General features: G+C 42.8%; 5 protein-coding genes across 7 annotated transcripts in view; 3 read left to right on the forward strand and 2 right to left on the reverse strand.

Annotated features, from left to right (window-relative positions):
• The first annotated feature begins 1,031 nt into the window (after positions 1-1,031).
• zcchc2 (zinc finger, CCHC domain containing 2) lies at positions 1,032-27,142 on the forward strand. Of its 2 annotated transcripts, none has more exons than XM_085173103.1 (14): positions 1,032-2,021; positions 7,702-7,822; positions 8,188-8,258; positions 9,365-9,436; positions 10,867-10,967; positions 13,572-13,675; positions 14,299-14,361; positions 14,931-14,985; positions 15,101-15,227; positions 19,303-19,370; positions 19,486-19,547; positions 22,542-22,631; positions 22,707-24,143; positions 26,252-27,142. In XM_085173103.1, exons 1-14 carry the CDS (start codon positions 1,230-1,232, stop codon positions 26,311-26,313), a joined length of 3,225 nt encoding a protein of 1,074 aa, XP_085029229.1. In that variant the 5' UTR covers positions 1,032-1,229; the 3' UTR covers positions 26,314-27,142. The 2 variants fall into 2 exon arrangements, with proteins under 2 accessions (XP_085029229.1, XP_085029230.1); XM_085173104.1 differs by having other exon boundaries at positions 15,104-15,227.
• ift74 (intraflagellar transport 74) lies at positions 26,942-47,012 on the reverse strand. The gene is made up of 20 exons (XM_085173109.1): positions 46,843-47,012; positions 45,580-45,719; positions 44,973-45,114; positions 44,832-44,880; positions 44,499-44,597; positions 44,301-44,361; positions 43,400-43,459; positions 43,245-43,306; positions 35,654-35,792; positions 35,488-35,550; positions 35,267-35,410; positions 33,849-33,889; positions 33,688-33,767; positions 32,608-32,661; positions 32,068-32,165; positions 31,869-31,995; positions 31,595-31,758; positions 31,339-31,464; positions 31,179-31,239; positions 26,942-30,908 (listed from the first exon to the last, which is right to left on the reverse strand). Exons 2-20 carry the CDS (start codon positions 45,706-45,708, stop codon positions 30,793-30,795), a joined length of 1,815 nt encoding a protein of 604 aa, XP_085029235.1. The 5' UTR covers positions 45,709-45,719; positions 46,843-47,012; the 3' UTR covers positions 26,942-30,792.
• LOC146510772 (leucine-rich repeat-containing protein 19-like) lies at positions 36,591-43,250 on the forward strand. Its single transcript, XM_085173110.1, has 6 exons — positions 36,591-38,807; positions 38,906-39,156; positions 39,971-40,082; positions 40,261-40,348; positions 41,799-42,005; positions 42,095-43,250. Exons 1-6 carry the CDS (start codon positions 38,721-38,723, stop codon positions 42,397-42,399), a joined length of 1,050 nt encoding a protein of 349 aa, XP_085029236.1. The 5' UTR covers positions 36,591-38,720; the 3' UTR covers positions 42,400-43,250.
• A 3,042-nt stretch (positions 47,013-50,054) lies between the features above and the next one.
• aoc1 (amine oxidase copper containing 1) lies at positions 50,055-55,149 on the reverse strand. Of its 2 annotated transcripts, XM_085173108.1 has the most exons (6): positions 54,904-55,149; positions 54,557-54,678; positions 52,832-54,370; positions 52,076-52,364; positions 51,466-51,598; positions 50,055-50,990 (listed from the first exon to the last, which is right to left on the reverse strand). In XM_085173108.1, the coding sequence occupies exons 3-6, from the start codon at positions 54,366-54,368 to the stop codon at positions 50,721-50,723; spliced, it is 2,229 nt and encodes a 742-aa protein (XP_085029234.1). In that variant the 5' UTR covers positions 54,369-54,370; positions 54,557-54,678; positions 54,904-55,149; the 3' UTR covers positions 50,055-50,720. The 2 variants fall into 2 exon arrangements, with proteins under 2 accessions (XP_085029234.1, XP_085029233.1); XM_085173107.1 differs by lacking the exons at positions 54,557-54,678; positions 54,904-55,149 and having other exon boundaries at positions 52,832-54,531.
• A 1,549-nt stretch (positions 55,150-56,698) lies between these two features.
• The window catches only part of sspo (SCO-spondin), a 124,177-nt gene continuing 111,218 nt past the window's right edge, over positions 56,699-69,657 (forward strand). Inside the window, exons 1-14 of the mRNA XM_085173116.1 lie at positions 56,699-57,232; positions 57,420-57,502; positions 58,355-58,564; positions 58,787-58,869; positions 59,065-59,235; positions 59,348-59,571; positions 59,752-59,854; positions 62,770-62,928; positions 63,080-63,165; positions 63,305-63,430; positions 65,436-65,592; positions 67,827-68,070; positions 68,159-68,300; positions 68,398-68,533. Coding sequence (XP_085029242.1) covers positions 57,450-57,502; positions 58,355-58,564; positions 58,787-58,869; positions 59,065-59,235; positions 59,348-59,571; positions 59,752-59,854; positions 62,770-62,928; positions 63,080-63,165; positions 63,305-63,430; positions 65,436-65,592; positions 67,827-68,070; positions 68,159-68,300; positions 68,398-68,533 — 1,894 coding nt within the window. The 5' untranslated portion in view covers positions 56,699-57,232; positions 57,420-57,449. The remainder of the gene's footprint in view (positions 57,233-57,419; positions 57,503-58,354; positions 58,565-58,786; positions 58,870-59,064; positions 59,236-59,347; positions 59,572-59,751; positions 59,855-62,769; positions 62,929-63,079; positions 63,166-63,304; positions 63,431-65,435; positions 65,593-67,826; positions 68,071-68,158; positions 68,301-68,397; positions 68,534-69,657) is intronic.

A 69,657-nucleotide genomic window follows, 5' to 3' on the forward strand; every position in this document is an offset into this window, starting at 1 on the left:
GCTCGTGATCTTTGCTTTAAACTGGAAAATCTGTCCAGGAGATATTAACCTTTTAGCATATTTTGCCACTAAAATAGGGATTGAAACACATCTGGACAGATACAGATTAATTAAAATAAATACTTAAATACTCAATTTTAAATGTGAGGTGATCCTATATTTTAAATAGAAGTGTTTTAATGAAGTCTTGTTTTCAGCACTTCAGTAAAGTTCAATAAAGTTTCATCAGTAAGTGGAATTTAGAAACTAATCATCAACCTCCATGTTTTACAAAAAGAATTTCTAATGTTGGTTCGTTTCACCACAGAGCAGTTTCTCACTTTGCTTCAGTTCTTGTTTGACCCAGAGAAGATAGTTGTGTTTCATGTTCATATGTGTGGCTTCTTTTTTGCATCATAAAGCTTTAACCGTGGATTTGAGGATGGCACAGCAAACTGTTCACAGACAGTGATTTCTGGAAGTTTTCCTGAGCCCGTGCAGTGACCTGTAGTGGAGAACTATTGCTGAAGATCACTCTAAAAATGGGTGATGGGTATGTCGGCTGTGCCCACGAAGCATCTTTTTCTGGCCCTCGATTTAAATCCAATTCAAAATTCTAATTTTATTTGTCACATACACAGTCATACACAGTACGACATGCAGTGAAATGCTTACACAACTGCTCGTGACCTAAAGAAAAAAGAAAAGGCTATGAATAAGATAGGAAATAAATATGAAAATTAAAAAGGGTAAATTTAACTAGGAAGGAATAAAATAAAATAAAATAAAAAATTAAAGTTAAAAATGAAATAACTGTACAACACAAATTTAGTTTAGTGTTTCATGCACTACACTAAATTTCTCCGAACAAAGTTAAGTAGCAGAATACGCTGTTTTGCATTAGAGTAGGCCTATTACAGTAAAATTACAGGCCTGTAATTAGATTTTACATTTGAGTTTTTCAAGTACAGTATTTCATTGTGCCACTGTAACTCCAACACCAGTCGCGCGGTGGCAGCAATGAGCTAACAGTAGTTGCCACACTGCCGTTAATACAGAGTAGAAGAAGACTGTAACTTCGTGAAAAGGGCTTCTGTAGTGGCGCCGCGTCAGATGCTTAGCTAACAGTAATAACACGGTAAAACGACGGATATTCGGTTCTCGGTCAGTATTACGAGGCGGTGTTAGGTTGTCAGTAATGTATATTGGTCCGTCGTCTACACTTTGAAGGCTCTCTCGTAGCACTGATAATGCTGAAAATGAAGCTACCGACGAAAACGGGCGAGGAAGGAGGTAACCAAACGGCTAAGAACGATTCATTGGATCGACCGAAGCACCAACATGTTCTCGGGGCGGCATCTCCCTCCGTGGCGTATGACAAGCTGGGGGACTCGCCCAGACCTCCGGTGCATCCAGCACAACTGGACAAGGAGAGCGTCTTTGAGTGGTTCGGCCTGCACCTAAACCCTGCTAAGCGTATCGAGTTCATGTGCGGGCTGTTGCATATGTGCCAACCCCTGGAGCTCCGTTTTTTAGGATCTTACTTGGAGGATCTCGCTAGAAAAGATTACCATGTTTTACGGGACTTTGAGTTTCGAGCAAATAGTCCGAGCGATTTGGGAGTGTTAACGGACGTGGTTGACCCAGTGATCAGGTCTAAACTCCTAGTCTGCCTGTCCCTCCTCGGGTCTGACAGCAGGGAATGTGCTGGAATACTCTTTCGGATACTCAGCCATGTCAACCCGGCCTTGTTCTGCAGAAATTACGACTGCCCCCTCCCTCCATTTAGGGACTCTCACGTTCACTCGCCGTGTCAGGCCGACAGTATGTACGGAGGTTCAGAAGAAGACTGCGGCTTCTCTGCAAACGACACAGCCGGAGGACCTCTGGAGCAGATTGCGCTGCTTTTTACTATGGCGTCCCTGCACCCAGCCTTCCACTTCCACCAACGCCAAGTTGTTCGGGAACTGCTCGACAAAATAGAGCTTTCTATGGAGGAGGGAAAGCGTCAACGCCAGCGTAGATTAAACGTCCAAGCAACGGTAATGAGCAACAAACCAACTTTAGCCCATCTAAATCCTAAGCTAGCTTGTTAAACTCGCCCAACTTTAAAATGTGTTCTTCAGCAGAATTGGTTAAAGTGGGGAAAAACGTTAGATACATATATTTCAAACTACGTAACACGAAAATAATGTCACATACTGGTAGAGTATGCTCAGAGCAAACATTCTGCTAGCATTAGCTGCCATTATACTATGCTATCACTAACATGAAAGCCAGCCGGTTAGCCTGCTGCTAGCTACAGTTTGGGCAGCTGTTACACGCTGTCGCACGCTCGGAGCTGTTTTGTAGCCTGCTGTTTAACTGTATGGGTTACCGTCATCTGTCTAACCGCCATTTACAGTGTAAGTCGCTAACAAGCTTATTGGAGGGTAAGTGGTGCCCTTATTAAAGCTATATTCAGATGCAATGCCAAGCGCTCCTCTGACAGCACTAATTCTCAAACAGACCGCTTTCCAAGCGGCTCTGTGCTGTAGCAGGTGTTTGATAAAGAGCCGATCTCCCAACAATCACCCAACCACACAGCTGAATATCCATCCATCAAATAACTCATTTTAGCTGGTGTGGTCTTAATTTTCTATGAAAGGTGGGATTGGTAACATGTTTTGGTGTCATTTTTAAAACGCTTTAGAATATATATATAAAAAAATCAAAAGAATGAGTTGGAAATGGACTCCCTGCAAGTGTATCTCATAATCTTATCAGCGTGTCTTTCCAGGCCAGATAAGATGAGTAGTGTTAACTGGAAGAATTGCACGTTAAAATAAAGATTTCACCTGGGGAAGTGTGGTTCAAATCTCATGTCAGACTTAAACTGCATTGAAGTATTTTTTTAAAATCATTTTTAAAATTTTCAGCTTTCATCTTTGGTTACTTTTTCTGGTGAAAAGGGCTTGGATCTAAAACCCCATGTCTGATTTGAGGGTATATCTGCTCAGTAGTTCTCTGCTAATGCCTGTGGAAGGTCACGTAAAACCACTTGTCCAAAGCATTTCACATGGAGCAATGTGGATGTTAATCCTAAAGGAAAGAAGGTTCCCATTACTGGCACTGCCAATGTAATGCTAATGTACCTGCAAGCAGCACTACATTTTTGACACATTATTGCTGGGGGACCTGATGACACTGTATACAACACCAGACACTGACATATCAGTGGGAGCAGCAGAGATGCAGTGTGAAGTGTTCATCAAAGGACCCCTGCTCCTTTGATCTGTTTTCCTCCATCTATTGGCAACAAAAATTGCAAAAAATATTTTGTTTTTTCTCTTCATTGGATTTTTAAATCTCACCCCTGAACACAACCTCCTATAAAGTGGATAAGGTGTCATTATAACCCAGCCAAGTTAAGTGATTCCTTCACGACATTAATATTAAGTATATTGAGTTATCAATGTATAGCTTTTTTAGCATACCTCCTTGGGCTGTTATCAACACCATTTATGACTGAATCCTTTAAACTAAACTGGCTGCTTTTTGTTTCGTCTAATCTGCTTCCAGATTTGTTAATATAATTCAAAGATATACCATAGAAATAGATCACAAAGTTGCATACAAAGCCAGGACATTTTGCCTACCTGAATATTATTTTTTTATAAGCAGGTTTACTGTGATATCCACTCTGAATTTTCTTACCTTTCCTCACCAGTCTGTGTTTAAGACTTCAGTGATTTCTCTGTTCTATAAGAGGATCCAAGCAACTCAGTAAGCCTGCTTTGTTTAACAGGCTTCAGTTTGCTCCCCAATGGCTGAAACTGAAATATTAATATCATTTCTGTAGTATTTAGCTGTTTCTTGATTAGGGCTGCCACGATTAGTCGACTAGTCACGATTACGTCGACTATCAAAATCGTCGACGACTGATTTAATAGTCGACGCGTCGTTTGAAGCTTTGTAAGATCACAAAAGACGCAGGAATAAGTAGTAGGATTTAAGAGTGTAATAACGGACTGAAACAGAAGATGGCAGCACTGCATGTACAAGGATGCCAGCTGCCGTTAAACCCCGAAGAAGAAGAAGCTGTGTCCCAGAATTCATAGCGCAGCCCAGCTCAGTTTCCAACAATGGGGGCAGCTAGTTAGTTTTAATATTACTCTTATTATTCTTTCTGGGTCACAAAATAAACGTTTAACATGTTTTCAGGCGAGAATGTAGCTGTGTAAACCTCAAATATCTGCTCAGTTTATCAAGACACCACATATTTTCAAAAGCGCTCCGACGTTTTCAGAGACGTCTGTTAGCCACTAGCTCGATAGCTAGCCGGGGGCTAGGCTCACTAGCGCCGTGAGAGCAAATGTTTTCAAACCCACTGCCGTCTTTCGCTACTCAGGTTAAATATATATAAGTCACTTAGATAACTTAAAATGTTATTGTTTGGCTTTAGTATTTTATTTGTTCCTGAGTAAATCGGTTTGGCTGAGATTAAAGTTATAGTTTTTACACAGCTGAATAAACGTCAAGCAGACAGCTGATTATCAGAAGTGTGAGATGCTCGAGAATTTACTCCGGTGTCCTGTTATATTTTAGATAGCAAGGAGTTTATTAAACTTCACCGAAACAATCTGCAAATTTCATTAAAAGTAAATAAACTATCATCTTGTCTTTATTTTTAGTTAGCACAGACCTTAAACACTTAAAGCTGTAAGCTAATGATAGTTATATAAGAGCAGATGCTGCTGGTGCAATAAGCTGTACGTTTTACGTCCAATGGATGATGATCTGATTAGTCGACTAATCGCAAAAATAATCGGTGACTAGTCGACTATCAAAATAATCGTTTGTGGCAGCCCTATTCTTGATGTGAGCGTCCTGTAGCTCTGTGTAAACATGGTGGTCCCGCTTGTCTCCAAACAGCAGTTGTTAGTTCATTTAATTCCAATTAGGTGCAAACTGTTGATTTCAGTCATTAAACCTGGTTCCACAGGTTTGTGTTATAAGTGGATAAAGTTCAAACCACAGGCTCTGTTGAAGCGTACAGGAGGGCATAATAATATCGGCCCGTATTGAGAAAACGGTTTAATAGTTTTATCTATTAAACGATTGTTTCAGCTTTATTTTATGAATGAACAAAACCTCAGTTAACTAACCTGAAGTCATGTGAGGAATGCAAAGCTCTTCTGTAGCCACTCAAGGGGGAGAACTCCCCACTGCCTCATTAGAAACCCCTCACTCGTTTTGGTCAGCCACTCTAAAGGGTCTGAGTTTGCATGTTGCTGCCTAATGCACACACGTGGGGGATATGTAGCAGGAAATAGCAGTCGCTGTTCCCCATGTAAGATACTTAATGGAACAAAGTGTGAGTTGTTTGGTCATGAGACTTTCTTAGTTTCCAGCCCAGTCACATTATGCTAGTAGCAGCATACGTGTCTGTATCTCTGACTCGAAGGCTTTCTGTTCCACGAGTCCCGGGATGAAGTCATTGTGAGCCAGAACCCTGCCTGATGAAGATGCACTGCTCTTAATAAAATCACTCGTGCCCTTTTTAAAGAATAGTCTCTGGACCGTGCCACTGTCAAATGTGGGCAAACACATAGAGAAAGTGAATGGTTTGAAACAAATGGAGGGTTCTGGGGTTTTGTTATGCATACATCATCTCTGTTTCATCCCTTGTGACTGACACAATGTTGTGCTTTGGCCTTCTTGTAGCCACAGACGGATGCTGTAGCTTGGCTCTTTTCTGTACTATTTGTATTATGCATGCATGTGCTTTTTTCCCTTTCTTTGCTCAGCATTTCTGTGGGTTCATGTTTCCTGTTGGCTTGTAATTTATCACAGACTAATATTTGCTTTGGGCCATTGATTTCATTTTGTGTCAGAAGTGAATTATAAAGTCACTGCAATTAGTCTTACACTCTGTAGAAAAAGCTGAAAAATGTACTCAGAGATTAGAGATGGCACGATACCACTTTTTTATTTCCGATACCATAAATTTGGATATCTGCCGATACCAATATGAATCCAATATAGTGTATTTTTAATCAATAAAACTGATTTTTTTAATATTTTGCTGCTTTTTATATAAGTTCATACTCGCGTTAAAAAAAAACAAACGCTAAAGCTATTCTGTTATATCTGTATGTAAAAAAAATAAATAAATAAATAAATAAAAAAATAAAAATACACTGCACCCAAAATATTTCATAGTTCAGCAACACTGATCAATCTAATAAACTTAAACCTGCTCCATCCTCCCTATTCTGGTATTTTAAAGAGTACTTAGCAGAAATATTAAGCAACCTAACTAATAGGGCTCTAAAACTCCCAGAAAAAATTAAAAATAGGGAACCACCCCCCACCTCATGATGCTTAATCGATGTAATCAACTTTAATTTGATGTAGTGAGAAAAAAATGCACAGAAATAAATTATTTTTCAAGAATAATTAAATAGATTCAACATCTTTCTTCAACAGAACTGCAGACTGCACAGATGGTATCTTCCCAAAGGAAAAAGTACTACAGCTTACTAGGGTATATTAGACTTAACAGTTACTATAAACAGTAATGGACTTCTATATATTTTACACCAGATTAAAACTTTGGGTGTAAGAGTCAGATAATTATTTATTAAAAGCTCGATATTTTAAATGAGAATAAGAAAGAAAAGTATGTCTTTGTGCCCCCTTTTCCCTGTTCATGCCCTATCGGCCCCCCTGGCTAAACTTTGCTAGATCCGCCCCTGCACACCCATATGGAAAAGATATATATATAAATCTTATAAAGTTTGTATCTGTCTTGTATGAAACTTGTATGTTTTGGATACTTACTAAAAAAATATATGAAAGTAATGAGAAAGTGGCCACTTTCATGAGTAAATCATATATGTTTTTACTATTTCTTTTCCATATGGGCAGTTACAGCCGTCAGCTACATAGAAAAAGATCCTGGTGTAGAAAGTAATATTAAATAAATTCTAACAACAGCTTATCAAGCTTAAACGTGCTGCTGTTGTTCAGCCGCTGGTTTCCTCTTTCTGGCGTGAAGTGAGCAAAGAAGAGATCATTGATCAGTTTCACATTGAAGTAGCAGCAGGAGAGAGAGAGAGAGGCAGTCGCTCCATATATCGGTTGTTAAGCTTAACGTGGGAATGCTTTACAAACATTCAGAGATGAACTTACACACTTGCTTTACTTCTCTCTGGGAAAACTTCCTCGGACATGAAATGCTGGTTTGGTAGCGACGCTACAAACACACACAGCCGCTCTATCACGTGACCACACTGCTTTGATGTGCTACGGTTATGAGCCGAGTTACGCCGTGTCGCAAGTTCTGTGAGGTGCTTTTTTGATATTTAATGGATCAGATGACATTTTTTATTTCTCTCCGATATCCGATCCAGTAATTTAGGTCAGTATCGGACCGATACCGATACGTAATATCGGATTGGTCCATCAGAGATCCTGGGATAGTATTCCAATTTTCAGATCCCTTCATTGATCTCCAGCTGTGTATTGTGGGAAAAGTAAAACAAAACACTGGTGGTGTTGATCGAACTTTAAACACCCCCCCCCCCCCCCCCCCCCCGCATTAGTAATTTGCACCCACAGTTGTTTAAATTGAAATGTCACAGGTAACCGTGACTCTTGTGAAATGCAGTACTTTCTAAGTAGAGCTCAGCTTGCAGTGAATTAGTATGTTTCTAACTTTGAGTGTTTGTTTTCCAGGAGCTGATGGGCCAGAAGGGAGATTACCTGCCCTCTCAAGGGCTTGGGCTAGGAGAGTGTCCAGCCTCCCATCCACCTTGCCAGAGCCGACGGTCCAGCCGCAGGGCGACACAGAGAGAAGGTGAATAGAAAGGATGCACATGCTGAACATGATGGCAATTATCTGCTGCAGGTGCAACTGAGGTCTTGGCAGCTTTGATATGTGCCCTGAGTCAGAGTTTTTCTTTTTCTTTGCTGTAATCATTTCTAAGGCACTAATGGTTTTTGTTATGTTGGCACTTTGTACAACCACAGAGAAGCCAATACACATTTTTCTCTACTTGCTGATTTATTCATGGCAGGTGCTGAAGTGACCCTGATATTGTATGGGCTTAAATAATTCAACAGGCTTTCAGTAGACCCACACTACTGTGTCTGAAGACGGTATTAGCTATGTTGCTGTTTTATGGAAAACCGATATCATTAGTGTGTCCTGTGTTTGTGCAGCTGTGCATATCGAGGGAATTGTGCTTAGGGGCATCTGTCGGAAGAGAACGGACAAGGAATACAATTTTGAGGTAGGTAACAGCACACATGCACACTCGGGCACCGCTTCAGATCAAGTCAGAGATGACCTGTGATGTTAAGTTCAAATCTGAATTTTTACCGTTAACCTTTGAGTAGCTTTGCATGATTGACAGTTCAAAATAAGAAGTCTGTTATTGCAATAAATTGTCTTTTTCCTGACGTTGGAGCCTAAAATGCTTTTTTTCCCCAAATACACGTGTGTACAGGCAAAGGGTCAAAGGGTCATTGGTTGTTTTGCTAACTTGCTGCCTGCCATGCTTCTCAGGCGGGTCTGAACGAGTTTGTTTGCCCTTATATTCACCACGTGTGACACAGTGACAGAAAGTTAAGGCTCCTCATTCTTCGTATACCTGCTCAGTAACACGTACAGAAGCTTTCTGCTCTGCCACCAACACCCGCAGCTGTGAACTTGATCATGCAAGAAAAATGCAGCTTTTACACGTGCCCCTATTGTCACACACAGTTATGTGCCTATTATAACGCCCAGATAGTTTCCTGTATTTCCTTTACTTTGTTTGACCTACTTGGCCGATGCGCTCAGAACAATCCCATTTTCAGTGGTGCATGGCGTGTCGGTGTCACAGCTGGTGACTTTATCCCTTGAGAAGTCTGTTTAGATCTTTATAGAACAAAGTAACCTGATTGTTTATGTGCAGAGAAATCATTAAACAATTGGAGAAGAGCCTAACTGTCCTGTTGGCTTTTCTAAGCTTTGACAGTAAAGCCAGCAGCTCTGTTTGGAGCTGCTGATGCATAAGACACAGACACGTATCTTTGTAGCGCACTCATGAACAGAACTTTAACTTTTGACATGAGCAACTCCTGAGATTAGAAAAGATGTCACACCTTGATTTCTTAGCAGGAGAGTAAGCCAATCTTCCATTTAACACAAGTTTAGTTTTTCTTGTTTTATTTGAATGGTTTGTTTGTTTTTTCCACTTGTGCTCACAGGTTGATCACTTTTTATTCAGTATCGTTGCCCTGCTTGGGTGTCTTTACGCCGTTACTGTGCGGTAAACGTCTAGTGCAGTCCTTCTGTGAGGTGTTTTTGGCACGTGTGGCTTTGCAGTGATGGAGTGTCCTGCTGCTGTTTCAGGTGAAGTGGTCCGACTCCTCTTTCAGCAAAGTGACCAAAACCCATTTTGAGCTGGAGAACTTCCTCCTGAAGGTAATCACAGCAGTAATATTAAATCAGAAGAGCTGCAAAAGTATATGTAAAGAAACTTTCAGTGTTGTGTTATGTTCCTTTATGTGTTGAACTGTTATTTTTTTTAAAGATATATAATTAAGACAGGTGTCTGATTGCACAGAGGTTTGGGTCTGAGTGTGTCACTGTGACATGTGCAACTAGATAGAGGTGGGAATCACCATACATCCCACGATACGATATTATTGCAATTTTTAAAAATATTTTTTGATATTCAGATTCTGTACATAAAGGTAAACTTTATCAATATTCATTTTCTCTAATATCAAAGTCTCACACTCAGTCTTTCTCTCATTTCAGTTTGATTGTTGACAAACTGAACGGTTTGTATTACAGTCTAGTCCAACTTAACTGAATCAACCATCTGGTACAATTATAGCTATTCTGAACTATGCAGTTTATGAAAACTATGCAGCCCCTTCAGCAACTGAAGAATTTGAAAGTAAATTCAAACAAAATATAATTTTACATTAAATAAAAAAGTTTTAAACGTAATTAAAATAAAACATGTCTTAAATGAAAATAAGTAAACTGTCATGTTTATTGCTGCCAAAAACAAGTTAAACACATTTGGACAGTGAAGGAATGTCAGGATTCTTGCTCAGAAAAAGGATCAACATGCTCTGAAGTCAGAGCACAAAAACCTTTTTGTAACAAAGTATCGATTTCTGCTGTCCCTGTATCCATACATTATTAGAAACAAAATATCACGATGCTACACAGTATCCATTTTTTCCCCACCCCTACAACTAGGTCTGTTTTGTTGTAAACGATGCAAAGACGTTGTGGCAAATGGACGAAGCTGTAGGTAACACATTTAATCAGCACAGTTAATTTAGCTGCTTGAATTTCAGGGTCGTGCTGGCGTGTGTGCTGGCTCACTGTCAGAACACATCAGCAGAACAAAGTGACAGCAGTGTGGATAGTAAATAGGAAATAGACTGATACACTGGTAATTACTGATTATTTCTACACTCTCAGCAGTTTGTACTTCAAGCACTTATATGAATGTTTTTCTTGTGTAACATCTGCACACCAGCTCTGACGGTTCTATCCGGGGAAACTTGCTGAGGATACTGTGGAGCAGTTGTCATTGGCAATGGAACCACTTTCTGATTGGTCTGACCTCCATCAGTAACAGCTGTATGAGTCCAGATGCCAATTTCAAATGTTTGGCCAGTTTTTAAAAAAGAAGCAAGTTTATTGGTCGTCCTGTACGAAGCTAATCTGTGCACAGGTGATCGGGATGTACCGTCGTATATACATTATGGTAATGCAGCTTCAGTCCACGCCATTGAACCCAAAGCTGCTTATTTAGCACAAAAAGGAAGTCGAAGTCGATGCTTCAGTGCATCCCACCTGTTGTTCACCTTCCCTCTTTTTCTCCGCAGCTTCCTAAGGATCAGTGTACGGAGTCTTTTGAGAAGAGCATCTTGAGTCTTTTGAACCAGGGGGGGCAGTATGAGAGCAGGGAGGTGGAGAAGAACCTCAGGTAATTTACATTTAACCCACTTGTTCACCTGCAATCTTAAAAAGCTGCGGGACAAATTCTCCTTTTGATCTCTGGCTCGATGAGCCGGTTTCTGATGAGGAATATTTGTTTTTGTTGAGCATTTCTGTGGCGAGCTTGTGTTAAAATAACTTGTTTTGGCTCCATCTTGTTCGGCGTTTTCTGCCATTCACGTATCTGATCACATGGAAACATTGTGGACTGCAGCTTTGGCCGAGGACTTGCCGCAGTCGCGACTGTGGTCATTTTGTTCTGTTATTCTGAGTTCTCCAAGGATAAGAGGTCAACATCTGTCTTGCTTTACCCAAAGACGTTGTTCAGCATCATTTCCTGTGTGTAAAAAACCTGACATGCATTCCTGCTCCTCACTGTGCCACGGTTTACTTCGAAAACAAGAAGCTTTGTGGCATTTTGAGGCGCTCTGTAGACTTGAACGACAGCAGGTCAGTGAAGGAACATCGGAGGAGATTCTCAGTGTCCTGCGGTTATTTATCTCAGGTGTGTGTGCATGTGTGGAGGGAAAATGTCACCAGAGATTAAGATGTAGTCACAATGTGATGAGGAGGGCAGCCTGAGAAACCAAAGGGCCTGTTAGTGTCAGACTGTAATCCTCCTGTTTCACACTAACGGGCAAATCGAACAGCATCGTCTGTCTTTTCTTTATACATCAATACAGCCAGTTTAAAATGTAAACAAAAACAATTAGCTAACCATCGCTGTGTTATTTTGAAAGCTTGAGCTTAAAATAGCTCCGAACAAGCAGCTCTGTGGGGATTTTAAGCACCTTCGTTTCCGTCAGTGTGCTGTGTCGGTTATTGTTGCTGCTGCTACAAACCAGCAGGACAAACTGTAACACATGACTCAGGGCTGTGTTTGGAACACCGTCACCCCCGTCATGCCAGTACTGCAGGGTGGAAAAAGGAGCGGGGGCCCTTGACCTAGAAAGCACAGCTAAACATGATAATGTGTCAAATGGGTCTGACCCTGTGTCCCTGTAATACATGTCAGGCAGGCTAAACGGGGCTGGTTTTCATTCTTGGTTGAATGGATCGTCGACCCACAGAGGGTTTTTTTCCTTTCATTTCTGATCTCACACACACACACACAGTGGGTGTGGCCTCTCCACCAGTTTCATTTAGTGTGAAGTGAGACTGTGGAGTGAGCGGGGAAACTGAAACCTATCTGCTGTTTTTGTTTGCATCCAAAGTCCGGCCCACATTCAGACTTTTGTCTTGTGTCTCATCTTGTATGAGGCGAGGCTTAACTAGTGCTGGAGCAAAGCTTTTCACTTCACTGTTGGCTACAGTTATGGGCCATTAAAACGTGCACAGTGCACGACAGGTTAAATGTTTATAGACTGGGGGGTTGGTACGATCATTATGAGAACGGGGGCACACAGTGATTAGTGTGACTGTGTTAACCCTGATACATCGGGCTGCTCGATTATGGGGAAAAATGATAATCACCATTATTTTCACTGAGATCTCGATTATTTGACGATATTTATTTAACAATAACAATGTTGAATAATGACTTTAAAGATTGTCAAAAAATAATATAAAATAGTGCAAATACTGATAACAGAGCAAATGTTTGCAATATAAGAAATAAATGTAAACATCTGTGTTTAGTGAACTTTGCAGTGTTGCTCTGTGGTGCAGCTACGACACTGTAGCAAAGTTTACACACTGTGTCTACTTGATCCACGTCTGACTCATGAACCCATAATGTTTCCACACCACTCAAGTTTTTTTTTTACCTCTTTTCAACCAACAGCAGTCACTCTCCTCTCCAAATAACTTCTGCTGAGCTTTCCGAGCTTCCCTCGGGTCCTCTTAATCAGCGGTCCCCAACCCCCGGGCCTCGGACCGGTACCGGTCCGTGAGTCGTTTGGTACCGGGCCGCGAGAGTTGAGGCTCAGGTGTGAAATGTATAGTTTTCAGGGTTTTTATCGGTTTTCAGCGTTATTTTGTTATCGTTTTTATCGTTTACTCAGTTTTCCTGGGTCTTTTCACGTGTGTTATGAATAAATCTTCTTTTTTTCGGTACCGGTACTAGTTTTATTTTGTTGTATTTATCCGCGACACCTTAAAGGCCGGTCCATGAAAATATTGTCGGGTATAAACTGGTCCGTGGCGCCAAAAAGGTTGGAGACCGCTGCTCTTAATTGTTGTGACACGTGTTCGAAATGCAGAGAGGTGCGCTCGATTTGCCACACGGAGCAGTGCGAGAGTAAAGCACGAGGGAGGGGCTAATAATCGGCTCAGTCATTTTTAATGATCGTTGAAAGCCCAGATCGTAATCGAGATTGAAATTCGATTAATTGAGCAGCCCTACTGGTACAGACTGTACCCAGCCTCTCACCCTGCTGGATCCATACTCTCCCACAAATCTGAAATTGATAAGCAGAAGAAAGTCCATGGATATTTCTGTGAATTCTTCAAGCCTTTATGATCATGTAACTGATATATTGTCAGCTCCATCCTGTGCATGCAGAGTAATGGTGTCATTCTGAAGTCTAAATTTAGGGTATTTGTTTGTTAATGAACAGCCTTTCACTCGTGTTGTCTCTGTTCTCCCCTGTAGAGAGAGGTTCCTGTCTGCGCCGCCGCTGTTCAGGCAGACCAGAAAGGTCTGCAGCTTCTTCAACTGTGATTCCAGTTGCGCTGCTAAACCTACTTGTAGCAGATGTGAGTATAAGGCCAAGATACTCAGAGGTTATTCATGTTAGATCAGGGGCGGGGCAACTCCAGGCCTCGAGGGCCCTGCAGGTTTTAGATGTGTCCTTAATCCAACACAGCTGATTTAAAGGCTAAATTAGCTCCTCAACATGTCCTGAAGTTCTCCAGAGGCCTGGTAACGAACTGATCATGTGATTCAGGTGTGTTGACCCAGGGTGAGATCTAAAACCTGCAGGACACTGCCCCTCGAGGCCTGGAGTTGCCCACCCCTGTGTTAGATCATGCAATTATCTGAAAGGTCAGCTGTTAATTACCAAGCTGCAGCATCATCCTGCAGAAGAGTCAGTGATCTCACCTCCTCTCTGAAACACGCATGTATGTAGCCTTACAATAGCCGGAGAAAGCAACAAGAACTGTTTTCTAATATCGTATTTATTGATTTTATATTTTGAACCTCTCTGGCTTCCTGTTTAGTTCATTTTCTTTATTTATGTAATGAAAGTAATAAAATGCTACAGATGTGCAGTTTTTGGTCTTGAGTGATCAGACATATGGGACAAAGTGGTTTTCCTTCATCACTTGTGCTTTAATTCCTGGGTTTTCACCTTTTCTGTGTTTTTGTTTTTGAACAGGCAACTGTCAGCTGGGCACAGCCTACCAGGGAGACTGCTCCGATGCCTCCAGTCAGGAGGAAGGTGAGAAGGGGGGTGTTTTTCTATGATACTGGTGGCAGTGCAGCATGATGAGGGGAGAGGTGCATGGAAGTTTGTGTAAATCGCTGATTGTGGGCACTGACAAAACAAAGGCACGGCCCGCTAACCGGGCCTGCTGCCCGAGTCTTACTAGTGTTTATTTTTGGAGGTCAGTCGGAAAAGCTGAGTCTGTTTCAAATCCTCATATTTCACAGCTATATTTGCCCCATCATGCACCACGGGCAGGCAGCACGGCCTCGTCCTGCTCACACTTTATATAAAGCTTGTTAATCCTGGACGATTTGCTTTCTCCAAAGAACAGTTTGATTTTTAATTTTTAAAGCCATTTATCTTACAGACACACAGATGGGTCTTTGTTGATCTTTGGTCCTGCTGCTAACAGTACACATGGATCACTTCTCCTTTGTCAGGATGTAATCAAACGTGCACTGTGCTTCACCCTAGTTGTGCTCAAGCTCACATGTCATTTGATGTGTGAATTGTAATGAACAATGAGTTGGATCAGCGCCTCCATCATTGACTTTTTCCTTTTTAAACCCTGTGAAATCCAGAGTCGTATCTACAGGGACACAAGAAAAAGCACGGGTCCAAGAGTCCGTGCCAGCTGTGAGTATAACCTCTGCTTCAACACTATTTTTGTCTCCAGAATTGAAAAAACTGTTAGTGAAGCAGAAAAAAGCTGCACATAAATGTATTAACCAAAAGCACGTGTTCCTCTCAGCAGTCTGTCGGCTGCCAAAGGCTCCCAGGTGGACCCTCGCAGGGGAGGACACGCCGCAGAGCTCAATGGGCCTGCAGAGAGGAGGAAGAAGAGCTGCGCGCCGCGAAGCAGCCAGGAAGCCGAGCAGGTCGGGTTATGTCCCAGTCTGTCTTTGTCTCGCGTGTACAGAAACATGTTTCGATTAAAGAAGCTCTTACTCAATTCAATTCAATTCAATTCAATTCAATTCAATTCAATTTTATTTATATAGCGCCAAATCACAACAAATGTCGCCTCAAGGCGCTTCATAGATACAGAGAAAAGCCCAACAATCATATGACCCCCTATGAGCAGCACTTTGGCGACAGTGGGAAGGAAAAACTCCCTTTTAACAGGAAGAAACCTCCGGCAGAACCAGGCTCAGGGAGGGGCGGGGCCATCTGCTGCGACCGGTTGGGGTGAGAGAAGGAAGACAGGATAAAGACATGCTGTGGAAGAGAGACAGAGATTAATAACAGATACGATTCAATACAGAGAGGTCTGTTAATACATAGTGAGTGAGAAAGGTGACTGGAAAGGGAAAAACTCAATGCATCATGGGAATCCCCCGGCAGCCTACATCTATTGCAGCATAACTAAGGGAGGATTCAGGGTCACCTGGTCCAGCCCTAACTATATGCTTTAGCAAAAAGGAAAGTTTGAAGCCTAATCTTAAAAGTAGAGATAGTGTCTGTCTCCTGAATCCAAACTGGAAGCTGGTTCCACAGAAGAGGGGCCTGAAAACTGAAGGCTCTCCCTCCCATTCTACTTTTAAATACTCTAGGAACAACAAGTAGGCCTGCAGAGCGAGAGCGAAGTGCTCTAATAGGGTGATATGGTACTACAAGGTCATTAAGATAAGATGGGGCCTGATTATTTAAGACCTTGTATGTGAGGAGCAGGATTTTGAATTTAATTCTGGATTTAACAGGAAGCCAATGAAGGGAAGCCAAAACAGGAGAAATATGCTCTCTCTTTCTAGTCCCTGTCAGTACTTTTGCTGCAGCATTTTGGATTAGCTGAAGGCTTTTCAGTGAGTTTTTTGGACATCCTGATAATAATGAATTACAGTCGTCCAGCCTGGAAGTAATAAATGCATGAACTAGTTTTTCAGCGTCACTCTGAGACAGGATATTTCTAATTTTAGAGATGTTGCACAAATGGAAGAACGCAGTCTTACATATTTGTTTAATATGTGCGTTGAAGGACATATCCTGGTCAAAAATGACTCCAAGGTTCCTCACAGTGTTACTGGAGGCCAAGGTAATGCCATCCAGAGTAAGAATCTGGTTAGATACCATATTTCTAAGCTTTTCAGCGCCGAGTACAATGACCTCAGTTTTATCTGAGTTAAGAAGCAGAAAGTTAGTGGCCATCCAAGTCTTTATGTCTTTAAGACATTCCTGCAGTTTAACTAATTGGTGTGTGTTATCTGGCTTCATGGACAGATAGAGCTGGGTGTCATCTGCATAGCAGTGAAAATGTATGCTATGTCTTCTAATGATGCTGCCTAGGGGAAGCATGTATAATGTAAACAGAATTGGTCCTAGCACCGAACCCTGTGGAACTCCATAATTAACCTCAGTGTGTGAAGAGGACTCTCCATTTACATGCACAAATTGGAGTCTATTAGATAGATATGATACAAACCACTGCAGTGCAATACCTGTAATACCTACAGCATGTTCTAATCGCTCTAATAGGATATTATGGTCAACAGTATCGAATGCTGCACTAAGGTCAAGAAGGACAAGCACAGAGATGAGTCCACTGTCAGAGGCCATAAGAAGATCATTTGTAACCTTCAATAAAGCTGTTTCTGTGCTGTGATGAACTCTGAAACCTGACTGAAACTCTTCAAATAAACCATTCCTCTGCAGATGATCTGTTAGCTGTTTGACAACTACTCTTTCAAGGATTTTTGATATGAAAGGAAGGTTGGAGATTGGCCTATAATTAGCTAAGACTGCTGGGTCTAGAGATGGCTTTTTGAGTAAAGGTTTAACTGCAGCCACCTTGAAGGCCTGTGGTACATAGCCGATTATTAGAGATAGGTTGATCATATATAAGATCGAAGAATTAATCAATGGCAGGACTTCTTTGAGCAGTTTTGTAGGAATGGGGTCTAAAAGACACGTTGATGGTTTGGAGGAAGTAATTATTGAAGTTAACTCAGAAAGATCGATTGGAAAAAAAGAGTCTAACTTAACATCAATGGAACTAAGAGTAGCTGTAGATAATATTACATCTGTGGGATGATTATTGGTAATTTTTTCTCTAATGATAAAAATTTTATTTGTGAAGAAGTTCATGAAGTCATCACTAGTTAACGTTAAAGGGATGGTTGGCTCAAAAGAGCTCTGACTTTTTGTCAGCCTGGCTACAGTGCTGAAGAGAAACCTGGGGTTGTTCTTATTTTCTTCAATCAGTGATGAGTAGTAAGCTGTTCTGGCTTTGCGGAGGGCTTTCTTATAAAGCAACAAACTATTTCTCCAGGCTAAATGATGATCCTCTAAATTTGTGACACGCCATTTCCTCTCCAGATTACGAGTCATCTGCTTTAGGGTACGTGTTTGAGAATTATACCACGGGGTCAGGCACTTCTGATTAGAGACCTTAGTTTTCACTGGAGCTACAGTATCCAGAGTCGTACGTAGTGAGGAGGTGAAATTATTAACAAGATAATCGACCTCTGTTGGGGTAGCGTTCAGATAGCTGCTCTGCTCTGTGTTGGTACAGGGCATTGACGATGATAACAGTGGCTGGATTATATTCTTAAACTTAGTTACAGCGCTTTCAGAAAGACATCTACTTTGATAAAGTCCACTCTCCACTGCTGCGTAATCAATTATTGTAAATGTAAATGTTATCAAGAAATGATCAGACAGGAGAGGGTTTTCAGGAAACACTGTTAAATGTTCAGTTTCTATGCCATATGTTAAAACAAGATCTAGAGTGTGATTAAAGTGGTGGGTGGGTTCTTTTACATTTTGAGAGAAACCAATTGAGTCTAACAACAGATTAAATGCCATGTTGAGGCTGTCATTTTTAGCATCAACATGGATGTTAAAATCACCCACAATAATTATTTTATCTGAGCTCAGAACTAAATTAGATATAAAGTCTGAGAAATCAGACAGAAACTCTGTGTAAGGCCCAGGTGGACGATAGATGATAACAAGTAAGACTGGTTTCTGAGTTTCACAGCTGGGGTGGACAATGTGAAGCATCAGGCTTTCAAATGAATTAAAAGTCTGTCTTGGTCTTTCATTAATTAATAGACTGGTGTGAAAAATTGCTGCCACACCGCCCCCTCGACCTGTGCTTCGAGATTTCTGGTAGTTAGAATGACTCGGGGGTGTTGATTCATTTAAACTAACATAATCATCCTGCTGCAACCAGGTTTCTGTAAGGCAGAGTAAATCAATTTGTTGATCAATTATTAAGTCATGTACTAACAGAGACTTGGAGGAGAGAGACCTAATATTTAATAATCCACATTTCACTGTTTTACTCTTTGGTTCAGATGTGGATACTGTATTGTTCTTTCTATTCTACTCGTGCTCAGCAGTACTCGAGCGTGCCACTGAGACACACAGCGGTCATATGATTGCGAACACTGGCACGAGTGTTGTAGAAACGGTAGCTCGCTGTGCTGCAATCTGCTCCTTTTGTGCAGTAGGTGAGCTCATCGCTGCAGCAGCTCCTTTACATGAAGGCAGCAGGTTCAGTCCTGTGAGTAAAGCTCAGGAGTTCAAAGTGATTTCACTGTTAATCATTACGGGCTGCAGACGTTTGAAGGCCGCGATGATTGCATTAACCCAGCTGCTCCTGTGTCTCTGATTGGACGTGCCACGTGAAGGGGAGTGCTCTGTGCTATCTCGCTAACATGCTCAAACACTGAGATCTGCTGACAAAGCACATTCTTCATCTCACTCATAACCAATTAATTTCAGAGCCCTGGATGGGATCGACTCCTCAGTGTAAACTGGTGTTACACAGGGTTGTTTTTCTTTGTTGTTGTTGTTGTTTAACTCGTGCTCCAGCTCTGTGTAGTGTTTGTGTAAATTGGTAGGGATCCCCTAATACGCTGTTAGCTGAACAGCTGAACGTGATTAATGGCAAATCGAGTGATTCCAGAGGAGCTGTGAGCTGCATGTTAACGACTCCTCGCTTTCTTACAGCACCAGGACGCAGACAAGAGGAGCCACCCGTCCACCAAAGCCAAGAGCAGAGTGCTGCCCACAGAAGGGTATGTCTGCTCCACGAGCTCGAAGAGGCTCCACGTTTGAATCTGCGTTAGTGTACAGTGTACTGCATCTGTGTTAACACGAATGCTCTGCTCTCCCACGTGCTCCTGTTTTCAGAGAGAAGGTGAAGTGCAAGTCCTTTGTGTCCAACGGGTGTTTGGTGGCAGCCCCGAGGAAAGGTAAGCGTCTGTAGCAGGAGGCGGTGTACTTCAACAGGACGGTGCTTTTGAAGCAGCTCCTATAAGCTGAGCAGTGTTGCTAACTTAGCGACCTTTTTTCCTTTTTTCTTTTCTAAAAAGCGACTTTTGTTGGTGTTATTAGTCAGACTTATGAGCACTTTTTGACGTGAAAGCACGTATCGCTGTTCCTCTCAACAAGCCGCCCGAGCCAAAGCGCTCACAGGCGGCGGATCATTCTCACGTAGCGGTCGCCCACAGCTGCAGTCAGAGCAGGAGACGCTGACCCCTACGCGCCCAAACTGCAAATGAATCGCACAGGAGCGAAGCCGCTGCTGTAACGCAGTCAGTTCTTGTTTTACTGTTTGTGGATCAGAAGGTTTAAAACGACTTAAACACACACAGTAACTCAGCCAGAGGGCCTGTTTCAGGTCACTTTTGCCGGCACCAAGCCTGGATGAAGGTTGGAATCGTGACATTAAAAATCAAATCAAAATTTATTTATATGCACATATTAAAACAACAGTGTTGACCATAGTGCCTCACAGTCAGTAAAAGCATGAGACAGTTAAAACAAACAATCAAACAATAGGTAACAACACAACAAGCTGGACCAGCCAACAGAATCAAAGCCAAAATAAAAAAATAAGTTTTAAGACGTGATTTAAAAGACTGGATCGACTCGGCAGTACGAACATGAACAGGGAGGTTATTCCAGAGTCTGGGTGCCACGGATGCAAAGGCCCGGTCACCTCTCGACTTCATTAGAGTCCTAGGTTGTGCTAGGAGCCTGTGATTGGACGATCTAAGTGCTCTGTTGGGATTGTATGAGTGGAGTAGTTCAGAGAGATAGGTGGGCGCTAAATTATTCAGAATATTAAAAGTGAACAAAAGAATTTTAAAATCTATGCGATATTTAACAATGTAATTTGGCTAAAATTGGAGTGATGTGTTCACAGATTCTCGTAGCTGTTAAAAGACGCGCAGCTGCATTTTGAATTAACTGAAGAGAGGAGTGTTGGAGGCCCGAGTAGAGGCAGTTACAGTCGTCCAATCTGGATGTGATAAATGAGTAGATAAGCTTTAAAGGAAGGAACGGCTTTGCTTTGGAAATCTGACGCAACTGGTAAAAGCTGTTTTTACCACAGTAAAAACAATAACTTTTAAAAGAATTTCATTTGTAGTTCTAAATATATTCTAAATGCATTTAGGGTGTTTTTTGTTTTATGCAAATTAGGCGATGACCTCATTTAGCGACTTTTAGCACAGCCAATAGCTGTTTTCCTTACTGAGTTGGCAACACTGTATCAGAGGCTGCACCGCGAATGTAAACACATGGTATTGCTATAGCAATGATACTGCGATGTAACACCTTTATGTTGCCTAATAATGTTTCTGTGTTATCATGTGACATGGCGCTAGCGGTTACTGCATGGATGGTATTAGTAGACAGTAAACGACTAATAATAACTAGAGATGGCACGATACCACTTTTTTATGTCCGATACTGATACCGATATCATAAAGTTGGATATCTGCCGATACCGATATGAATCCGATATAGTGTGTTTTTTAATCAATAAAACGTTTTTTTTAATATCTTGCTGCATTTTGTATAAGTTTATACTCAAGTTTAAATAAATAACAACACTAAAGCTATTCTGTTATACCTGTATGTAAAAAATACAACAAAATATTTCATAGTTCAGCAACACTGATCAATCTAATAAACTTAAACCTGCTCCATCCTCCCTGTTCTGGTATTTTAAAGAGTACTTAGCAGAAATATTAAGCAACCTAACTAATAGGGTTGCAAACTCCCAGCAAAAAAAAATAGGGAACCCCCCACCCTCCACCTCATGATGCTTAATCGATGTAATCAAATTTAATTTGATGCAGGGGGAAAATGCACAGAAAGAAATTATTTTTCAAGAATAATTAAATAGATTCAACATCTTTCTTCAACAGAACTGCAGACTGCACAGATGGTACCTTCCCAAAGGAAAAAGTACTACTACTAAAAAGTACTAGGGTATATTAGACTTAACAGTTACTATATACAGTAATGGACTTCTATATATTTTACATCAGATTAAAACTTTGGGTGTAAGATTCAGATAATTATTTATTAAAAGCTCGACATTTTAAATGAGAATAAGAAAGAAAAGTATGTCTTTGTGCCCCCTTTTCCCTGTTCATGCCCTATCGGCCCCCCTGGCTAAACTTTGCTAGATCCGCCCCTGCACAGTTACCAGCCGTCAGCTGTAGAAAAAGATCCTGGTGTAGAAAGTAATATTAAATAAATTCTAACAACAGCTTATCAAGCTTAAACGTGCTGCTGTTGTTCAGCCGCTGGTTTCCTCTTTCTGGTGAGAAGTGGGCCAAAAACTAAGAAGAGAGACGATCAGCTGATCATTAAGCAGTTTCACGATTGAAGTAGCAGCAGGAGAGAGAGAGAGAGAGAGAGAGGCAGTCGCTCCATATATCTGTTGTTAAGCTTAACGTGGGAATGCTTTACAAACATTCAGAGATGAACTTACACACTTGCTTTACTTCTCTCTGGGAAAACTTCCTCGGAGATGAAATGTTTGCTAGCAGGCTACAAATACACACAGCCGCTCTATCACGTGACCATACTGCTGCTACGTGCTACGGTTATGAGCCGGGTTACCCCGTGTTGCAACTTTGTGAGGTGCTTTTTTGATATTTAATGGATCGGATTACATTTTTTTATTTCTCGCCGATATCCGATCCAGTAATTTGGGTCAGTATCGGACCGATACCGATACGTAATATCGGATCGGTCCATCTCTAATAATAACGTCTCTTATAGGCTGGAGTTCCTCATGAATCGCAGCTGAAGCAGAGTCTCAGTCACTAGTTTAATAAACTCGTCAGTAAATCTCGTCTTATCGTAAAGGACACGTCAACAATCGTGCTGTTTCCTGTTGCATACGCAGTACATGGACGCTTTTGTTTGACACATTGTTGTTGCAGATGGTTCATCGTCAGAAAGCTGCAGCTCCCCGTCCAGCCCACAGCACCGAGGACCAGAGAGCCTGGAGAGTGAGGATGAACACAACAAAGGTAGAACTATCACACGCCCTTCTTCTAAATGAAGCCGCTGTAAAGATAAGCACTGACACTGGCGTCCTCTGTCAGATACAGACAGCCCCTGTGACGACCTCTGTAAAGGACCAGGCTCTGACACGTTCTTCACCGGACAGACTGATCCTGCTGTGCTGGCGGACGCCTCCTTCAGCAGCCTGGAGGGGAGAGCAGACTTCCCCCATATTTCCTTCATGCATAATGTGAGCTACATACTCCCCAACGGAGCTGCGGACGCTGGCCTCCCACTGGGTTCACTTCCTGGCCAGAGCATGGTTCCAGAGGGAAAGCCCTCATCGGGGCCGCTAATGATTCCGATGCCCACACTGCCTCCAGCCGTCTCTGGAATTGTGGACGACCCGGAGAAGAGGGATGTTGTCCAAACCTTTGGGATTCCTACTGGACTGCATCCTGCAGGAACGTCTGCTATGCAGCCGTTGATCCAGGGCTTCAAAACGGCGTTGTCGCACAGCCAGGGTGGCGCTGACGGAGCGCCGGGGAGTGGATCTTCACCTGCTGCACCGCAGGTCTCACACCAGGGTCCAATCAGACCCGTCAGCGTCATGTCTTCTCCAATACTAACCTGCCAAGACCCCGCCAACATCAGCCCGGGCCTGGCCTCGTCTCTACCACATGTGGAGACATCGCAGAGCAAGCGCCCAGGCTTACCGTCTGCCCTGCCTTCTCCCTACACCCTGCCCCCCCCTGCTCCATCGCCTGGACAAGTACAAGCTGCCGTTCCACCAGCTGTGCCCACACACACCCCTGGACCTGCCCCGAGCTCCAGCCCAGCACTTACACACAGCACGGCGCACAGCGACTCGACATCCTACAGTAACAGCAGCGCGTCCACTGGGAGCCCCCCGGTGGCTCCCGGCAGCCCTCTCACTCTCCAGCAGCCAGCAGCAGCGCAGCAGCAGCTGCCGATGGGCTGCGGGACGTGTGGCTGTCACAATAACTGCGGCAGCCGAAGCAGCAGTGTGAGCGTCGCCTCGGGTCAGACGCCTTTATTCTTCCCCGGCCACCAGATGGCAGCAGCGCACCAGATGTTCAGCGTTCCTCCGCCGCTCTTCCAGATCACAAGCCTGTGCAATAGCAGCTACCTCACCCAGGCTCACCCTCCTCACCAGGCCAACGGACCCACCTCCCTGCCCCCTTACTTCCCCAGTGCCGCTCCAGCACATCCGCCCCCTTACCTTAACACTCACGCCCAAAGTCATGCAGAGGTACCGTCGCACATGCTGGCCACGCAGGCTACAGCAGTGGTAGCCGCCGCCAGCTACAGCCTCCAGCAGCCGATGGCTCCAAACACGTCGTTCTGCCACCATGTCTACCAGCACGTGTACCCTCCCCTGGGGATGCTGCCTCCCTCTCTGTTGGGGGGAGGTGGCGTCAATAAGAAGAACGGGAACGTGTCCTGTTATAACTGCGGTGTGAGCGGCCACTTTGCTCACGAATGCAACCAGCCCTCCATTGACTCCACACAGCAAGGTAACAGCTACACCCAACACAGCAAAGACATGTGTGCAGACCCTACAGGTGTGTGAAACAGCGCAGTGTCACCTCCTACGTTAGGATGAACGTAATCGCTGAATACAAACAAGTACAGTTATCAGCCATAAAAGGCTGATGGCGGCATGGACGCCAAAGTTTGTGTACGAGAATGAGGTGGTGTGGGATTTCTCACTGATTCTGTGGGTCCAAGTTCAAATCTCAGTGACCTTGACCTCAAGATCAGAGGTCATGTTTTCTGAAGGTATTTTAAATGCGTTAACACAAACGAGGCAGTGTAGGATTTTTGTTTATCTGCACTTTTTCTTGACGTTTCCACAGAAACGGTTTGGTTAGGACAGGCTGATGACAACTAAAGATTATTTTGGTAGTCGACTAACCTCCAGAGAGTTATTTGTAACACGTTACTGTAATCTGATTACTTTTTTCAAGTAACGAGTAAAGTAAGGGATTACTATTGCAAAAACGGTAATTAGATTACTGTTACTTTCCCGTAGGAACGCTGCGTTACTGCGTTACTAAAACCGTGATTTTCTTGCGAGAACGTCTCATGACAGTGACGTAAGCGAGTGCGACGTTCGTGACAACAGCTGTGTGCAGATCAACAATGGATCATATATCGAGTGCAGAGAGAGTATGAGCGTGCAGCGTTTAAAGCGTGGAAGTACTGACCTTACTTTGAGTTTGATTCCATAAAAAGTGACAAAAACATTAGTGTCCGTTGTGCGTGGGAAGAAAACTTCTTTTTACAGCGAAAAAAACCCTAAACTTCCAAACAAGCACCGAGTAGCTACGACGTAATGGGAAACTCACAGAGAAACTCGCGGATTCTTCCACTGACCGCTGCACACCTGCACCAGGGTAAACCTCCGCCTACCCCACTCCTGCTTTACAGGTGAAAATAGAGCAACAGGACCGCCAGTCTTTGACTTTATTTATTTTCTGCTGTGTTTTACTTGCATCTATTTGAAAGACTGAGTGTAAACACACAAAATATTTTATTTTATGTGCTGGAATGTGCAGAAAATAGGTTTAAATGTTAAACTAATTTCTTCCAGTCAGAGAATGTTGCAGATAATTAAATTTTTGCTTGATGCATAAAGTTAAAAGATTAAAACTAATAAAACAAGTTTTAAAAAGAGACTTTTCCATTTGATTACATTTTGTATGATGATTATGTAGAAAAAGTAGAATTGGGCTGAAAGATCTATCACTTTATCACCTATTCAGGTTGTAAATCGTGTTTTTAAAAAGTAACTAACTAACTAAGTAATTAATTACTTTTGAAAATAAGTAATCAGTAAAGTAACGGGATTACTTTTTGGGGAAGTAATCAGTAATTAGTTACTGATTACTTTTTTCCAAGTAACTTGACCAACACTGCTAACCTCCACTTCCTGTGGGTAAACCTCATGTTCTCTTATGAATATCGCCTCGTTGTGTCTTCCCACAGAAAACTAATGACTCAAACACATGAATTTAAAAATGATCAAATGTATTTTTACCGTTACCCAACAGGACCATCAAAACACAAGTGAAATAAATAAAAGGCATCATCATGGACCCACTCAGAGTCGGCGTCACAGCTCAGGGTGCCCGTGTTTGAAATGCTCGTGCGCTGCAGTGATGCTGTTGTGCAGTGAAAGCATTTAACTTTGTTTTCTGTGATATGCGTCCATCCTCCTGTTTTGCCATCAGCACTGCTGTGTTCGTCTGCATTAGTGTGTCTGCAGGTGATGTAGGCGATGCTGCCCGCACAGCTTCCTGTAGTGTGTTGCACATTTACGCTGTGTTGGTACAAATCTATAATCGTCAGTATTACCAGCTCACACTTTATGGCTGTGATGGGTTTAAACAGGTTAACGTGTTTGGAAACAGTTGCAGTCGTCCTTCCTCACAGGTAGAGTAATGTAGTGCACAAAATAAGTGTGTGTGGGTTTGTCGAACCAGTCTTAACACAAACCTGAAGCGCGGGCCTGTTTGTTCTTCAGCAGACGTGCTCGGCATCACTGGACGCTGTTGGTCCTGACGAGTCACGTAGTCGTGATGAAGCACTGCGAGCTGATGTTTGTGTGTTTGTGTCACAGGTGGGTTCCGGTTAAAGTACGCACCGTCCCACATCTCAGACGGCCCTGACAACGCCGACTGAAGGACACGAGGAGGATGGAGGAAGTTCCTGCGACCTCGTTTCCATGGCGGCAGCTGTTTGTGAGCTGCGTGATTAAGCTTCTGCGTTCGCCACCACATCCTCTGAACAGGACCGACCTGCCAAGGGCTCCGTGGACAAAGCCGGAGTACTCGTGCCTGGAAAAAGACCTTCATCCCGTGGGGATTACTCATTGCACACGCAAACTGTCCATGTGACTCGAAGCCCCACCCCCTTTCAGTTGGTTTTTGGTATTTTTGCACTGAGGGTCGGAAATGATTAACTTATTAATTCTTAGGAAGTGAGAGCTATTTTGAGGATATTTAGTTTTAACATTAAGCGGAGCCTTCGGTCTCGACTGGGAGCTTCGTAAACACTTTGTAAGAGAGAGCGTATTTATGCCTTTTCTTAACTGTTCGATTTTATTGTACAGCAGTTTTCAAAGACTACGAATCAAAGATGGATTTTGTTTTCAATTTTGCTGTAAGGTTTTTGAATGTATGTTTAAAGAGGAGCCTGATTCAGAGTGGACGGATCTCACGCATTTTTGCCACTTGGTGTGTTTTTAGTTGAAGGGTAATTGCTGCTGCTTTGTAATTTAATTTTCTTATTGTTTTCCATTTTTTAAAAGTTGTTTTATTTAGTCAGATGCACTATAGAGAAGCAGGAGCCACTACGACATTCTGCACCGGATACACGTTCACGTTTTATTGGTGTTCATTTGAAATCTGCATGAATTGGCAAACGAATCAGCATTTTGTGTAAAACCAATTTTTATGGCTAACAGTGGAGAAGTTGAAGCGACATCTGCAGAAATAAAACTGAGATTCCAGGTAATGAGTCAGATCAGTTCTGTTCCAGCATGTTCGGTCCTCACCATGTTGCTCTGATTTATTTATTTTTCTCTTTAAGAAACCTTAAACCTTAGTAGCTTTTTCCTTTTAGCGTCCATGCTCGGAGTGTCCATCAAACTGAGACGTGCTGGCAGAAAGGCAAACATGTTCAGTTTAGTTCATATCCAAGCCCCCTCCAACATTTTGCATGAATTAGTATTAAAGTTTAGGCCACTTGCATTATTGGGAAACATCCTTTTCTCTCTGATTGCTGTAAACATGTTCACGTTTGGCCAACTTTAGCTACCGTGTGTTGCCCAAACTGAAGTGTTGGCTCGGGCCCTTCTCCAGCGTTACCTGGGCCGGTGTATTTACAGCAACTACCGGTCTGAGGTGGGTCCAGTTTAATAGTTTGGCCTGTTGGAATCGCCATTGATCCGGGAAGCTCCAGACCAATTATCAGTGGAGTGTTTGAAAGGCAAAACTCATCTTCTTTCAACCAAAGTTGGCCTTTAATTTGATCTACTAAATGGCGATGTGGCCACAAAGGTGCAAAGTGTCATACGGCGTTCCCACGAAGCTGTGACATGGAAACTGATTCGTAAAGCACAGACAGTTACAGGCTGAACTCAACACTGTCACAGACGACACCTGACGCTTTCTGGATTCAACTGAATCAATTGAAAAGATCTATAGTTTTGATTTCTGAATATTTTAAGGTGGACTTGAGAGTTATTTTGATGCGGAAAAGCAGGAACAGCAGATTTAAAGCGATAAATATTCTCCTGAGGTTTTTGTGACACCGATTAAAGAAGGCAAGGTGTGAATATGGAGCCCCAAAGTGGTTGAGAGTACATCAATTAATTGTTGATCATGTAGAATATAAGTGTAATTAAAGGTGGCTTAATTCATAACCCATTGTTAAGAGTTTTTAAGGAGGATCTAAGATTTTTCTAATCTGTTTTTAGTTCATAATGGAATTTGTCGCTGTTCCCTTATGTTTTAGCTGATAACTACAACTTACCCTGTGGCATAGACGGTGTACACAATGGGCCAACCCACTGTGATATCACCCACTGGTTAGTGATGTTTGTTACCGGGCCTTGAACTGGCAGGTGAGGAGAATCTGTCACACGTCACAACTCGATAACCGTAGTGGTCGCCCCCTGATGGCCACTGAAAATACTGCACGTTTAAGGCGCTGGCTTCACTTTTCACATCAGTCTTTACTGTCCCTGCAAGCAAACTGCTGCCCACATTAGTCAGCACAGCGTAGAGTAACTAATGCTGAGTCTAGCTGCTAGTGTAATATTCCTCCGGAGCACTAACGATTTAGATAAGGTTATAATCTAGTTTTCTGTTTAGCTAACATTAGCTTATTAACCAGTGACGTCTGAAGCCTTCTGAGCAGCCATTCAGAAGCTTGGCAGCTTAACTGCCTCGGCGCGAGCAGCACGAGTTGCCTTGGTTATAAATAATCAGAGTAGGCTGTTCCCACATTTGTTGAATGTCTTCAGCACTATTGCTGTTCTTGCTCCAAGCAGCTAGCTGGCTATAGTTGAAAGCAGTTGATGAGCTTTGACACATTTTAATATTAGAATTTTAAATGTTTGACAAAAATAATTCCCACCTCTTCTTTGGGTTCCATATGTAACATTTATTTAAGCAATTAAGTTGTCAGTACAAAATAAATGAGATCAGTTCGAGAACACTCGTCGCTAACACAAATGTAGGATTGTTTTATTTATTAATGAACACGTTGAAGTTTCTGGTCGCCATTTGATGCACTAAGGCTGTTCATTGGTTGTTTTCAGAGCTTTGTGGATATGGTGCTTGTTTTTGTGCCGTGTCTGTCCTCCATTATCGCTCAGCCTGCTGTCAGTGCATTAGTTGATCTATGCATACATGTTTGGGTCCCCTCCCCCAGATGTTTTAAATTGAAAAGCAAGAGAAGCAAGTGGTGGGACGACAAGATATTTCATGTAAAACTGCTAAAGAGATGCACAAAAACAAACAACTGTAGATGGGCTTTATTCATGTTTCCCTTTGAAGTTCTTCCTTTTCATTCAAGACTTGACGATCTCACTGCTCTGGATCACGAGCAGTGAGAAGATGTGGATGAAGAAGAGGGGATTCATGTGTGTGTATATACTGAGGACACCAAATAAACCCAAGTTTCATTTTATTGACCTTTGAATGGTTAGAAAAATGCTGTACTGTTCATCAATGTTTACTGTACTCTTTGATATCTACACACCAGAAAGGTCAAATATTTCTAGAGTGGAATTTGGATTTTATGCAAATTGTTCCTGGTTTTTTTTCTGTAATTAAAAGCAATAAATAAAAATAAAACGTGTCCGTCTGTCCTTTAGATTTGGCTGCAGCCTGTATTTTGCTGTGCACATTAAGATGCACCGTTTAGATTCCTGGTTGGGTAAACGACCAGCCATGAAAACCAGATATTATCAAGATCAACTCCAACTTTTAGTGTGACAAGATGAGATTACCCTGACATCTGCAATCAGTCTCTTTGTGGTTAAACATACAGCTTTGTCAACATTCAATTCAATTCAATTTTATTTATATAGCGCCAAATCACAACAAAAGTCGCCTCAAGGCGCTTCATAGATACAGAGAAAAACCCAACAATCATATGACCCCCTATAAGCAGCACTTTGGCGACAGTGGGAAGGAAAAACTCCCTTTTAACAGGAAGAAACCTCCGGCAGAACCAGGCTCAGGAGGGGCGGGGCCATCTGCTGCATCTTAGCTTCTATACAGCTAAGTAGCTCGATAGTTTGAAAGTAGCAGTGAATGCTAGCAGGCTAACTCTGTTAAACCTCAAGGAAAAGGTGGGCCTGACTGGACTGTTGTCTTTAAGAAGCTTTAGTTGGTAAGCAAAAAGTTGCTGGTTTGATTCCAGCTAGCGGCACAAATTACTTTTGGGATTCATCAGGAAGGAACTGAACGCCTAAACACTTCTATACATTCAATTTCTAGACCTGGAAACTACGCCCATCTTTTATATACAGTCTATTATCTTAATGACCTTGTAGTACCATATCACCCTATTAGAGCACTTCGCTCCCGCTCTGCAGGCCTACTTGTTGTTCCTAGAGTATTTAAAAGTAGAATGGGAGGCAGAGCCTTCAGTTTTCAGGCCCCTCTTCTGTGGAACCAGCTTCCAGTTTGGATTCAGGAGACAGACACTATCTCTGCTTTCAAGATTAGGCTTAAAACTTTCCTTTTTGCTAAAGCATATAGTTAGGGCTGGACCAGGTGACCCTGAATCCTCCTTTAGTTATGCTGCAATAGACGTAGGCTGCCGGGGGATTCCCATGATGCATTAGACATGTACGTTAGTTTAACTGATGCATTTGTATGTCTCCGTCTCTCAGTTAATTGTATGTGTTTATTTTTTTCTTTTGCAATAAACAGACAGTACCTATGAAACACGTTTATTTAAATTAGCTCGCCGTTTTACATTTACATCTCTACTTAAAGCTACTGTCAGAATGCAGCACAATCTCTCTGCCTTTGAATGACAGAAAAGGTATTTGGGTATAAACACTCAACACATTTTGCTTCTAATGACCATGAGCCTGTCAGAAAGCTTCATCTGGAACCAAATGAATAAAGCCTTTTGTTTTTAACTCATGTTGTTCTGCAGCAGCTCTATGAGGCTCTTGTTGTAATCGACCACCTGTTGGGAGACGCTCTTGGCGACTGAGGCGTAGTCGCTCTCCTGGGATTTGGAGGCGATGACTGACGCTGCAGTTGAGGAAAAACCACAGAGCTCACAGAACTGGTGTCTCAGAGACCAGAGGTTTATAGAAGACAGAAACCGGGCGTCTCTTCGAGAGCTGGAAAATAAAAATAACTGTATGCACACATCTGACAAGTACTGCTCCTTTAATTACCTCCAAACGTTGCCAAAGCTGTAAAGAACTGGTCCTAGTGTTTAAAAAGCTCACTGGATGCTGGAGGCTGAATAGAGGTGTGGATGAACTCATACGTCATATTTCTAAAGGATACATTCTTTCATCACAAAATTGTTCTGCTCCAGGTGCTGCCATTTCCTCTCCAGGTTAGCCAGCTAACGTTCACACACATAAAGCAACACAAAACAGGAAGGCAGGTGGTGAGGAGGGTCAGAAGATTCAGTCTGTTTCCCGTGTACCAAAACACGACTAACCTGAGCGTGAGTCTCGTTTTCTTGCAGTTTGGTCTTCAGGGCTTCATATTTCTGGCTCGTCTCCTCCAGCAGCTGTCCAAATGCATCTCGACGCTGAGTCAGCGACACCTGCTCCTCCTGCAGCCTCTGCAGCACAAGGAGAGAAAACAAAGTGTAGTCCGTTCATTTTTGAAAACGCAGCTCCATTATTGAAGCTCTCGGGGACAGTGGTGAGAAAGAACTCCCTTTTAACAGGAAGAGAAGAGTTTGCAGTTACCTTCTTCCTCTCCTCAGCTGTGAGCCTGAGGGTGTCCAGGTCCCTGTAGGTATGCAGCTCAGCCTGCATGGTGCTGACGCGCTCCTGCAGGCTGCTCAGCTCGCCCGTGATCTTCCCCTCCAGCTGCTGCACCTTCTCCAGGTCCTGCTGCAGGCGCTGGGACTCTGCAGGGGCAGAGAAGGGGCTTTGTTCAGTGCTCGTGTTGTCGGGACATAATAAATGAATGTGATCTCTTTAGAAGTGAGGGAAACCCGACTGTGTGTGTGTCACCCACCTGTCGTCAGTCCTCTAGCGGTGCTCTCTGACTGGACCACCTCGGTCTCCTTGCTCACCAGCACTTCCTGCATGTTCCTCAGCTCGCTGGCTGTCACTGTATCCACCTGACGGAGCCGCAACATGTTCTACAAAGACACGCACAGTTAGTGCAGTGGACCACTCTGTGTTTGTCCTCCCATTTCATCAGCGCTGCTCACCCTGCTGCAGTGCTCCAGGAGTGAGACAATGTTCTCCTGGCCCTGCTTTAATCGCTCCTCCTCCTGAGCCCTGGACTCCTCAAACGACTCGAGGAACCCTGAGAAGAGGACAGAGGTTATATCCATGCACTGCTGAGATGTGGAGCTGGGACAGTAGGTTCCCTCTGCTTCCTCCTAACAGTGGAAATCAAACCACTGTGTGTGTGACTCCTAACTGTCATCAATTAGGCTTCCTGCTTTCACAGACAGTGTTTGCATCAGCCCTCACATTCCCAAATGTGGGATCATCAGTGTTGATTAAACAGATTAACAAATACATGCCTGTCAGCCTGCATCTGCACAACTACTCTGCCACAGTCCAAGACATCAAGATGCAGTTTGTGTGTCTGTCAGTCGCTGTGACGCTGACCGACTGACCGTCTCCTCTCAGTCTCTCCGTTAACTGTTGCATGTGTTCATTTTTTTCTTTTGCAATAAACGCACACAGTACGTAAGAAATGTTCTCGAATGTCACAAGTGTTCAGTTGGACTGGGACTCACGGTCGATCTCCTCTTCCTTCCTCTTCAGCTCTTTGTATTTTTGTTGACACTCGCCTGTGGAAATGTTCAGAATATTGAAATCACTTTTTTGTTTTTGTTTGTTTCACACATGGTACAGCCGTAATTCATTTCCCATACACAACCTTCCTTTCAATTAAAGTAAAACTGTTTCCATGCATGAAAAGGAAGAAGAATAAATTCTTATTGACACCTGCCCCCTATCTGTGATAATACAAGTAGGCCACCAAAATTACACTCTGACAATATTCTGCACATAACAAAACAAGGCAAACAGAACAATATACTCAACAATGAGCAACACCACTAAATCTCAAACTAAAAGGATCATTTTTCTACAATTAAATTCTATTATTTTCAACTTCTTCATACTGGTTTATCATTTTATTCTTATAGCAGATTTTAAATTGAGAAACATTTGTACAACACTTAATGATCACTGAGAGAATTCCAGTTTCTTATGCCTGTGACTGTTGGACACATTTGCCTTTGTGTGCTTCGACCAAACCGGTGCTTAAAATAAAACTTCCTTCTGCCGCACAATACAAATAAACTTTGTAACTTCAGAGGTAGTGTTTTATTTTTTGCCCTAAACATAATAGTTAAAGTCTGTAATTTCACTATGTCTTCTAGTTTTAATAAATTTGATTTTATAAACAAACTATTAGTGTGTTCTCTATATTTAACATCATGCATAATTCGAATCGCTCTCTTCTGTAATAAATATAATGGTTTCATATTAGTCACATATGTGTTCCCCCATACTTCAACACAATAACTCATATAGGGCAGAAACAATGAAAAATATAATATTCTCAGTGTCTTGTAATGTAATATATATCTTACATTACCCAGGATATAAATACTTTTAGCCAACTTTTTTTTAACATGTTCAATGTGTGATTTCCATGGTAACTCGTCCACTATTACACCCAGAAAACAGAATTCTGTCACTCTTTCAATTAATACTCCCTCTATAGATAATACTATCTCTTCCTCCTTTACACGGTTTCCGAATATATCAAAGGTGATTCAGATTTAGATCCTCATCCTGTGGGTTACCCTGAGCTGCTTCTGAGTCCTGCTCCAGGTGTCGGATCTCCTCTGTGATTTGTCTTGTCCTGTCCCGTGTCTCCGAAAGCCTGAGTACACACAATATACACATATTCTTACACGCACACGCAGAAGTGACGAGTATCTAAGTACTTGTAACGGGTACATACTGCCTCTCCATGCTGGCAATTTCCTGGTTGTCCTCTTTCACCTGGAAAACAGAAGCACAGCTTCAGTCTTGAAGCTTCAGGAACTCTGCTCACTGCTGTTTACCATTCAGCAGTTTGGTCGTTTGACCACATGATGGTGCTGTTGACCTACTCTCTGAATCACTGCACACGTTTATGATGAAGAACAGCCCTACTGTACGTTACCACAGTAACCTGGGTTAAACTTCAGTGTTATTAAGTTTACTTAATTACCAATTCATTATTATCAGAATGTCCAAAAAACTCCCTGAAAGCCTTCAGTTAATCCAAAATGCTGCAGCAAGAGTCCTGACAGGGACTAGAAAGAGAGAGCATATTTTTCCTGTTTTGGCTTCCCATCATTGGCTTCCTGTTAAATCCAGAATTGAATTCAAAATCCTGCTCCTCACATACAAGGTCTTAAATAATCAGGCCCCATCTTATCTTAATGACCTTGTAGTACCATATCACCCTATTAGAGCACTTCGCTCTCGCTCTGCAGGCCTACTTGTTGTTCCTAGAGTATTTAAAAGTAGAATGGGAGGGAGAGCCTTCAGTTTTCAGGCCCCTCTTCTGTGGAACCAGCTTCCAGTTTGGATTCAGGAGACAGACACTATCTCTACTTTTAAGATTAGGCTTCAAACTTTCCTTTTTGCTAAAGCATATAGTTAGGGCTGGACCAGGTGACCCTGAATCCTCCCTTAGTTATGCTGCAATAGATGTAGGCTGCCGGGGGATTCCCATGATGCATTGAGTTTTTCCTTTCCAGTCACCTTTCTCACTCACTATGTATTAACAGACCTCTCTGTATTGAATCATATCTGTTATTAATCTCTGTCTCTCTTCCACAGCATGTCTTTATCCTGTCTTCCTTCTCTCCCTCCAACCGGTCGCAGCAGATGGCCCCGCCCCTCCCTGAGCCTGGTTCTGCTGGAGGTTTCTTCCTGTTAAAAGGGAGTTTTTCCTTCCCACTGTCGCCAAAGTGCTGCTCATAGGGGGTCATATGATTGTTGGGTTTTTCTCTGTATCTATGAAGCGCCTTGAGGTGACTTTTGTTGTGATTTGGCGCTATATAAATAAAATTGAATGGAATTGAACTTAATCAGAGAACATCGGAGAACAAAATAAAGCACCAGGACACAAATATCGCAGCTATAGCTGCTTTTTCATGCTGAAAGAGGGTTTTTGCCGGTGCAGACGCTGAATGTGTGGAGACAGTGAACGCTGAGGAACCGAATTCCTCAACCAGACTGAAACTGAGTTCATGTGATATCCTTGTAAAAGCCAGTTTCAGGAACACAAACAAATCTATTTCCTGTTTGTAAAAGTTTCTGTGACATTTCATCAAACCCCTCCCGTCCTCTCTGATGTAGCAGTGACCGATGAGCCAGCGCGCACACCTGCTTAAATAACTTCTCTCGCTCTTCCTGCGGTGAACCCAGGCTCTTCTGCTCCGCCTCCATCGCGTCTCGTTTGGCCTCCAGCGCTGACAAGGTCTCGTGAAGCCGAACCATCTCCTGCTTTATCTGCGAGTGGGACAGCTCCTGCAACGAGGATCGTTCACGTAAAACGCCATGCTGCTCCTCCACCTCGCTCACACCGTCCCCTTCACCCGACTCACGGCTTCATAGTCCTCCTTCCTCGTTATTAGGACGTCCAGCTCCTCCTGGAGAACAGTCAGCTCCTGCGAAACAAAAGAATCAGCTGAGTTCTTGCCAGAGTGAGATTTCATCATGCCTGCTGACATGAACCAATCTCCTCTTTCCCCACAACAACTACAGCTTCACCTGCAGCAGTTCCTCATTAGTGGTTGTCATGGTGAAATATTTCTCTTGCTTTGCTGCCGGCATGGCTTGGACGACTTCATCAGCAACGCGCCTCTCTCTCCTGACCTCCTCCTCGATGGCCCTGATCGCCTCCTCTCTCCTGCAGAGCAGACAGATGAGACAGAGTGGACAGAGTGGACAGTGCAGACAGGTAAAGGATGCCAAACGCTTCTACACATCAGCTAACATCGGGTCAGGCTATCTAAGCTGCTTAAGTTGTGGCACAAGCTGCTTTGCAACCCACCTCCTCAGGTGTGTCTATGGAGACCCTGACTGAACGCTGGACAAGCAAAACGTTCCACATGAGAAATAAGGCAAAGCAGATTATTCATTTTCATTCTTTACTGCACCAACCAACGACGAACGGAGACAGAATCGAGCAGCTGTGGTCAAAGCTTCCTCCTGTTTCCTGCTACATCACAGGACTGAAGCATGACTATGATGTGAAGCTGGCAGCATCAGTCAAACTGCTCTTTCTCTGAGATATTTCAACATAAAAACACAAAAACAATTCAATAATACATCTCAGTATCTTTGCACTTAAACTGTAAGAAAAAAATAAGCTTTCTTTTTTTTAATTTCGGGGCCTTTTTAGCCCTTATTCCATAGAGACATGAGGGTGTGTGTGTGTGTGGGGGGGGCATGCAGCGAAGGCTTAGCGTGGATCGGACTCAAACCCGGGCCTACTGCTGTCCGGCCACACGCCGTATGACCTCCTGATCATCCCGCTGAGCTAAACCAGAGTGTGCCGACTGTCCTGTAATTCAAAGATGAACATTTTTGTCCTTTTTCTGTTTTTCTTTATGAACCGAATATAAAAATGATACATTTCTATAGTAGCCAGTGAAAAACGAGCAACTTTCTGCCATTTATTGGTTTATCTACGACTTATTTACTTTGGTACAGTACGAGTGGTCATGGAGCACGGCGTCACCGTAGAAGGTTTATGCCCTCCTTCATTTTCCACAGTGGGCCAGACTGGAGACTTTGGAGGGCTGATCCTGGCCCGTGGGCCTTATGTTTGACACCCCTGCTCTGGGACTCATGGAGGAAGACTACAGCACAAAACTCTTGAATAAACATTCCCATCGTACGTTTACACTTGAACCCGACCCCTGTGATGTAGATCAGCTCCTCCAGTCTCAACATTCCCTCCTCTGTGCCGAAACCCGACTTTCCCAGAGACGGTGCAGCTCCAGCTTTCTTCCCGTCACATTTACATCAGTCTCTACTTCAGTGGAAGAGTAGGAATGTGGGGATTCTTGTTCAGCTGTCATGCACTTCTCTTGATTTTCCTCACAGGTATGTAACCCAGTCTGCTGCTGTGCCTGCTCACTTTCACAGCACTATTAATCACTACAATGTTTACAATAGTTTGCAAATGTTGCTGAAACATTTTTTCATTCATCATTCATCGTTAAAAGAACTAAAAGGCTTGTCATTAATCATATTCAGTCATTTGCAGAATTACACCTTGAACTAGTTCACATATATATTTAGATGAGCATTTCCAACAGTAACCTAAGAGATACTTGTAGGCAGAAGAAGGAAGACAGCAAAGATGGGAGGACCAACTTGATCAATCATAAACAGTTAGCACAGAGTGCACACTTGTTTTACAAGGAACAAAGGTCACTCGGTACGCTGACTGCGTGAGAGGAACACAGGACGAAGGTTCATCTTAGTGCGTGTAGAAGAAGGTAAGATTCTTCTGCTACTTTTCATTAGTAAAAGATGATTACACAACAAGTATAAAGAGAAACTGTGAAAACCAGACAGGAGTTGTGATTGTGAGACACATTTCTACATGTGTCCTTCAAAAGAAGACGTGCGCTGACGTTTCTTTTCTCTGTGAGACGTGAAAAAGACGCTCCAGCATCAGTGTGCACTCAACAACCACACTCGCTCCCTAACACAGAGCTTTATCTCTGCTGTACTCTGACCTCGGGTTTATGCTGCAAAGTGCCCGATTTCTCAGCTCACTGCACATACAAAGAATTCATAGAAATATGATAATGTTTTCTGTTAATGGAGTCCAATGCTGTGTCGTATATAAAGAGGACTATGACGTGCAATGATGGGTAATGTTTTTATCCTCAGGTTAGATGGCTTAATAGCTCCCGACTCTAAAGGCTATTTTCACCAGATTCTGAACAGTTTTTTTCCTTCTGCTCTTTGTGATGTCAGCGAGCTGTGCTCCGCCTACCTGCTGTTTGACTCAAACACTTTAAACAAAACGTTGTAAAGCCTCAAGCTGCCTTTTACACTGTCACCATCCTGCTGTTTGGTAACAAGAACACACGGACGTTGTGGTAAAGTTTTATCCTCCTCCATCATTGAAAGATCTGTGTAGTTTTGTTTTCATGTGAAACTGAGACCATCAGCTTATCATGAAAGTCATCATAAGGTCAGTGATCAAGAGACCCAAGCGCTGTTTTACTGTTGCCATATATTAGACTTTCTGCAGCACCCCCTGCTGGCCATTACTTAGAATGCACATTTATGACACTTTGTATCACTCGTATTTGTGAGTATTTGTCCTCATGACGTGCTGTGCTCAGTGTAAACATCGGCCAATACTTATTTACAAAATCTTGTCTCACACTTTTCACAGCATCGCTGATATTTTTCATCTCTTTGTGGTCTTCAGCTGCTACTGTGTCACGCAACCTTGTTTTTAAGAGGCACAGCCAATCCAAAGAACGCTGGCTTAAAGGGGGAGGAGCTAAACATGTATTTCAGAAAATAAACTTTACTGACAGGCTAAATGATTCTTTTTTAACTGTAACTTATGCAAACCTTGTGTATGAATGGAGTTGATGTTAGTCAGATTATTTTAGTCCAACTACATAATTGGGCTTCGTCGATATCTGTGCCGTAGTAACGCTTTTCCAATCAAAAAGCTGAATTCTACCAGGCAAAAAATGAATTAATTACTGGTTTTCTTAAGAGCCCAGATAAATGAGCGTGTTTTCTCTGTCACGTGTTGGTTACAGGACGTTGTATCATTTCCTTGCAGTGTGGTGTGATGGAGCGGTGCTGGCAGCCTCTCCTCCTGCTGTGGCTCACTGCAGGGCTGGTGAAAAATACTGAGACAGTGAAAGACGGTGAAACCGTAAGAAAAGTTCTGGCCTTCAACACCATTTTGCTCCAGCTGTCTATTTCTATATTTTTCCAGTTTTCTATAACAATTGTTCCTGTTCCACCCATCAGCTGACAGCAAACTTCACCAACAAACATCTTCAAGTCATCCCTGAAAACTCTCAAAATGTAAATGTTACCAAACTGATGATTGAATGGAACCTAATTACTCTGAATGACACGGACAAACAAGCACTAGCTAGCTATCCCAGCCTGGTAGAGCTCCACTTGGATGCTAACTGGATCACTGCTATTCCAGCCAAATACTTCTCTGTGGTGCCGAACCTCAGAGTGCTGTCTCTCACCAGAAACAACATCAGCAGGTCAGTAGGCTAGCAAAAGTCTAACTTCTAGCTAAATGCTAATTAGCTACTTTAAGTAGGGATGCACCGATACCAATACTGGTATCGGGTATCGGGGCCGATACTGTAAAATGTGTGTGTACTCATACTCGTAAAAGTTAACCGATACCATGAACCGATACTAACTTATTTCATTAATCAGAGGGTGGCTGGTCATTTCTGTTGTAGTTTGTTAGATTGGCCACTAGGGGGACAATTATTATTTTATTTATTATTTATTTTATAATAATTATTTTGTTTGTTTGTTTACAATGTGGACACTCTGCAATAATTTAAAAGTTTATTTTATTCTCAAACCTAATTTGTATTTATTTGATTCCAAACAGAAGTGTTTATTTATTATTCTGAAAGCTCGAGACAGTGCCAATAGTTCAGTGATATTTTGTTAAATTACAATGTGGAGACTCTGCAATAATTTAACAGAAGTGCTTATTTTTCACTTGAAATTTTTTTGTGGTCATTTTTATTTAGATTTTATTTTTTATCGGCAGGGAAGTGTGTGTGTGTGTGGTAGAAGTATCGTTTTTTGTACTCTGTATCGGCAAGTACTCAGATCCAAGTATCGGTATCGTATCGGTTTGAAAAAATTGGTATCGTTGCATCCCTAGCTTTAAGTATACTGTGTGTTAAACACCGACTATTAAACTGGTTTGATTTTGATGTTGGTGGATACTTGCTAGAACCTACTACTGTTGCATTTTAGTAATATATCCAAGTACAGTGTGGTATGTAATCAAGTGTAACTGCAGTTTCTTCTGCTGTGCTGTTTTTGTAGCCTTGACCCTCAGGCTTTCAGTGACCTGGATGTCTTGACAGAGTTGGACTTGACCAACAACTCGCTAACAAGCCTCCCTGCACAGCTGATCAGTGGGCTGAGCAAGTTACAGGTAAAGCGAGCATTTCAAAAAGAATCTGCAAACTTAGAGTTTAGTTATAACTAATCTAGACATGACATACATAAAGAAATGCATGCATGTGTATGGGGGTTTAGGGCTGCACATGTAAGTGTTTCCTGTACAGGATGTGTTATTAGTTCATTTACCTCGCTCTGTCTGGTCCCATCAGGTACTGAACCTACAGGGAAACCCCTGGAATTGCTCCTGTCCCCTGCTGACCATCATTGGACAGATCGACGCAGCAAATGTTACCATGGGTAGTAATTTTCATCACACGGTTTTAAATGTTGGCTGACCTGTGACCCTTTCTGGGAGCTAATGAGTCAATTACAGCAGTTTGAAAACTATAAACACTGCTCAAAAAAAGAAAGGAACATTTTTCCCAGATGAACGGTGCCACAAACACAGTTCATGAGTGTGCTGAGGTCACGTGACACATGTGAAAGGGTCTGGAGCAGCTGTAGAGAACGTTGTGCTGCCTGTAACACCGTTCAGCACGACCAGATTGGTGGTGGGTCAGGAATGGTCTGGGGAGGCATATCTATGGGGGGGGACACACAGATGTCTACAGGCTAGGCAACAGCACCTGCCTGACATCAGGGATCGGGACAACAGACTGGCTGCATCATTGCTTCACTTTTATTTGCGTTGTGTCTTTGAATTCGGCCCTCTCTAGGTTGATCATTTTCATTCCCATCTTTTCGTTCCTAAAACATTCCCCAATCCATATCAGTATCCAGCGTGGCTTTCCCCCCACTGAGACCGGTATTCAAAGTGTTCCTGAACTTTTTTTGAGCAGTGCATCTTTATTTGAAGGAAACCTACAGCGGCACATTTTTACTTACAATCTATGAGCCATGTAAGAGACTCGCACAGCTGGTATGGAGGTTTTATTTGAAAGATTATTGGCAAATGATGTTACTGGAAGCCAGAATTACCTAAAGAACCTAAAGCTCACACGGCTGATCAACACATAAGAACATAAGTGCTTTTGTCTGCTTCCTTTTAAACTGCAGACAGGTGATGTGGTGACACTTTGGTGATGGTTACCATAAAGCCGTACCATAAAAAAAGCAGCATATATGCAGGAGAGCACCCACCATATACAACCTGGTTCCCATATAGCAGGGGTGTCAAACTCCAGGCCTCGAGGGCCGGTGTCCTGCAAGTTTTAGATCTCACCCTGGGTCAACACACCTGAATCAAGTAATCAGTTCATTACCAGGCCTCTGGAGAACTTCAGGACATGTTGAGGAGGTAATTTAGCCATTTAAATCAGCTGTGTTGGATCAAGGAAACATCTAAAACCTGTAGGACACTGGCCCTCGAGGCCTGGAGTTCGACACCTGTGCCATATAGAGTTGAATGCTCTGCCTTAGTGAGCAAAAAATGTCTACTGGGGAAACTGAGCGATGGTCTGGTTACTTACTTAAAGGAAAATGTTGCTGGTAGCTTGATTATTAAATCATATGTCCCATGTTGCAAATTTCAGTGATTCTCTTGGATCAATCAGTGAACTTTATTTTCACATCATTGTTAAAGATTTATCCCAGTATAGCCAAAAGTACTGCTTTGAATGAAAACAAGTAGGAGTGTAGTATAGAGAGATAATGAGGCCAGTGTTTAAAATCCCTTTCTATGTGAAGAAACTGTTCTAACTTAACTTAAAGAACATGTAAGACTGAAGGAAATGGTGTGTGGCTGCAGGAGGACCACATGTCGTCTGTGCATCTCCAGCAGAGCAGGCTGGACGAGATCTTCTTAGTGCTGCAGCACTGTGCTCCACATTATCACCCACCGTCACTCCAGACCCTCAGAAACCAAAAACACCGGTCCGCCCTCAACACACGTCGGGCCCATCAGTTACTATGACGACCACGCAGTCAACCAGTCAGAACAACAGCATCAGCAAAGGTACGACATCAGATCATTTTCTCCACTTAAATACGTGGACGCACAAATGCAAGCTCATAACCCCGTCTCCATCCTCAAACCCAAACTAGACCCGACACCCGCGCTCGGCAACACGTGGAAATTCACAGCATCCGTCGCGATCTTGGCGGTAACGACCTCCGCGCTCATCGTATGTGCCGTCAAGGGGCCGTCCTGGTACAAGCTCTTCCACAACTACAGGCATCGGCAGTTACGACAAGAAGTCGAGGAGGGCGACGAGGATTTCGTGTCGACAGAGTTCTCAGCGACGGGAAGACACACGACCAATCAAACATTCAGCTTTGAACAGATGAACAGACAGATAGACGAGGAGCAGGAGTACTTTGAGGATCCATATATCAGGAGAGAAGAGTGACGTGCGCGAGCAGAAACGACGATGATGAGAAACCAAACCGCAAACACAATACAATCCATTCAGTGGCAAACCTGCTGTTTGATAAACACCGCTGAGTTTTATCATTTCACGGGTCACAAAATCACTCATATTGTGTGAGAGTTGTACTGTTCGTTATTGAAAGAACAAATTCAGGCTCTTAACTCCGCGACCTGCATTGTTGCCCGGATACTTCCATTAGTACACTGTTGTCAGCTACGAGGAGTCTGCAACAATCCTGACTCCACTTTTTGACCACTAGAAGAACAATATTCAAGTACAGAACACTTCCTGTAATCTGAGCCATTAGTGTCAGTGTGTGAGCGCCCAGTTAGATCGACAGCTTTATCCTTCTTTGGCACTAGAACGATGAAGTCACATGGTTTACAAGAGTTTTTACCTCCAGTGGCACTAAAGAGGCGTCTTCCTGACTCGACAACACCAGCAGCAATGTGCAGTGTTATACGAACCTCAATTTACGGTGGTTTGAAAACAGTTTGCAAGTGTTTCAGATAAAAAACTCCACGTGTTTGTTTGCTCACGTGTCTACACGGCATTTATTTTACCAGTTTTATTAAGAAAACTCCACTGCTGCTTCATCTTTACATAACAAGCAGTTGTTTCCTGTTGTGTTTGTGTTCAAAAGTCTCCTACCTGCACATATCTGATTCTTTTTAAATAATGTTTTATGACTCATGTGACAACTAGCCATCAGGCTAAATTAAATAATGTCCTAGCACTTCATTCTGAAAATAAGAAAGTGTATTTGTGAACATAAAACTGTCTAATGGAGACATAAGTGTCTTTATGAGAACGTGTGCACTTACTCTCTCCTCTCGGTGAAGATGTTATCGATGCTTTCTGCCTCGCTGTCGTTCTCGGCTTTCAACTAAACACGAGATCAAAAAGTTAAAGGGAGAATTTTTCACTATGTTTCCAGTTCATGAAAAACCCTTTTATATTGTTTCGATGGATTACTTACTATGTTGTAGTCGTTGATCATTTCCTCCATCTCTGTGTTGGTGTTGAGCTTGTCCACAAGCTGGAAACACAAATAAAAAATACAAAAGTGAAGAAAAAATGAGTCCAGTGTTTAACGCATTCACTGAAAACTGGAAACACAACCTCACAACATCGTAACACCTGCAATCAAATAGTTACTGTCCCTGAAGTGGGAAGTTTACATCGTCTATTTTAAGGCTACGTTCACACGTACACGGGTATTTTTGAAAATGGAGATTTTCCATTTTATTTTAAAAAATAATCCCGTCCACACGTAAAGGCAGAAATGAAGGAAAACGCTGCTATGAACATGCCAAAGCAGCAGGTGGCGCTATATTCCTAACTGTGCAGAAATGTTGGCCAATCAGAAGTCTAGAAGCCTCGGTGGGAAAAAGTAAACAAAGCTGGGGCATAGAAGCAGAACCGAGTGGTATGTGTGGAGGGACAGTAACTGTGTGTGTATATGTAAGCATTTAAACACTGCAGAGACAATTAACAGTAACAGTATTGTAGAAATTCATTTCACCGAAACAATAACGTGGCGCACAGTGTGACGTCAAAAAAGGCGCACACCTTTGACGCTGCGTTTTCTCCGTTTTCTGCGTTTTTATCGTCCACACGTAAATGCAAAAACTGAGTTTTAGAAAATATCCACCCTGGCCGGAGTTTTAAAAATCTCAGTTTTCAGTGACCGAAAACGCCGTTTACGTGTGGACGAAAGGTGCAAACGCATAGAAAAATCTGCGTTTTCAAAAATACCCGGGTACGTGTGGACGTAGCCTAAGTCATCATGGCCGACTGCTTCAGTTAGACATTCCTCAACAACACAGTGAAACAGTGGATACAATCTTTCAGTGTTTAACAACATTGTTGCTGTTTACCATATTGTAGTCAGCAAGCTGGCCTTGCATATCCTTAATCTCAGCAGCGAGGCCTTCAGCCCTGCAGCAGACACACATCACGGGGTTACAATGTGGGGACATTATACAGTGTTCATCTGGATTCAGTGGATTTCATCTTTCACTCTATAACTGTTAAAGGAAACTTGGTCATAAAAGAAGAAGAAGAACACCACCCGCCTCTTTTCATAAGAGAGATAGACGGAGTTCTCCTGGTTGTAGCTCTCGATCTCTTTGTGCAGTTTGCTGGTCTCTGTGGTCAACTCGTTGATCTTACTCCTGGCAGAAGAACAAATTTCACATCGATAGAATTTTTCACGAGCAGCGTAAAAAGATCACATTTGTATCTATGGTGAAAAAATAAATACATTTTAACTCAAGACCAACTCTAAGAAATGTGAATGTGCTCAGTATGTTTGCATCTTTTGTGAAGTGATCGAGCTGACCTATGGTTTATGCACTCCTTTACTTTGACATAAGTAGCTACTGTTAATGCCAGTGAGTATGTGTTACCTGAGAAGACCCAAGTAGTAGGACTTGTCCAAAATTTGTCTCTGAGGTCCTTTGGTAAAGGAAATGTGGGAGGGAGGTCACAGGTTTGTTTATATATTAAACAGAAACACAATCAGAAAAATATCCAAGAAGAAAACATACCTTTCATGCCAGTTTTCATCCCACTGAGCCCCTGCTGGGTGACCGGCCTCTCAGTCACTTTGATCGGTGCTGTCAGGACTCCGGGGGAGGCGACGGGGATGCCACCCCTCAAACCTGGATGAGCACTGGTCCCTGGGACCATCTGGAAGAGGAAATGCAGTGCCTTAGTTGTGGCTGAAAGAATTCACAGTGACAATATTATCACGATATCTAAAGGAAATCTGACAATAACCATGTTACTCTCTCTAAACCTCATACTCATCTTTTTTCTCATATTAGATACAACACACATGTAGGGAAGGGAAAACAGTCTGTACTCAGAACTGCACACAAGATTACAAAAGTGCATTATAAAAATGCATTATAAGCACAATGTCCATTTTATTTTTGGTCTTTTTTCTTGCCAAAGTTGGTACATAGTGTTACACATAGGCTCAGTAAAACCTGGCACTCATTTCTTGGGCGCGCAGAAACACAGAATCAGCACAACTGTGGCTTTATAAATGCTAAGACCACAACATCATCAGCAAACAATTTTATTTTCAGACTGAACATAACACACTCAATATCTCAAAGCTATAGCGTATCCATGCTGCTGATGGCTTACCCCAGTTGCAACACGCATAGCTGTAGGAGGAGGCTGGATAGCTGTAGGGGGTCTCACAGCACCAGGGACCACAGATCCGCTGCGGCTCATCGGCCGGCCCATGCTGGACGGAGGCCGCTGGCTTGCCATGATGCCTAAAACTAGTGGACACACAAACAGGTAGGGGTGGGGGAAAAAATGGATACTGTGTAGTATGGTGATATTTTGTTTGCTAATAATGTATGGATACAGGGACAGCAGAAATCAATATTTTGTTACAAAAAGGTTTTTGTGCTCTGACTTCAGAGCATGTTGATCCTTTTTCTGAGCAAGAATCCTGACATTCCTTCACTGTCCAAATGTGTTTAACTTGTTTTTTTGGCAGCAATAAACATGACAGTTTACTTATTTTAATTTAAGACATGTTTTATTTTAATTAAGTTTAAAACTTTTTTATTTAATGTAAAATTATATTTTGTTTTAATTTACTTTCAAATTCTTCAGTTGCTGAAGGGGCTGCATAGTTTTCATAAACTGCATAGTTCAGAATAGCTATAATTGTACCAGATGGTTGATTCAGTTAAGTTGGACTAGACTGTGATACAAACCGTTCAGTTTGTCAACAATAAAACTGAAATGAGAGAAAGACTGAGTGTGAGACTTTGATATTAGATAAAATGAATATTGATAAAGTTTACCTTTATGTACAGAATCTGAATATCGCAAAATATTTTTAAAAATTGCAATAATATCGTATCGTGGGATGTATGGTGATTCCCACCTCTACAAACAGGAACACTGAGTAACAAATCAGACACGTGGAGCTGCTGGCTGGATGGAGCCATTTTTATGTTATTTCCTATATTTTTAACTTTGTAATTTATTGTATTATTTAATTTAGTTCAGTCTGTCACTGTTCCTGTTGCCTTGGAGAAACAGTAACCACATCATTTCATACCACCCAAAGATGTGCACACTGCTAAAAAGAGGAAAGAAGCTCCTTTGATTAAACCAAACTGCTAAATAATAACAAATGTCACGTGTTTACTTTGATTTAGAAACATGATTTGTTTCGTGTGCGCGTGTGTGCACAAACACTGCACTGATATCACACTGACCCGCATCGCTGTGCGTCGTTATGACAGCGTAGTCTGTTAAAACTACAATTTTGAAGCTTCGTTCGGCTATTGCTAACTTGTTAGCTGAGACTTTTTCGCTTAGCTTCGTTTACGAAAGCTTCGGTAAACGTCCCGGCGTTAGCCGTGAGATAACGCAGCTTCTCACCTGAAGATGGTCTCTCTGCGGTCTGTTTTATACGCCTGTATAACTTCCAGTCGGCGGTTTACCTGAAAAGAGAAATAAACGAAAAAGAAGGAAACGCTAGCTGGAAGAAAGTCAGCGGCTCGAGATGATGTTGACGTTACCCCAGTAACCATCTTCTTCTTCACCTGAAATGGGAACAATGCAGGTTGGAGAATGTACGTCTGCCCCCTACCGACCAACAGGGGGACTACATGAGGTTCCAGTCTATCTGTACGCCGAAACACACACAAACAAACAAACAACTGTAGCTGTATTCTTTGTACTGCCTCTCACATATATCTATGAGAAAAGACTGAGAAACTAGTTGTTTCTTCTGTATTATCCCAATTTCATGGAGAGGTGAAGGATGCGACTGAACATCACCTTTATCTGACAGCCAATAAGAGCAGTCAATCAGGAAGTGCAACGCTCTATTTCACAGAACATTAGGTTAGGGAGGAACATTACACCCCAGCCTTGTTGCTTCCTTGGTAAGGGAGGAGTAAATGGTTGATGTTCTATAGTGTTTTTCTTTATATAGTATGCCTCATTCACCCATTCAACACCCATCCATACAAGCGCTTTTTTCTGTTCTTTAAAAGATGATGATGATGATGATGATGATGAAGTCTTTATTTGCCTGCAGCGAAATTGGACCTCTTCCAACCATACAAACATTACACAAACATCACATTGGGGAGACAGGTCAGAACAGGTAAGGTATAGAAAAACAGGAGAGGAGAAAAAAAAGAACTGAGCTCCTGATAGGGGATCAGTATGAGAACAGAAAACATGAATCTTCACACCGTGACACCATGAAAACACGTGACAAGCAACAGGGTTGGGTGAGCAGGGCTAGAGTAAGCCAATGTAGACAGCAGTGTCCTTTCACCCGGTTGAGCAAAAGTCAGCAGTCCTTCAGCCAAACCAGGGGTCCTTGAAGGATCGGGTCAGAGAGACTAAACATAGTCCGGTTATCAGGGACAAGAATTTGTTGTTCAGGAGCTGCATGAGTGAGGGAGATGATTGTTTGGGTTAATGCGGAAACCAGGTCTATTTCCCATTGCAAAGCCGTGAGCTTCCCATATGGTGTTCCATAAACACAGTCTCAGTACTCACAGCTTGCCCATCGTCAATCGTGTCGGCGACCCTAGTGGGGGTTTTGGAAAGCTGTAACCGCTTTCTTTGTTCTTCGATAAGCCAGGTCAGAGGCAGCTCCGATCAGCCAGAGCTCTGTTATCATGGTTCATAACGGTAGCTCTCGTTCAGTGTCCTCCATCGAGAGTGTCTCCAAGCACACGAACTGACCATCGAGTATCCGGCAGCAAATGTCTCTGCAGAACAATCAGGGCTCCCCCACGCCAAAGCTTCTCATCGAGAGTGGAGTGTGTAACATTTACATTCAAATGATAGCATCGGGGTTCGGTATCTTGCCTAAGGAAACTTCGGCATGCAGACTGGAGCAGCCAGGGATCCAACTGCCAACGTTCCGATGAGTAGATGACCTGCTCTACTTCCTGGTCGACATCCTGGTCAACTCGGAGGCAACAGAACAGGATTGTGTGATGGACTTCATCTGCGTAGATTATGTATGAACTAAGTGCGCGATGCTAAATACCTAAATGTGATACAAACCCAGATGAAAGACAAGTTACAGACACAACACAGAAAGGACAGAAATTAAACCGATCTAGATTTTTAGATCTGTTCTTTGTGCCAAACGGGACGTAACTGTGTGATCAGCGAGTGATCAACAGGAAGGAGCGTAATTCCTGTGCGGCGCTGTCCTGACTGAATCGGATCCATAGCATCATGTCAACATGTAATCTTTCAACACATGATGTACTCGCCTGTACAAGTTATCTGTTCCACTGAATGTTCCAATTATATTCTGTGACCACAGCAAGTCAATAACAGAACAATTTGTTCTGTGCTTGTTATTCTTCTTGGTCAAAAGGCACAGAGACTGCTGCTGCACATCTGGCTCCTTTGCAAAATCAAATTAAAACCTCACGAAACTTCAAATTTACATAACAGCCATGAGGAACTAATGAATCTCAAAAGCAAAAGTGGGTCCCAAAGGGATCTGCATGCATGCTCGAACAACAAAGATTAACACAACGTTTAATCTTCTGGAAGGTCACAGGAACACACAACTTCCTGTAAACAACCAAAGGCCTCTGATAGATGATGGCAAAGATCCCAGGATGTGTCATGATGTTATGAGAGAGGAAAAACAGGGTGAACGCTGCAATGTAAGAAATCAGAGATAAGATATGAAGTTTGGGCTTTATGCCTGGGTCAGGATTTTGATCCAACCCGACGTCATGATTCTAGTGAAGCAGAACAACTATTCAAGAAACCACTAGATGGCAACAGGTCAGCATCTCCGCACACCGGCTCTTTGTTAAATGAGAGTTTTTATTCTCAGCAACTAATACTTTACTTATTGTTGTACATTTCTTTTCATCGTTTCATTTTTTGTTGGCTTCCCTTCAAGGTATTAAAATTCAGATTGACCCTGTTTACAGTAAGGTGGTATTTCATATAGAGATTCTAGCACAGATGGGTCTTGTATAACTGTACTTTCAGTAAGAAAAAGGAACAAAGGAAGCATCAATGTTACATGAGGAATGTGTGAAATCAAATTTCACACTGTTATTGTTCAGTACTGCAGATGTTATAGCTGTCATTGCTATGGGGATAGCTGTAGGAATGCTTGTTCCTCTGTCCCCTCCTCGAATGCTGTCCACAGCTTTCACACTCGTCCCTCCTTTACCGTGTGCCCTGTTAAACATCAGCACACACACATTAAATGTTTTCTCTTTTTTTTCCTTTTCAATTGCAAAAATCCTCACGACAGTTGTCTGGATACCTTTTCCCCAAACTAAAACCACAGTTTACCTTTCAGACAAACTCATTTTGATACTTTTTTATATATCAAACATGACAATGGATACAACATTGATACAATTGTTGGATACAGTGGATACAACAATGGATACAATTGTTGGATACAATGGATACAACAATGGATACAATTGTTGGATACAATGGATACAACAATGGATACAACAATGGATACAATTGTTGGATACAATGGATACAACAATGGATACAATTGTTGGATACAATGGATACAACAAAAGTCGCCGTGATTTGGCGCTATATAAATAACATTGAATTGAATTGAATTGAGTTTTAACACCTGTTTTTATTGGTTGCTCTTGAGTGTAAACAGTTTGAATCAAAATGAAATCAAACACAATATGATTTAAACAAGTTTTATGTAGCACTTTTTTAAATGCCATAACACAAGGCCAACGCATTTACATGTGCTGCTGATACTTTGTGCACTGTATGGAAAGCCAGGTTCCCAAGGGCAACGCCGCAGCTAGGTGGTATCCCACACTGTTTGCCGGGAACGATCTGGAATCAGGCTGTTTGCTTTCTGGGGCCTTTTGTCTTTCAGCAAAAACATTCCCGACATGGGGGCAAGCAGAGCACGCTGAGGGGGCAGCAGTTTAGACCAAGCAGGGCGGATACAGGGCATCCAGCATCCTGGATACCCGCTGCTGCTAAACCTCATCCATGGCGACGCATCGGAGGATTATCAGCGCTCTCGAGGCTCAGCTTCTACACCACTGCCGTATTACATGAGTGGGTCGAGCTGGTGTTATACACACTTTAATATTTAGCTCATTTGATTTTCATTTGAAGCAGTAAAAAACAAGATTGCATGAAACAGAATAGAATTTAAGCGCCACTTTTATAATCTAGCAACAAATTACTGTGACTACATATACATTTATGCAATTGTTTCAGTTTTCTTTAATAAAGATGATATGTGTCAACCACTTTTAGACTCCTGCATAAGTGCCGTTGTAGAAGAAAGGCTTATCTGTCACACAGTGACCTATGACCTCGGGTGTCCATCTCTGGATCTTGGGCTTGCCGTCTTGGCCTGGCCGGACAATGACAGTGCTTCTGGACGCCACGGAAGGGTCTTCGTTGAAGAAGTTGAAAGGCCTGAGGAAGAAGCCCACGGCATTTCCCGGAGTTGCAGTGTTGGGGATGTCCTCTGAGTGAGGCACATGTAGGAAACCCACTGTCACCCAGGCTACCAGGTCCTGCATGCAGAAGAGTAAACACGACCGTGGAATTTTTACTATAGTGCTCAGATTAGCTGTTTTTTTATCTACTTAAAGGCCAAACGAAAGAACGTGTGTCATTCTTGAGTTACTGTGATGATGAATGATCTAACTAACGACATAAACTCTTAGAAGGACGCTATCTATCAGTGTATTGTGACTCATTACATAGTTACTCCCTGAAACCAGTAAAAACAGGATGTGAATTACATTTGAGATAGGTGACTGTATCGATTAAGCTACTGGAGCTTGCTAAACCTGTTAGCGAGCACTGAGATGTGTTTGTCCTAAAAAAGTAGATTTAAACAACATTATTGATGTTGGCTTTTTCTGTGGAATATATTTCAGGTTTATTTTCGATGAGAAAGCTCTCAGTTTAACTTCATGCTGAGGTTAGCACAGTGTGGAAATATGGGACAATAAGGTATAGGTGGATCGAGGTTTGCTACTGCACCTGATTGACTATGTCCTCGTTGTTGCGGATGTAGTCCTCAAAGGACACCGCAGGTTCCCATGGGTCATTCTGGGTGTATATGCTGCTGCTGGTAGCTTCGCTATCCTTATGACGTGTCACAGCCAGAGGATATCTAGGCGGAAACATTTCACCAGGAAACATTTGTCTGTCATTCTGACAGATGACAGGTGAGGAAAACATAGAGACAAAGTGCCGCCTTTGTGCTGTGAGCACCTACTTGTATGAACTTGTAGTAATGCCTGCAAGAGTGGTACGTTTTTATATTTGCATATTAAAGGAGTCACAGATGTGGATTTGGGAGCATCATACAGCGAGTTAGATGAATGCCAAGTATGTGAGTTCAGCACGAAGATGCACAGTGGCTCCATTCAGAGCATTTCCACCAGGAGGAAATAATGAGAATTTTTCTCATTATCAACATAAAGACCAAGTGGGAAAGCAGCACAGCTGGCCTCATTCATACACTGTGATGAATGATTTCACCTGCATCAGCACATTTGCCTGGCTCATCAATTCATTTCTAACATCTTTATGGTTTTTTCAAGTTGTTTATACCAACTGATTATACCTAGTCAAGGAAACATGTTACCTGGACCAGCTGATGCCATTCTCCTCTCTCCAGCCTCTGGGGAGGACACTGTGTGCATGTGAGTTAAACTGAATCCGGTAGCCCTTCTGGTGGCCCCATTTATTCTTCTTATTGGGGTTGTAGAAGTGCACGTAGCGGGGAAACTTTTTGCCAAAGCGGAAGGCGGCCGATCGCTCGGTCCTGTGTTCCGTCCTGTGGAGCTTGGACTGGACGATGAAATGCTTTGGGCTCCACGGATTTGTGAAGTTCACAAATTTGAGATCCAGGGTCTCAAAGCTGTTTTCTCGACCTGTGGTGGCGAGAGGGGAAAGAGCTGTCAGGAGAGTCTGGTCTGGTGATGCCTCTACAAAATTATTGATTTTGCATGAGAAATGTAACAGAGTTGTCCACATCAATACAAGATGTTGTTAGTTATTCACTTAAACGTGTCGCTTATCAAATGATAGTGCACACAGTTGTTTCCTTTTCAGCTGGGTAAAGTCCACAAAGCCTATTTATCTAACACGGCATCTGTAAAAGGCTTAGTCATAGCTCAGAGGTGCCTTCTTGCCATTATCAGTGAACTGAGGCCACATTGTGCTGTGTGTGTTTGAATAATAAAGCCAAACAACTTCACAAAGCGTCTTGTTCTCTTAATTCTCAGCATTTATTTTCATTTCTGTATTTGAACAGTTTCTACGGGGGTGTGCAAGCAAAAAGAGGATGTGTTTATGCTTAAATTAGTCGCATGATTGACAGAAACACTGTGATACTCACCATCAATATCCAGGTCCACTTTATAATGGATGAGGTGTGTGTGCAGGTTACCCAGCACGTAGTCGTACACCTTTGAACCATAGTGAAGGCCGTTAGGTGTAAAGAAAGTGGCGTGGATGTATCCAGTAGCGCTGACCTTCACTTCGACCACCCCATTCGGGTAGAAGAGGAAGTCCCAGATATAATCATAGTTGTAAACTGTTGAGGTTGTCCGCAGCACGAGCACAGTGTTTTCCAGCCCTCCAAAGAAATTATAGCCCCCCTGAAAGTCGGAATTAAAATGCCTCCTCAGAGGCATAGCCATCGTCATCTCAAAAATGCAGAGAGCGTTCTTATGGCGCACAGGTTTGTCTGTATCAAAGTAGTGGTAAAGGTCAATAAAAGTGGCAATTTCTGGGCAGTCAATTCCTGGTGCCAGCTCAAAAGTCGAGGTGCCCATTGCCCAACCTGCATCGATGTACTTTGTTTGCATGGCTGCAGGAGTGTCACCAGCATAGAAGGCTATAGCTTCTTGGAGGCTGATCTCGTAGGCGATTCTTTCTCCGTTGAAACGGAGATCAAAGACTTGCAGCCCAGCAGATGCGCGGACTCGATATGCAAAAGACCATCCCGCATATTCAACAAAGTTGCGATCGATGTGGTAGCGATGCCCCTCAGGCTCGACGAGCTTTGGCCCGTGGATATTTGTGGGAGTGTTGATCTGACCACGAGGTATGTAGGTAGAGTAAAAGTCGTCATCGCTGTGATCAGGTAGTTTCAGCTTTTCCACTTCCCCCGATTCATACTTTTCTACCAGTTCCTCGACGCTGTCAAAATACACGCTGTTGTACCAAACCTTTTCAACAGTCCACTTTTCCGGATCCAGATCCCGGTGGTTGACGAGTACCTCAAATCCAATTGGGTGGATGAAATAACCTTCCACAAACTTCTGCAACATGATCCAGGTTCTCCTCTCCCCTGGATCCAGCCCGCGAGGGGCTATGTCTGAGAACGTCAGGCAACGGTTAGAGCAGTTGCTATAAGAAAACCCTCCTGTGGTCTCAAACAGGAGTTTGTGAGCTTTGTTTGTGATCTTCTTGAGGATGTCGTTGACATGGTCATACTCTACCACAGTAATAGGCCTGGACTCAAACGTTACGGGCTTTGCCCCTTTGAAAGTCTTGACTTCGTGAGATGTCGGGGACGGCAGAGGACTGACAATATACTCGGTAATGTTGGGCTGGGCCTGGTTTCCAAACTGGATAATGACCCGAGCTTGGCGTGGGGGTTTGGCGTGTCCACGGTCCAGAGCTCTTAGGGCCTCATGCTTCTTGGGTAAATGGAGTTCCATCAGTAGGATGCTGTTCTTATTCAGAGCCCTGCTACGAGCGTTAGTAAGCCCCATCTCGGGAATTCCGTGCAGGTAGGCCCGCACAGCTTTCATCTCGTGCACCGTGAGGTCAGCAAATATGGGCGCACCATGATGAGCCCATTCTCTGGATCTGGAAGCAATGCAACCAGCCAAGCACACGAGCTGCAGCAGGCAGAGAGACTTCATGGCTGTAAGGGCAAGATGGCGAGGCTCCATTAGAGATTTTACAGGTCTTACAGCAAATCATGTATGCTTCATTTCTCCTTATCCACACTCTAATAACTTTTCTTTTCTTGTGTATATTTGCAATGAGCAGAAAGACAAAGCAGAGTGCCGTACTCCCCAACAGAATGCAAAAGAAAAGCCTTACTCACCTTGATTCCTCTTCGTCTCTTCACAGCTGGATAAGGCAGTTCTCCCTCATTCACGCAAACTGTATCAGCCCCAGTTGCAACACACTGCTGTCCCTCCCTCCGTTCGCCCTGCCTAGTTTATGCTGCACACAAAACAGAAACAGCAGCATTGAGTGCTCTTTCAAAGGACACTGACAAATCAGTGCTTATTTAAATATCAAAATTCCCCATTAAGTCACTCGTGCTTGTGCTTGCATAATGGAGTTTATGTAACAGTGCGACAAGTGACGCGTGGAGTCGATTCTTGCTTCCTTGGAAACCATTTGCAGCCTCATATCAAGGAAAAAGAAATAAATCAGCGACAGTACCTGTAGTCCTGATGTAAGGCGAGGCCGTACAGTCCGTCCCTCTGCTTCAGCAAATGATCGAGTCAGTGTACCGTTAATGATCTTTAACCTCTGATTTTGCAGTGAAAGAGGCTGATTGGCTGACAGCGGGTTGTAAATGCGATGTCTTTAAATAATTGATCCTTCAAAGGCAAGGTAAGCACCTTGCAATAACAAGGCAATTCATGGTGCTTTGGACGAGGACGAGAAACATGAAGGACACACGAAAGGCACATAAAGAAAAACTGCAGGTGAAGAGACTGAAAGGACAAACAGCACAGAGCGAGAGTGTTTAACGTCACGAGCATTCTTGTGGCACAGTTCTCAATTAACTGCAGCTGGATGTTGTTCACAGAGGCCTGTAAAAATGTTCTCACTTGATATGAAGGAGTTTGAAGGGTTGTTTAGATAAACACTAAATAAATAGCTCGTATGACAGGGATACAAACATATTCCAATGTTGTCAGAAGATTAAAACTTTCCTATGATGAAACTGAATTTTACAGTGCCTTCATATCCAATATTTCACTCCTGATGTTGATTTCCTTTGCTTGCTTCTTTTTTTATAACAAATTCCTCATTTATCTGGCAGCTACGTGACATCAGTGCAGGCAGCACAGCTCTGAAAACTGGAAAATCCCAAATTTGCCATGGGATTAATGCACATTGTTGTTGCATCGCACAGGGGAAAACGTGTACACTTTGCGGTGTCGTTTGCCCGCCGTTCGACTCTTTCGTTATAACATTGCAGACAATGGTTGTGACTGATGTTTCACAACTTGCAATTCATTTATTGAGAGGCGGACTTTGTCCTTTAACTTTCTCTCAAGTGGCCGACACTCGAGCCAGAGTGGAAGGTAGAAATGTTGAATCGCCCTTTGCTAAAATAAAAAATATTTTATCAACCATCTCCTTTGCAGCAGCATGTTTTATGTTATTTGGAAGTTCCCACACTTGTACAAATATATCTACATACTGAACGTCGTCCAACAGTTTAGTCTTATCTTATCCCATTTGACTAGAATGCTTGGGGGGAAAGACAAATGACACTGAGCCAGTTTCCCAACAACATGAGGGATCAGCTCTTTAGATAGTTGAATATATATGTAAGTACGTTTCCATACAGACATATACATTTACTGAGAACATAATGCTGAATGCACGATCGATTTTGAACACTAAGTGAACAGTTGTTGTTGTTGTCATCAGTATCATTGTGCGTGTTTTGCAGCAGGACCTGAGCTGTAGGTCGGTAGTTACAGTCCTGAGAAATCACATCTGTTGTTTTTTGGGGGGTTTTGCTACATTTGAACAACAACTGATCGTCTCTGACGAAAACAAAGTTGATACACTGGAAGGACACAACAGGAAAAAACTGCTTTTATAATAATTCACTCAGCTGTAATTCTAATCAATTCAGTACCTTCTTATCAAGAAAGCAAGTGCACCATTTGTCCTAAAATGATCTATATCTGTCTCTTTTCATCCTGAAGTCTATTCCAGATGGTTTCAGTGCAGTGGAATAACAGTTTTATTCCACTGCACGAGAGCTTTACACCTGTCATGGTGCCAGCACTTTTTCAGCATATAGAGTATCAGACCCCGGATACCAAAGGTTTACAGGGTCCTTTGGTATCCCCCCCCCCTCCGGGTCTCTCTCTCAGCTTTTCCCATAGATGACGATGATAACATATGTGAGCCCACTAAGCACACTGTATTTCCAGCGTAAAGAAGTCCATTGAACAGATTGGTTTATATATGCCAGTAGCTCATTTTCACTTTCCTTGGAACAGCTGTGGTGACAGCTGTGTTTGATCGTCTTGGCTTAGGGTCAAAGGGTTAGTCGGGGATTGCAGTAATTCTAAAAACTTTCAGTTCCCATGTCTGTTGACATGCTTCATTGAATAAATTCCCCCAATCATCCTTCTAGAAACGCCTCTCTTTACAAGATTAGGCTCTGACAAACATCTCTTTATTCTGTGTCCGAGGCTGCACCACCCCTGCTATCAGATCACCTCCAATGTCCTCGATGTTTGACTGGGCGAGGTGAGAGGATGTTTCCTCCACAGGTCCGGTGACCAATGCCTCTCATCCCAGCTGTGACCTTGTCCTTTATATCCAATGGCAGCAGGCGCAAATGCTACTGTACATCCATTTAGTCGCCCCCCACATTTAAAACACTACATCTGAGGCGTTACTACCTCCATAAGCAAAGTATCACTCCTGTGAGGACTCTATGTTTTGGAAAGAACAAAAAAGAAAGAAAGAAAAATCCCAGAACAAGGAGTCCAATTAAAAAAGGATTGTGGAGGTAAGTGCACTGTTGGATGACAGGGTAATAGACCTATTATATATTCTGATTGGTCAACAACCTCCATGAGGGTCAATATTTGCCTTTGTTTGAGCTTCTAATGAAGTTTTTTATGCAGATTTAAAATCAAAATTTCACATCTGGAATTAAAGTCTAGCAATGTGAAAAAAGACCCATCTTTTTACAGGAATTTAAAACAAACACAAAGGAGCGAATTATGGAGAAACTACTGCTGAGTCTACTTGGTCTGCAGACAGTAATGGGGATGGGGTGAGTACGGTCAACGAATTATGAGCAGGATTCATCTGTATGAACATCTGTTACAATGTAATTCAAAACACTGATTGATGTTACAAATAAGTAACAATAATGAAAATATGAATACTTCTATTACTACTACTGTTATTATCATTAATATACATTTACTTAGTTGACTAACTCAAAAATATGGTTTTCATATTGTAGTTTTATGTTTTCAATTCCCACAGAATAAATATTTTTGATGTTATTTATATTTCTCTGGCTTTTACCGAACAATCTTCCAGTACAGACTTATTATTTCACGGTATAATTTAAAAGTTTATTGATTGAAAAGAAATTAAAAAAGAAAGAGAAGTTAAATCATCAAAACTTTCAGCTTCTTACTAAAAGTTTTTCATTCATTCGATGAGTTTGTTGAACTTTTTGGAGGCCACAGACGCCTTTTTCATAGCAGTATACATTTTAAAATAGGCGTCGATGTGCTGAAATATGTGCCTGTAGATCGTAATGTTTTATTAAGCTACATACTAAGCTGAATAATTTCACAAACTTTAAGATGTTACATTCAAAATTGAGTCTGAAGATTTCATTCTTTTTTACTCTCACATTTAGTGAGTTTAAAAAGTAATTTCTAATATTCTCAAAACAGAAAATTCAGTACTAATAATGTAATAATGTTACAGTATTAAGCTTTAGTAAGATACTTAATTCATCAGTTATACAGCAGTACTTGTGTCATTCATGAACGTGTCATGTTTCTGTATGTATGATATGTTTGTCCATCTGTTACTGTTACCTCGGTACACTGTTACAGTGACCTGGACCATGTTAAGAGGTTAAGTTAAATATATCATGTCCCAGACACTGGTGTGAACACAGGACACAAGAAAGGGTGGAACAAGTCCTGTCCCCACGCCTGCAGCTACAGGTGAGGTGTTCAGAGGTGTATCAGTACAACACCCAAGGATGGAGGCTGGATGTGGAGAGGATGCGAGTCAAACACGGGGGCGACGACGGTATAGCTCTGTACTACAAACAGCAGGGCTCCGAGGCATCCTGCTTCATGTACAAGTAAGTGGCTCGTTTGGTAACTGTCAGTTTGTTCAGATCAGGGGTTTTATGGGCACTGTTTAGATGAAGTGTTGATACCTTTGGTTGTGCTTGTAAAATACAAGTAAATTACATTTAATTTAGTCAAAAATGCGACAGAAACCACCTTTGATGACAGCAGCTAGTGTGGCAGCTAAAAGAATGCACAAATGACCAGTTCCCGGATGTTTCTGTTCACCTCAGACCGCCAGAGATCCAGAGCCAGATGCTGAACAAGACAGCGAGAGCATGTTGTGAGGGCTGGGCTGGCCCGCGCTGCTCTGAGGGTGAGGACGAGAAACCAAAAAGCTATTTTCATCGAATTTTGTACATCTTATAAAACGTATTTTGATATTTTCAGTTGCGAGTTTGTTTCTTTGTCTTAAAAAATAGTGCTGTCACGTTTCTTCAGGTTAAAACTGCACTTACATTTTCTTTCTATGTCATTGTTCTATAATGGTCAAACTCATCCTGACTCCTAGCTGTGGGTGTGCGTGGTCAGTGCTACTCTACGTGGAACTGTGTGGAGTTCCCTGGAGTTCATAATTCCTCACTTATGCCCATGGAGCAGTGTTGCAGCACTCTGTGGGGACTGAGCTGGAGGAATGCTTCAGACCACACATGTTTGTCTTGCACTTACACTTTGCTTCCAGGTTAGAAACCATGCACATTTATTTATTTACTCTTCAAAATCCTTCTCCTTCACATTTTGTCAGTAATATTGCAGCTGCCGGTGATTCCAGATATTCTTCTTCTTCTCTTCAGATTCCCAAACCTCTCCTCTGATGCGCTTTGGACTGCCGGGTAGTGCCAGCGTTCCTCAGAGCTCAGCCACCTGCATGTCCTGGGGTGGAGTCCACTACCGTACCTTTGACAGGAAGCACTTCCACTTCCAGGGCAGCTGTACTTACCTGCTGGCCTCATCTACTGATGGCACCTGGGCTGTTTACATCAGTACAGTTTGTGATGGGAGAGAAGACTGCAGTAAGGTATTATGTTCCACACACTTCTGAGATGGTTTGGATCAAACAGAAGCAACTTCACTGCCACACAATTCAATCCAGTGCTCAAAAAATTTGAGGTTTCCACACAGTGATTAAATGTGAACCCTTCCAACCTCTTCTGTGCATTCATGTTCTTCATATCTGTCTGTGGCTCTTTGCTTTCAGGCACTAAGGATGATGCTGGGTCTCGACTTGGTTGCAGTACATCACAGGAATTTGACCCTGAACAATCTGCACGTTCCAAACGGACAGCCACTTTTTCAAAATGGTAAAAATATTCTCAGATATAACTCGGAGCTCTTTCCTTTCCTGTCTGATTATTAACATAAGATAATGTGACAATGTGGCTAAAAATATTCACACCCCTCACTTAGAGGTCGCCATTAGCAGCAATTACAACTTGACAGTATTTGTGAGCATGGTCCCTCAAGCGTTCGGAAGTTTCCACAGTTTTTCTTGGTGAAATTGTTCAAGCTCAACTAGATTTAGTGCAGAACGTTGGTGCACAGTTGTTTTCGGGGCTGTTTCAGTGAATCTGTTGGGTTGAGTTGGGCTCTGGTTTGGCCCAAAACCATAGCTGGGTTACACACAGGGTAGCTTTCTAGTTTTGTGTTTAAGGATTTCTCCCCAGAAGTCTCCTAGTGCCTGTGGCAGACAAACAACAGCATGATGCAGCAGCCATTGTGTTTGACTGTGGGAAATGTATCAGTGAGGTTCTGCTTAATCCTTGGTTTTCTACACACACAACATTAGGAAAGATGGTCAAATAGTTCAACCTATACTTAATCACACAGAATGCCATTGCTTCTCTTTGTCTAAATGTTGTTAGGGTACCTTTTGGCAAACTCTCAAAGTGCAGGAATATCTCTACTCATTGAGAGTGATTGATCCACAGACTGGCTCTCAATAAATAACAGATACTCCTCATGTCAGCTCATTAATGACACTCGAACCCAGGGGTGGGCAACTCCAGGCCTCGAGGGCCGGTGTCCTGCAGGTTTTAGATGTGTCCTTGATCCAACACAGCTGATTTAAACGGCTAAATGAACTCCTCAACATGCCTTGCAGGGCTGTATCCCAATTCAGGGTCTGCAGCCTTAAAGGCCGCATTTTAAGGCCGATTACATCACAGCGACTCGACGAAGGCTGTCCCAATTCAAAGGCTGCTCAAAATGCGGCCCTCAAATGCGTCCTTCATTTCCCTGAATTTTAAGGATGTGGCGGTGTAGACTTCGTGGCCCAACATATCCCAGAATGCATAGCGCGGCGGTGGTGGGTGTGGATAATTTTGACGAAAAAAAAACGGCGGATGAGGGGCGCCGAAGAGTAAACTTAAGTAAGTACTGAATATTATGTCACTTATTTATGTGCAAATGTTTAATAACGAAGAACATTAAAACATTACTGTTGGCCACATGTCGGCAAAGTCATGTGACATTAATGACGTTTGTACTAACTTGGTTTTACAGCCTTTACTTTAAAATAAACGCCGTTCAATAGCTGAGCTTAATCAGAGAATGATCAAAGCTCATGTAGAAACAAACAAATGAACAAAAGATTTTCTCCTTCATTTCTGTCAAACAAAGCTGTATGAAACGTTTCCAGCTGTTAGTATCATGGTTGCTAGGCAACCCGGGCAGCGCGACGGAGGCTAGACCGTCCCATTTCATAAGCCTCGCACTTCCAGCCTTGGCGGTCTTTAAGTACGCGGCCCTCGAGGATCGTTGAGGCTGCGTACTTTAAGGCTGCAGACCCTGAATTGGGATACAGCCCAATTCTCCAGAGGCCTGGTAATGAACTAATCATGTGATTCAGGTGTGGAGACCCAAGGTGGGATCTAAAACCTGCAGGACACCGGCACTCGAGGCCTGGAGTTGCCCACCCCTGCTCTAACCTCTCCACCACCATGGGCCAGAGCAAAGAGCTGTCAAAGCAGGGACTATAGACATCTACAGACTATAGACTGGACTGAGCTACAAGACCATCACCGAGAAGCTTGATGACAACTGTTGGTACAGTTATGTGGAATTCTAAGAAATATAAAATGATCATTAATTGCATCTCGCCTCATTGGGTGAGAATGATGATGAGAAAAGTGATGCACGGAAGAAGCTTGTTAATCATCTGAAGGCGGTTGGGACACTAGGCTGGAACAGACCAAAGTCTTGCAGCAGCTGCAAGGCCCCCCCTGCTCAGGGCGGCACATGTAGAAGCCCATCTTAAGTTTGACAGTGAAGATGTAAAAACTCTGAGAAGACTTGGGAGTAAGTGCTGTAGTCACATACAACCAAAACTGAGCTTGTCATGTTTGGAGTAAAAGAAATGCATATAATGACCCAAAGAAACACCATCCCCATAGTGAAGCAAGGAGGTGGCACCATCACACTTTGGGGATGTTTTTCAGCTAAGGGTACAGGAAGACTTCAGCACACTGAGGGGCTCACTGAGATCATGAATGAAACCTTCTTCCCTGAGATCTTCCAGCACGACAATGACACAAAACAGACCACCAAGGAACAACAAACGAATGGCTAAAGAAGCAGCCGATTAAGGTCATGGAGAGGTCTCGACAGTCTCCAGACTTCAGTCCTACAAAGCTTTGAGTTACTAAGCAACAGCCAAGAAATCTAAAGGATTTAGAGAGTTGCTGTAAAGAGGAGGGGCAAAAATCCCCCCCTGAGGTGCGAGGTGACCAACTGCAAGAGTAGTCCACCAAGTACTAAGTTATGTTTTGCTTGGGGATCAAAAACTTAAGATAAGATAAGATAAGATACCTTTATTAGTCCCACGAATGGGAACTTTCATAAGGCTTATTTGACGCAATAACATGTTTTATGAGTTTTTTCTGTCTATTCTATTTCTTTTCATTAAAATCAAAAATAATAAAAATGAGAGAACATTTGTGTCTTTTTAAGAGAGCAAACTTATTAATTTAGCAAATAATTATTTCCCCCGCTGTAGTTACCTTTCAGACCGAAGCCATTTGCCTCTAATTGCTGTGACCGACTGCTCGTTCCAAGCTTCTCCTATTTGAGAACAACACAGGCTACTCAGCTCTGGCCGCATTCAGTGCTGCAGAAATGTCCTTTCATTTCCATCCTTAGACAAAATGACATTAAAAGCCCCACATTTCTGTGCACTGGCTTGTATCTAAAAGTGTTACTTTGTATTAATTGCTTGCAGGAGTAAGTGTGCATTGGCTGGGAGACTTTGTGTTTGTGGAGAGTGGCCTGGGGGTCAGAGTAAAGTTTGATTTGGTGAACACAGTATACCTGACAGTGACCGCTGAGCACATGGCAGCCACCCGGGGGTTGTGTGGAATCTACAACAACAATGCCGACGGTGAGAGAAGTACAGACACACTTGCAATCAAAGAAGGGTTTCTTTGTCGTTCTTTCTTGACGTAACTTTACTTGCTAAATGTGCTTTCAAATTTTAACCGTCACGCGCAGATGCTTTACATTATTAACCTTTATGTGTTTGTCCATGGTAGATGATTTCACCACAATGGGTGGATCCGTGTCCCAGTATGCTGCCAGCTTTGGCAACTCATGGAAAGTTCCGGACCAACACAGCGAAGTACTGCAGTGAATTCGTTTTACTTTAACTGCAACATTTTAGGCTTTTTTTGTCATTGTTACTTTCTTTTATGAGACGGGCCATATTGGCAGTGTTTTCTGAAATGCATTAGTGAGACTGTGTCCCATGCTTCCCTCAGGGCTGCAGTGATGCAGCTGAGCTTGGTCACAGCTGTGACGTGACAGGAGACACTGCGCTGCGTCAGGAGGCAGAGTCGGTGTGCCGCCGACTCTTGGAAAACCCCTTCACTCATTGCCATCCTCAGGTCAGAGACCTCTGATGCTTTTCAGTCACGTAGCATATCCTTTTCTTTTCACAGGATTTTTAGCTTCTAGGTGCTGCAGTGTGATCTTCAGGTGTTGTTAGAGGTCAGAGGTTTGCATTAAACCATCATGGCATGAATTTGGGGCTTTTAGTGTTTTTTTGATGTGGACTTTTTCCAGGGTGAGATGATTGCACACCCCACATCTTTAATGACCTTATAAAGCGAATATTGGATGCAACAGTTTAAATTTATTTGGTATTTTCTGAAAATCAAGGGTGAAAATTATACATGCAAGTTTGAATTTATGCTTATATTCACTGAAGTTTTTTAATAAGCGTGCTGAAGGTTTTGTACTTGACCAGAACAGAGCTTATTAACTTTTCATTATTGAGCATGTTTAACTACAACTGGTAGTTTCTCTTTGGATATTTGGTTAGAATGGTCAAGAATGTCACAGGAACCAGTGAGGACCAAGCCGGCCATGAACTGGAAACACAATCTGTTACTGTCACAGACTGAGAGGATGGCAAGTCTCAATTCAAAACCTTCAAGCTTGACTGAAAAAATGCAGCTTTCTATTTGCACAGCCGGTTGGCTTCTGGAGAAGACCTTTATGGTCAGACGAGACAAAGATAGATGCTTTTGTGTCTGTTACGAGACGCTTGGTGGAATAAAAGTGAAGCTTTTTTTAAGAACGCTGTATTAACTGCCAGGCATGGTGGAGGTAGTACCATGCTCTGTTTGGCTGTCACAAAGATGGAACAATTAAGAAGGTGGACTATCTCACAGCATCACCTCAAATCAACAGATGGTTTAAATATGGATGAAACTGGGACGAACAGGACAATGGTCCTAATTGTCCTGTTCGTCCCAGGTTACACCTGGTAAAGCAGCAACGCTGATCATTTTAATAAAGATGAAAGAATTTAAACAGTTTTTAACTCTCATGATGCCGCAGTGATCGTTTGACATTGAGATGGAGTTTAGGACCCAGATTACTCCGCAAGGCTCCTGACTACGGTAGCTGTGATGCTCCGATAATCCATCAAGTGGTGCGGCTTCACAGTTTAGCAAAGTCGCGCTGAAACATTTTTTGACAGATTTCTGAGCGCCGTGTAGCACATGAAATTGATTTGAGGTCAGTAAGCCCAACAAGAATTCATACATAAGGTGAGCTGGATTATAAGGCGCACTATCGATTTTTGAGAAAATTAAAGGATTTTCTCAAAAAATAGGAAGTGTGCCTTATAGTGCGGAAACTACAGTATCTGCCTGGAAACCAACCAATTTAAATGAATTTTACTTGCTCTGCCAAGAAGAATGGTCCATTATCCAGCTAAATGTGACAGAGGCTTGTTGATGGCTGGTTAAGGTGCCAAGTGCTGAGGAGCATTCAATCAAATATTAGCAGGGGTGTATATTTGAGCCGGTCGAAGTAAAATAGCTCGTGTGTGAAAATCTCAAATGAATTTAAACTTATGCTTCTGATATTTGTCTCATAAAGTCATTAAAGATGCACCAGAACAGGTTAAAGTAACCATGAAAAACTCAGAGCTACCATGACATTCACGTCCTTGATGAGTTTGTCAACTTTTGACCACAATTGTAAATGTTGTGTAAATGTACATTTCTCTGAACACCAGGCTGTAAAAAGCTACTCGAGGTAAATAACTGACCAAGTTCACTGTTACAGTTCCAAGAAAGGGAAGGGCTGTACTTACTGTATTAAAGACCAATGACTTGTTATAGATACAGTGTGATTAACTTGTGGTAAATAAGGCATGAATCGTCTATTTCCCCCTGTCTTTACTTGAAGCCAAAGGTGTATTTATTATAATTATAATATCTTAAAAATATATTTGACTTTTATGACTTCAAACAGTAAATTTAAATAGATTGATAGCACAGTTTACAACAAGTAAACAGCATAATGTCACAATAATAACACAACCATATCAAACAATGTGTTTCCTGTAAGATCACTTTGTGTTTCTGTGTCTTTCAGCTGGACCCAGCAGCCTACATAGACACCTGTCTTTACCTGTTTTGCAGCCTGCCAGCCAAAGAGAGGGAGGGGGCAGTGTGTGACACCCTGGCTAGCTACGCCCGAGAGTGTGCCCAACAGCACATCATCTTAATGTGGAGGACACCCACCCTGTGTGGTAAGGAAATGTCTCAAGTCTCCTCTATCCTCCCCTGCCTTCTGCTCTCAGAGGGATCTTGTGTTACATCTGATAAATGCGACGACACCCAGTCGTTGCATTTATCAGATGCAATGCAAGATCATGCAAGATCAGTCAGTGGATCAATTCAATAAAATTGCTTACACAGCATTTAGCTAAAGTTTGCTAACATCATAGATATAAAAAAGGGAATGTAGCCAACATGATGTCACATGATGGTTTGACTCACATTTTGAAGCCTCTGTTTCAGCATTCTTGGTTGTAAGGAGCCTCGTGTCTCTATATTGCAGTTGAGGCCAGTATGGTAATGTAGTGTCAGGGTATATAATTTGTGTCCAGACTTATTCAGCTAATGCTACCTGCTTGGTTAGCCAGAAGCATCCATAAAATGCTATGGATGCATTGCTTTGACACAGAAACCTGGATTTTAATTTAGGGTCTGTAGGTTCTAACTTTATTTTGAACTCAGTAACAGTATCTATACTGTGGCGGTCAGTTCTGCATTTTGGGGCAATGAGTCTTTTGCTGCGTGTGCTCCGATGGTCCATCATTCATTCCATTCAATTTTATTTATATAGCGCCAAATCACAACAAAAGTCGCCTCAAGGAGCTTCATAGATACAGAGAAAAGCCCAACAATCATATGACCCCCTATGAGCAGCACTTTGGTGACAGTGGGAAGGAAAAACTCCCTTTTAACAGGAAGAAACCTCCAGCAGAACCAGGCTCAGGGAGGGGCGGGGCCATCTGCTGTGATTGGTTGGGGTGAGAGAAGGAAGACAGGATAAAAGACATGCAGTGGAAGAGAGACAGAGCTTAATAACAATAACAATATCATGGGGGCGTGCATGGGGTGGGAGGGCTTGTCCATGATAGAAAGAAGCTTTTTTAGCATTCTCCTCTCAGACACCTCCAGGTTCTCCAGTCTGACACCCAGGACAGAACCAGCCTTTTTAATCAGTTTGTTCAGCCTGTTGGCATCAGCTGTCTTCACCCCACTTCCCCAGCACACAGCTGCAAAGAACACGACGCTCTCCACCACAGAGTGATAAACATCGTCAGCATTTTCCTACCAACATTGAAGGACCTGAGTCGCCTCAGTAGAAAAAGCCGGCTCTGCCCTTTTTCGAAGATAGCATTGGTGTTCTTGGTCCAGTCCAGTTTATAGTCCAAGTGTACCCCCAGGTACCGGTAGTCCTCAACTATCTCCACATCAACCCCTCTGATGGTGACAGGGGTAGGAGGAGGAGCCTGCTTCCTAAAGTCCATAATCAGTTCTTTTGTCTTTGTGATGTTAAGTTGTAGGTGGTTAAGCTCACACCACTCGACAAAGCTGTCCACCACACTCCTGTACTCCTCCTCCTGTCCGTCCCTGATGCAGCCCACAATGAGCGACAGCTCTTCAGTCGGATATGCTGTGGTCGACAGGTTAAATAGTCCATAATCCAACCTACCAGTGGGGCGTCCACCTGCATTTGAGCCGTGAGCTTATTCCCCAGCAGTGATGGTCTGATCGTGTTAAAAGCACTGGAGAAGTCAAAGAACATGACCCTCACAGTGCTCCCAACAATGTCCAGATGAGAATAAGCCTGGTCCTGCAGGTAGATGATGGCATCCTCCACGCCGATATGAGGTTGATAGGCAAACTGCAGGGGCTCCACGAGCAGACGCAGATGTTTCAGGATGAGTCTCTCTAGCGTCTTCATGACATGTCAGGTCAGAGCCACTGGCCTGTAGTCACCGAGGGTCAACGGGTTGATCTTTTTAGGGACAGGAACCAGGCAGGATGTCTTCCAGAGTGATGGGACTCTCTGCATTTCCAGACTCATGTTGAAGATCCGATGTAGAACTCCAGACAGCTGGGAAGCACATCACCTGAGGGCCCTGGGACTGACACCGTCAGGGCCAGCAGCTTTACTGGAGTCTGCCCAATTCTCTTTTGATGTCATCTGCTGAGAGGGACAGGGTGAGACAGTCTGAGGGGGCAGGAGAGGGGGGAGGAGAAAGGAGAAGATGGGAAGAGCTGGGTGTGGAGACTGGAGATGCAGGGCAGTCAAACCTATTGAAGTGCAGATTTAGGTTGTTAGCACTTTCGACGTCCCCATCCATCCCAACACCGCTCTTTTGTCTCAGGCCTGTCAGATTGTCAATATTGTCCTGATGAGAATCTCGCTATAATAACGCTGCTTTCTCTCTTTTATCTGTCCTTTCAGACCGTGTCTGTCCCAGAGGTCAGGTGTTTTCAGACTGCATATCCTCCTGTCCTCCCAGTTGTACTTCTCCACAGCCCCCCGCAGCCATGGGCCAGTGCAGGGACGAGTGTGTTGGAGGATGCGAGTGCCCTCCAGGCCTCTATTTTCACCAGGGAAGGTGTCTGAAAAGAGATGATTGTCCTTGCTTTCATCGCAGACGCACATACCAGTCAGGGGACAAAATACAACAGAAATGCAACACCTGGTGAGGAGGGAGTCTTTTCCTGTCAACTCTTCATCGTTTACCCATTTTGCCCATTTACGTTCAACTTTTTTTGCCTTTACCTTGACAGTGTGTGTAGCTCGGGTCAGTGGCAGTGTACTGGGGAGAAGTGTGCAGCAGAGTGCGCCCTGATGGGCGGCTTACAGGTGACCACTTTTGACAAAAAGAGGTACTCGCTGCAAGGAAGCGACTGCTCCTTCATTGCTGTGGAGGTGAGCCATGTGTAGAGAAATGCAATCAAACACATTTGCTTACACTATGAGGCAGATTTGCGCATTGTTACTTTGTTCTTATTCTCTGTGTTTTCAGGACTTTGTTGACAGGAAGGTAGTTGTGAGTGTGCGCTGTGGAGATTGTACGGCAGGGGGAGGGGAAGGAGGAGGGGGGTGTCTAAAGGAGATGTCAGTAACAGCTCTCCGGACCACAGTCACCATCACAGACACCGGTATAGTATGAAGGTTTGCTTGATAGATCACAGGAAATCAAATCTAGATGTGTCTAGTAGTTTGTTTCTCTTACTGTTCTCTTTAGGCTCACAACACAGCTTTACCCAGCATTTAATGCTGCTTTAGACCATCGACTGTATGCAAAAACACCAAAATCACAAACAAGCTTGTGTCCAGTTTGACAACTTTAACTATATACCCATCGATGTCTAGGGATGGGTATCGTTTAGGTTTTATCCGAAACCGGTGCCAAACCGGTACTTTTGAAATGGTGCCGGTGCTTAAACGATGCTCGAATCGGTGCTCGAATTGGTGCTTAAAGAATGGAGAACACAAACTTTGTCCAAAAACCTCTCATGTTCAGCTGTTTTTTTGTAAAAAGATAACAATGTTAGCCTTTTCTGCAGCTATGGGGCATATATGGTATCACTCTTGGCTGGAAGCAGCTTAAACAATGGAAAAAACACAAACTTTGTCCAAAAACCTCTCATGTTTAACTGTTTTCCACTTTTTCTTTGGTCATTTTAGCCTTTTTGGCCAGGGTGAAGGGAGTATCTGCCATCAAACAAGAAGACAGCTGCACGTAACTACGACGGTGTTTGCTAGTTCACCTTACATGCATTAATGTAATAACGTGGTTAGCCTACTCAACGTAAATTACACACGAACAACATTAAGCTACTCACGCAGAGAAGAACGGCTGCTGCTGCATCATCATCCTCATCATTTCTGCTACACTGGCATAGTGATGCGCGAATCATGAACGAATCGTTCAATAAGAATCACTTTACTGACTCACAAGCCCAACTGACTCACTGACTCATCCCTGTTGCTGTTAGCAAACTAATTTCATTAGTAGAAATATATCTAGCTTATAATTAAAACTGTGTGGAAAAAAAACAACAGCCAGTTTGTTAACAAAAACATTTCTGCTCTGAACTGGAAGAAAAAACCCTGAGTAGAAGCTCACATCAAGACAATAGCTCCTCAGTTCACAGTTGCGTCACTCTGCTAACATGCTAACAGCACATTTGAGCTGCTCACCCCCTCCCTTCCTGTGCTGAATCGTAGCCTAAGCGAATCACTCAAGGACTCACTCACCCCCTCCCTCCTGGCTCAAAGC

The sequence above is a fragment of the Neolamprologus multifasciatus genome, chromosome 9, assembly GCF_963576455.1.
Source record: "Neolamprologus multifasciatus chromosome 9, fNeoMul1.2, whole genome shotgun sequence".
Lineage (NCBI taxonomy): Eukaryota > Metazoa > Chordata > Actinopteri > Cichliformes > Cichlidae > Neolamprologus > Neolamprologus multifasciatus.

Bases quoted from the DNA above. Each gene is read 5' to 3' on its own strand.
- zcchc2 (XM_085173103.1), top strand. From the start codon at position 1,230: ATGCTGAAAATGAAGCTACCGACGAAAACGGGCGAGGAAGGAGGTAAC. The intron at 2,022-7,701 runs GTAATGAGCAAC...TTTGTTTTCCAG, and splicing joins GATTAAACGTCCAAGCAACG to GAGCTGATGGGCCAGAAGGG. The intron at 14,362-14,930 runs GTGAGAAGGGGG...TGTGAAATCCAG, and splicing joins TGCCTCCAGTCAGGAGGAAG to AGTCGTATCTACAGGGACAC.
- LOC146510772 (XM_085173110.1), top strand. From the start codon at position 38,721: ATGGAGCGGTGCTGGCAGCCTCTCCTCCTGCTGTGGCTCACTGCAGGG. The intron at 38,808-38,905 runs GTAAGAAAAGTT...TCCACCCATCAG, and splicing joins CAGTGAAAGACGGTGAAACC to CTGACAGCAAACTTCACCAA. The intron at 40,083-40,260 runs GTAAAGCGAGCA...TGGTCCCATCAG, and splicing joins GTGGGCTGAGCAAGTTACAG to GTACTGAACCTACAGGGAAA.
- ift74 (XM_085173109.1), bottom strand. From the start codon at position 45,708: ATGGCAAGCCAGCGGCCTCCGTCCAGCATGGGCCGGCCGATGAGCCGC. The intron at 31,465-31,594 runs GTAACTGCAAAC...CTTGTGCTGCAG, and splicing joins CAGCTGAGGAGAGGAAGAAG to AGGCTGCAGGAGGAGCAGGT. The intron at 30,909-31,178 runs GTATCCTTTAGA...CTGCAGCGTCAG, and splicing joins CAATTTTGTGATGAAAGAAT to TCATCGCCTCCAAATCCCAG.
- aoc1 (XM_085173107.1), bottom strand. From the start codon at position 54,398: ATGGAGCCTCGCCATCTTGCCCTTACAGCCATGAAGTCTCTCTGCCTG. The intron at 51,599-52,075 runs GTAACATGTTTC...GTTTCCGCCTAG, and splicing joins AATGGCATCAGCTGGTCCAG to ATATCCTCTGGCTGTGACAC. The intron at 50,991-51,465 runs GTGCAGTAGCAA...TTCTGCATGCAG, and splicing joins ACGAGGACATAGTCAATCAG to GACCTGGTAGCCTGGGTGAC.